Source organism: Ovis aries, chromosome 3 (assembly GCF_016772045.2).
Source record: "Ovis aries strain OAR_USU_Benz2616 breed Rambouillet chromosome 3, ARS-UI_Ramb_v3.0, whole genome shotgun sequence".
Lineage (NCBI taxonomy): Eukaryota > Metazoa > Chordata > Mammalia > Artiodactyla > Bovidae > Ovis > Ovis aries.
In genome coordinates this window covers 26,744,110-26,816,198 of record NC_056056.1, presented here as the reverse complement: position 1 = coordinate 26,816,198, position 72,089 = coordinate 26,744,110, and the positions used below count along the sequence as shown (strand labels likewise).

General features: G+C 40.4%; 1 long non-coding RNA gene across 1 annotated transcript; it reads right to left on the bottom strand.

Moving 5' to 3' along the window:
* Positions 1–14,451: 14,451 nt before the first annotated feature.
* On the bottom strand, positions 14,452–60,387 carry LOC132659572 (uncharacterized). Its single transcript, XR_009600130.1, has 2 exons — positions 60,211–60,387; positions 14,452–22,794 (listed from the first exon to the last, which is right to left on the bottom strand). It is a non-coding gene; the product is annotated as an uncharacterized LOC132659572 (long non-coding RNA).
* Positions 60,388–72,089: the final 11,702 nt, after the last annotated feature.

Here is a 72,089-nt window from a genome sequence, read left to right as displayed (position 1 = left end):
GCATTAAGGATGTCTTTTTCTTGACCTAGCAGTTGCCTTGCTCTCTGGAGGCCTGGTTGACTTACATAGTATGGCCTCATTAGGATGCATAAACATCAGGAATCAAAGTTTCCTAGACTGCCCCCAACCAGTGGACCAAACACTCTGTATTCATTGCTCCCTCAGTGAACCATGTACAACCTTTAAGAAGAAAACAACATTTTACTGTCACCAAACATGTACCAGTTCAACTTCTCTTGGCTGTGGTATGGTTGGTAATCAGTGCTACTTGCTTAGCAGGACATTTTAAATAACAGATCTGACAAGGTATCTAGTATGTCTACATAAAATTGTTTTCTGCTACCTGAGTACAGAGTATCACAGCAGCAATGCATAAAGGAATCCTAAGATCTAGCCAAACCATGTATTTTAAATACAGGACACCCTGATCCTTTGACCTTTTGAAACCACTGTATTTTGCTTCCCAAAGGACAAATAAACTCTTCTGGCAGTTCAATGGAAAAGAGATGTTTAACTTAGCCCAAACATTTCCTAGGGCTTCCCAGGTGGCTCAGTAATAATCTGCTTGCCAATGCCGAAGGCGTGGGTTCAATCCCTGTTTGGGGAGGAACCGCTGGAGAAGGAAATGGCAACCCATTCCAGTATTCTTGCCTGGAAAATTCCATGGACAGAGAAACCTGGTGGACTACAGTACATGGTTCACACAAAAGAGTTGGACACAACTTAACGACTAAATAACAACAAATATTTCCTGAAAAAAAAAATTTCCTGAGATATGTTCATTCATCTTCCCATAAAATCAATGAAACTAGCACTCCACACTCAAGGACAAGGTCCAAGAGGCCAATTAGAACTTGAGTACTTGCACAATGACTAACAGTATTTTGTGTGCGTGGGGTGGGGTGGGTCAAATAATGGGGTTACCAGGTTGGTTTGTATTTCTCAGTGAATTTGGGGCCAGCTACCCAGCAGTCTAACCAACTAATGTGCATCTCATTTAATGTAATAATATACATTAAGACCTGTCAGGCCCTATTGTGGGAAATGAAGAACTACACATTGTACCACTTCATATGGAATTCTGCATATGGAACCCTTTAAGGGTTCTTAAGAGACCCATTGGGGTTTCTAATTATTGTGAAACATCTCCTGGAATCCAGAGAGAGAAGGCTCTTGGCAGAATTGCTTCTGCCATTTCAAATGTTCACTGCGAAAATAATTAGATGATGAGATTTAGACAGAAACCGCTAACGAATATATTTTTCTTAAGTCTCCTTTGCTTTTTAATGTACATAAAATGAAAATCTGAAATCGGCAAGCACAAAAGGAAAACAATATGGTGCAGTTCATTCTAGGGGTGGGATTAGGGGGGTTCATTTTTTCTGACTTTAATGCTTGGCTTCCTGTGGTTTCAAGTGGGGGGGATTTTTTTCATTTTTTGAACATTATACAATCCTGTTGAAAATTGAACCAAGGGTTGTTTTTTTAAACTTCTGTTCTAACTTTCTAAATGCAAGCGAGCCTCCATTGTTCTTCCAGGATTACGTCTATTTCTTTATAGGAACCCTGACATTAGAGAAACTTGCTTTAATCAAGCTCTAAAGTTATCTCCCCCTCTACACATCCAGCCTAAATCAGAGAAACCCCATCCTCTGAAACTGTGAGCCAAGCTAACATGTAACCAATTAGGAGCCATCACTTGTACTCAAGACACAGAACATATTTGTTCAATTAAAACAAACAAATATGATTAGGAGTTTACAAAGCCATGCTTAGGGAAAGATGGACATTTCAAAAGAAATGCTGGTCTAGGAAGGACATGATATCGATGAAAGTAAGTTGCATGAAATCAGAAAGGTGAACTTAACAAATAGGGACATAGGAGTCAAACTTCGTGCATGGCAACTGGGGTCTCTGTACCGAACACATCAAGGTTCACACTCTGCTTCCTGGAACCCACAGGCATCATTCACATGCCTAAGACCCTCAGCTTGGAGACTTAATCCTTCTCTTACCCACCTACCAATACAAGCATGCTAGCCTCAGAATCTTATCCCGATTCATTGAATGAGAGTCAAGGATACACCTATTTAACATCATTTATTTTTTCCTATTTCAAGCTAAACAAATCCATGATGCTTTGTGTTTCCTCCTCTATATACCAGGCTGAAGCAGCTCTCTATTTATCCTGAGGTCTCATAGCCCTGGATAGGGGTGGCTGCCACTATGTTCCATCAACCCACAAAAATACCCTCCAGTTGCTTCTAGTTCGAGAGTGGTCATCAAGTCCTAGTGAACTCTCACTATAACAGAATCAAAGTAGAACTCACCAGGAGATTTGTTTGATCCAATGCTGTTCAAATATTCCCTCCCCTTCTCTTTCCTGATGCTGGGTTAAAGTCTAATGCAATTCAGATTTCCAAGTTTCTCTATTCACTCTCTGTGGATTTTTACCAAATCTATAACCATTACCCAATAATATATTTTTTTCCCTCAGATGTTCAATAAGCAGTGTTTCAGGTGTTATATATATGTCAGAATATGATACAATTCCTGCTCACAAGGGATTTATTTCAAGGGGAGAGGGTATCTAGCAAATATAAATATTAATACATATGTATACAATGGCTACAATCGACACAGTGGTTGCACAGCCCTTGAGAAATTATAACATTCGATCAGTCATGCAAGTACTGTCTCTTTGTACCTCTGAAGTACCATTTTTAAAAATATTTTAAACCTGAAAAATATGTCAAAACTGAAAAGTCTAGCAAAGCTACCACCAGTGTTCTTCCTGTTTCTGTCCCTCCTGCCAATATAAGGATGCTAGCTTCAAGATACAATGCTTCATGGTTTTTCTCATCTCACATTTTCTGGCTAGATGTCTTCAGTGAGTTGCTATTTCTGGGGGGAAATGTCAGGAGATCAACAAATATATCCTAAACATTTACAGTATGTCAGGATCTGTTGCAGGTTCTAGGCAAAGAGTAGTAAATAAAATAGACAACATCCTTGAATTCTTGGAAACTATATTCTACTCAGGAAAATGACACAAAAAGATAGACAGATAGATAATAAGAAGGTGGCAAGTGCTTTGGGAAAAAATAAAGATGAAAAGAGGAATACTGAGTGCATGAAAACTTCAATGCTCATTGAACACATGCTATATACAACAAGATTCTCTAGACACTGATAATACAATATTGCATAAAGAAAAGGAAAACAGACAGAAATCCAAATTGTCAAAGAGCTCATGTTCTACTAGAAGGAGACAAAAATAGATAAATATTAAATATATGGTGAGTGAGGGAAGTTGCTCAGTCGTGTCCGACTCTTTGCGACCCCATGGACTGTAGCCTACCAGGCTCCTCCGTCCATGGGATTCTCCAGGCAAGAATACTGGAGTGGGTTGCCATTTCCTTCTCCAGGTGATCTTCCCAACCCAAGGATTGAACTCGGATCTCCCGAATTGCAGGCAGACGCTTTAACCTCTGGGCCACGAGGGAAGCCCAAAATATATGGTATCAGTTCAGTTCAGTTCAATCACTCAGTCGTGTCCGACTCTTTGCGACCCCATGAATCGCAGCATGCCAGGCCTCCCTGTCCATCACAATCTACCGGAGTTCACTCAGACTCATGTCCATCGAGTCCGTGATGCCATCCAGCCATCTCATCCTTGGTCGTCTCCTTCTTCTCCTGCCCCCAATCGCTCCCAGCATCAAAGTCTTTTCCAATGAGTCAACTCTTCGCATGAGGTGGCCAAAGTACTGGAGCTTCAGCTTTAGCATCATTCCTTCCAAAGAAATCCCAGGGCTGATCTCCTTCAGAATGGACTGGTTGGATCTCCTTGCAGTCCAAGGGACTCTCAAGAGTCTTCTCCAACATATATATATATATATATATATATGGTATAGTAGATGATAATGAATTCTAAGGAAAAAAAGTAAGCTAAGGCAAAGCAGAAGGGAGTATTAGGTGGGGGCATGTTGGGTAGATCTTACTAAGATGGTGACATCTGTACAAAAATTGAAAGAAGGAAGTTGTGTAATATTTGGCAGAAGTACACAAGGAGTGTCTTTTGATAACCACCAATGTCAGCCTTCTAAAGAGACAGCAATGTCTTTATTTTTTTCCTATTGATATAGATGTTGGGTTTTGTATCAGAAGAAAAGAATGATGGGATTAAGTATTTTCTTATCTTTTTCTGTGTAGGCTTTTTTTTTTTCCCCCAAAAGACTAACAAAGTATTTTTTATTTGATTTTTTTTTCTTTCTTTAATATCATATAGACCCTACAGTTAGTGGAAATTCCCTTCAGATTTTGACATTTTTGTCAATGTCTTTAATCTTGATCATCATACATGGTTGCCATATTTTGTTAGAAAATCAGAAAAATAAAACAAAACAACCAGGAACAGAAGTTGCTCTCCAAACACTACATTAAACTATGAAGCATCCTATTTAATCCTGAAGACAAATCTGCAAGATTTTCACCGTAAACTAAAGTTTTATAGGTGAGAAAACTAAGAAGTGTTTAATGAATCATTGGTCAAATGATTCCATAGATTAGCTTAGTAAATGCTAACATTTATCTGACAGCTACGTCTATGTTTTTCTCTTTATTCCTGACTGCCTTGTGGCCAGGATTGCTAACTACATCCTTAATATTCATCTTCTTCAGTGTTTCTTGGTAGCAACATTTCTACATTATCGAGCATAGCAATGTTGCCAACTATGAGACATTTCATAGATTTTCTTGTATCCAGAGGACCCCAGTCAGATGTAGTTGGGTGGGGCTGGCAGGAAAGCTTTTCAAGGGGTCTGATTCAGCTGGGAGATGTTCTATTTTGTTCATTTCCCCTTCCTTCATTTTTCTTCCCACAATATGAATGCAACAGTGAGGCTTCCAGCTGCCATCTTGTGACCCTGAGGATGGATGTCATGTGTTAAGGACAGTGGAGCATAAAGATAAAAGGGACCCAGAACATTGATGATAGCATTCATCCATCACACTGTCTCTGGACTGTATCCTTCCTGATTTCTTTTACTCAAGACAAAAGTAATCTCCCCATTGGCTTAAGACACTATTTCACATCATTCTTATCAACAGTCAGATGCAATTTTTAACTCAAACAGTCTTCTCTATTGTCGAATGTGTTATGATGGGAAGTAACAGACTTATTTTACCAGGCCACGTTTATGAAATAATTATTTTAAAAGCTCTTTGCTTTAAAAGCATAGAAAGTTTTATACGGAATGCAGTGCTTGGCACATGGAGCATATTTTCAGAAAACCATGTTGGATAAATGGAGTAGTAATATTTTACAGAAACAGATTTCCAAATGATACGTTACAGTATGTGATGAGGGCCCCATTGAGAACTTCTGAGTTCTGACTGACAAGTGCAGTGAAGAAACCTTGCTTAAATAGGACCAAGATCCCTTGACTAGAGGTGAGGGTTAGCCATATTTTTCTGTGTTAACCTCAGAGTTTTTCTACAATTTTTATTTTTCATTCTTTTGGCCAGGCAGCACATAGGATCTTAGTTTCCTGATCAGGGATCCAACCTGTGCCCCCTGGAGTGGAAGTGCAGAATCTTAACCACTGGACCACCAGGGAAGTCCCAGTATTTTTTCTTTTTCTACCCACTCAATCTCTGCTCTAGCAAAAGATACATCTCTGTGATGGATACGTGTCAGCAATGTTAATACTGCTGAAACATTATAGAAGTAGATCATTTCTAAGACAGTGTGTAGGCTTTTGTGGGGAGGGGGTTGTTTTTTGTTGCTTTTGTTGCTATTCTTGTTGTTTTGTTTTTGAAGAATCATAAAACTTTGATGATTTGAACCTCTGTTCATACAAAGCAAATTAACTCAGTAAGATTTTTTGCTATTTGTTTCCTAATCAATAGGTAACTACTAGCAATATGTCTGGTATGTGGTCTACAGCTCCATCTGAATGCCCAATAAATTTGGTCCAACTGACATGACCTCAGCGACATAAAGCAGAGGCTGACTTGGCATCACTGCTGGTATCGGAGAATCTTATCAAAGACCTTAAAACCAGAGCTCCATTCAACCTCTGGATAACAAGCATTCTCAGCAAAGGACTATAGTTCAGCTCAGCTTGTTCAAAAGTAACTGCTATATATGTATCAGCTCTGTTACCTGTATGCCTCTAATTAATACTAGACGAGTACCAGATCTCTGAGTAGATGCAGGTGGAAAACAGCCTTATTTTCAGCCCAAGAAATCAATAGTATATTCCATGAAAAGAGTACCTGAGAGATGAACATCAGGTAACCCTTGGGACCCTTGGCTTGTAGGTAAGGAGGGAAGGGAAAGGAAAAAAAAAAAAAAAGGAGAGACACCTCTTTGTGTTTCTACCTATAAGCTTTTATTTGCAAAGTTTCCTTACCTGGATACCCCCCCCACCTTTACTCAAATTCAATTCAGTTCAAGGGACATTGAAATACACTGGGCTAGGTGCCATGGGTGCTATATAAAACTAAATCAGACTAGGATCTTATCCATTCCTTGAGATACACTGTAAATCCCTTTTTTTCCCCCCACCCAAAAGTTAATATGGTCACTCACACCTCTAAACTATAATACTATATTAGTACTCTATTCTTATTTCTATAATTCAACACAGGCAATGCACTTAAGCTCAAGGCACTTAATTCAATTCAATAGAATGCTCAGCAACATTTATATTTTAGGCCCTATGATAAATTACATAATAGAAGAGCAAATAAGACACAGTTCCTGCCCTACAGAAGCTATGATTTAATTGGAAGAGAAAACAGTTAAGCAATTGATTATAAATCTATGGGGTATCTACTCAACTACTTAAAGCAAATGACCTAGAGGGACACAGAAGAGTGTGACATATTGACAATGGCTGCACAACATCCATGCCACCTTTATTCAGAACAGCCAGGTGCCAAGACCCAAGGGATGAGTTGTAATTCATTTAGGCCAGTTATTATATTTCCTTTCCCTAATTTCCAAGCCTTTTTTGGAAGAATTCTTATATAACCCAGGTGCAGTCAATGAGTCCAAAGACAGAGTCTGTGTTTTTCACAGATGTGGTTGGCATAGGTCCTTTCTCCTGTCATGTTTTTCCAGCCTTGAACACAGGTCTGTAGGTGGAACAACTATAATGTAGACATGAGACACTGGGCTACACAGCTGAAATCAAACATTCATCAGCATATGGCCAATGAGGTCATCTCATAAACGATCCATTCCCCCATCCTCAGCTGATGGTCACTCTAATGTCATCCCAGGGAAGGAGTGCCCTCTCAAAAGCATGCAGAGTCTTTCTTGATCTCTTTTGACAAGGAGACTCTAACACTTTGTAGTACAGGAAAATCACAGAGCAATCGGTCTTATCACTATCAAAACACTGATAGGTGAATGGTTGCCTATCACAGGCTTCTTGGTTTATTAGAAAAGAAAAACCCTTCTTGTTTTAAACTGCTGCTATTCATAAACTCTTTACCTTCCTAACTAGTACAAAATATCTGAGTTGTTCTGTCTAGTAAACTAGGGAGAGGAACTTGTGAAACATCATTTTGAACAATTATTTGCCATCTAAGTTGTCATTCATATCACTACTTATATGCATATGTTTCAACTACCTTCTGTAATTGAAGGAGAAATTGCTTCTTTATAACCCCTCACACGCTAGTAAAATAATGCGCAAAATTCTCCAAGCCAGGCTTCAGCAATACGTGAACTGTGAACTTCCAGATGTTCAAACTGGTTTTAGAAAAGGCAGATGAACCAGAGATCAAATTGTCAACATCCACTGAATCATCGAAAAGGCAAGAGAGTTCCAGAAAAACATCTATTTCTGATTTATTGACTATGCCAAAGCCTTTGACTGTGTGGATCACAATAAACTGTGGAAAATTCTGAAAGAGATGGGACTACCAGACCACCTGACCTGTCTCTGGAGAAACCTATAGGCAGGTCAGAAAGCAACAGTTAGAACTGGACATGGAACAACAACAGACTGGTTCCAAATAGGAAGAGGAGTACGTCAAGCCTGTATATTGTCACCCTGCTTATTTCACTTATATGCAGAGTACATCATGAGAAATGCTGGGCTGGAAGAAACGCAAGCTGGAATCAAGATTTCTGGGAGAAATAACAACAACCTCAGATATGCAGATGACACCACTTTTATGGCAGAAAGTGAAGAAGAACTAAAAGCCTCTAGATGAAAGTAAAAGAGGAGAGTGAAAAAGTTGGCTTAAAGGTCAACATTCAGAAAACTAAGATCATAGCATCTGGTCCCATCACTCTATGGGAAATAGATGGGGAAACAGTGGAAAAAGTGTCAGACCTTATTTTGGGGGGCTCCAAAATCACTGCAGATGGTGATTGCAACCGTGAAATTAAAAGATGCTTACTCCTTGGATGGAAAGCTATGACCAACCTAGATAGCTTATTCAAAAGCAGAGACATTACTTTGCCAACAAAGATCCATCTAGTCAAGGCTATGGTTTTTCCTGTGGTCATGTATGGATGTGAGATTTGGACTATGAAGAAAGCTGAGCACCGAAGAATTGATGCTTTTGAACTGTGATATTGGAGAAGACTCTTGAGAGTCCTTGGACTGCAAGGAGATCAAACCAGTCCATCCTAAAGGAGATTAGCCCTGGGTATTCATTGGAGGGAATGATGCTGAAGCTGAAACTCCAATACTTTGGCCACCTCATGCAAAGAGTTGACTCATTGGAAAAGACCCTGATGCTGGGAGGGATCGGGGGCAGGAGGAGAAAGGGATGACATAGGATGAGATGGCTGGATGGCATCACCAACTTGATGGACGTGAGTTTGGGTAAAGTCCGGGAGTTGGTGATGGATAGAGAGGCCTGGCGTGCTGCAATTCATGGGGTCACAAAGAGTTAGACACGACTGAGCAACTGAACTGAACTGAACTCCCTAACAGTGCCTAGGATGGTCCACTGTTTGTAATGGATTTAATAAGATATACATATTTCAGTTTAGAAGAAGGAAAAGTAAGTAGCCCATATCACTAAAGAGTTCCTATTCAAACTCCAAGAGAGTCAGTTTCATTTTGTCTGACTTCTTCTCAGGGCCAGGGGAGAGGTCTTGCCTGTACATCAGGCTATGAGCCACCCAGCAGCCCCAGCAGCCCAGTGCTCTAGGCTCCAGTATTCAGAAAGGGTCAGGACCAAGGGACAAGGAGCACCCTTAGCACTCAACACCTCCCACAAAAGAAACTGAAAGTAACAAATGATGAATCCATTAAAAAATGCTAGAAATGCAAAAAAAAAAAAAAAAAGTGCTAGAAAAGCAGGCGTTTCATATTTCTTCCTAGCCCCACAGCTTTGTTTCATGGGCTATCATGGTGCAGGACTGACCAACCTCTGAGAAATGGCAGTTTGAGTTGAGTGTCATTGCAGCCCTCATGAGCCCTCCTGATATAGTTTAGAATCAGGAGAGAAAATTGGAAATAACTTCATGGAGAAATTCTCCATCTGGGCAAGACATGCTTGTGAAGTCCCATTGGGCATATATCAGTATCTTGCACTAACATGAACTTCAAAGAACCTGACAAGATAGACCAAAATCAGCCCCACATCAAAGCCCACATGCGCCCTCTAGATGGAGATATTTTTGATTACCAAGCACTCTTTCATATTTTTATTTTCTCGTTGTTACTATCACATGCATGTTATTGCTTAGTTCTCAGTAAGAATCTGGGAACGCGGGTTCTAGACTAACTTCAACGGCTGACTAGCTGCATGGCCTTCAGTTTAAAGCCCCCTCAAAGCTTCAAAATTCAATAACTCTACCGTGCACATACATATTATTTCATATGGTTAAAAAAAATCAGACAACTTGGACATGTTTAGTCTGCAGAAATGAATACTGGAAGAAGCACTGCAGCTTTTTCATTTCATGTCAAGACCTCAGATCAAGAGATTAGTCAGTGAAGACAGAGGTAGGAGTAATAGCTTTAAATTTCTAAGTAAGGTAATGGCTGAATTGAGAAAATGACTTTAAAAGGTTAAGAACAATGAGAACTATGGAAAATGCTTCTATATTCAACTTTACTTCTATAGCAAAGACCAAGGACAATTGTTCTTATTATGGAGGTGAGCTGTGATAGCAATATATTGTAATTATTATTGTTATTAATACCTAACTCAATCTTACCTAGCATTTATATTATGTTTACTATGACCCAGATACTGTGCTCTAAGTTTCATATACTTTAAGTCTCTACTGCTACTATAAAAGTTATATATGGTTATCATTTTTACATGAGAGAATTGAGAAATCTGCCTCAGAGTACTTAGAAGACAAATTCAAAATTTTGTACACCAAAATCCACTACTACACCATGCTGGCTTTCAGATGAGAATATAGAGGAATGACAACCAGTTAAGAAAACATACAAATGGCCAAAGGCGTATGAAAAGCTGCCTGATGGTGCTAATAATCAGATATATTAAAATTTAAAAACACAGAACACATCACCTCACACCTGTTAGGATGACTACTATCATAAAACAAAAAGTATCAGTGCAGATGTTAAAAAATGGAAACTTTATACACTATTGGCGGTGGGGATTATGAATGGTGCATCCACTATGGAAAAGAGTACTGACATATTAAAAATAGAACTACTATATGATTCAGTAATCCTACTTCTGGATTTATATCCAAAAGAAATGAGAAGATCTCTAAGAGGCTTCTGTATTTCCATGTTTATCGCAGCATTATTCACAATAGCTAAGATATGGAAACAACTTAAATATCCACTGACAGATGTATAGACAAAGAAAATGTGTTACATCATATTACAGAAGAAAATAAAAACTTTAAAAAGAAAGTCTTGTCCTTTGTGACATGGATGAAACTAGACATAATGATAAGTGAGATAATTCAGTCACAAAAGGACAAATATTGTGTGATTCCACTTATACGGGATATATAAAACAGTCACACTTATAGAAGCAGAGAATAGATTTGTGTTTGCCAGAAGCTAGAGAGAAAGCGGAATGAAGTGAAGTGAAGTGTAAGTTGCTCAGTCGTGTCCAACTCTTTGTGACTCCATGGACTATACAGTCCATGGAGTCCTCCAGGCCAGAATACTGGAGAGGCGTAGCTTTTCTATTCTCCAGGAGATCTTCCCAACCTAGGGATCGAATCCAGGTCTCCCACATTGCAGGCAGATTCTTTACATCTGAGCCACAGAGAAGCCCAAGAATACTGGAGTGGGTAGCCTATCGCTTCTCCAGGGGATCTTCCTGACCCAGGAATCAACCCGGGGTCTCCTGCATTGCAGGCAGATTCTTTACCAGCTGAGCAATCAGGAAGAGAGAAAGGGAAATGGGAAATTGTTTTTCAATGTGTATAAAGTTTCTGTTATGCAAAATGAGTAAGTTCTAGAGATCTGCTATAGAACATAGTGTCTACGGTTAATAATATGACATTATGAATTAAAACATGTTAAAAAGACAGATCTCATACTGTGTCTTACCAAAACAACAATAACAAAAACCACAAAAGAACACAAAGTTTCCGTGGCTTCCCTGGTCACTGAGATTGTAAAGAGTCTGCCTGCAATGCAGGAGACTCGGATTTGACCCCTGGATCGGAAAGATCCCTTGGAGAAGAGAATGGCAACCCACTCCAGTACTCATGCCTGGAGAATTCCATGGAAAGAGGAGCCTGGTGGGCTACAGTCTATGGAGTCGCAAAGAGTCAGACACGACTGAGTGACTTGTACTACAAAGTTATAGAGGTGATGGACATATTTAATACCTTTGTTGTGGTGATGGTGTCATAAGAACTATACATTAAATGTATGCAATTTTTTGTATATTGATTATATCTCATTAAAGCTAAAAAAACAGAGATAACAACACTAACCTCAGAGGAGTAGAGGATTAAATTAAACATCATATATAATATGTCTGGGGCACAGCAGGTATTTAATTGTATTAAGCAATAACCTGTCAGCAAGGACATTGAGCTTAGGTATTAACAACAAAATTACAAAAATAATGATATAAAGGTGTCCTTCTGAGTAATTTAAATTATTCTACAATGAAAGATTCTTGTAAATTCAGTAAACACTTAAAAACTGAGAGTCCTGGATCTTAAAGGGTATAGTGTGGTCTCTGCTACTGGAAATGTAAGTGTATATATGTGTACATGTACTACAATTATGTTTAAAACTTGCTTGATGATCTTTTTCAATGTATTTACACACACACACACAGAGCTTGTAATGTGAAAAGTATACAATGCGTCCATGTGTTGTGTGTATATATGTTATTTATCTATATATGTAACTGTAGATATGCATATGGTTACATACATATTTACTTATACTTGTGCACATACATATTTGTGTATAAGCAGACACAGTCATCTACATTTCCTTCTTCAGTCCACGACGCGCTCTCTTCCTGGACACTCTAACTTTCAAAGATTAGAATTGTTCCTTCAGGCATTTATCACATATGTTTAACAACACACATATAATTGGTCTCTTGACTCACCTATCTTAAACATTATCTCTCATCTTCTTGTCATGCGTCATAGGAATGTTAGCTCTATTATTCCTCCCTTCCCATCCCTACCCCCTTGTTAAATTGTTACCTTGGGGTTGTACTTATTGACTTGATTATTATCTGTTAAGTCCCTGGTTTGTATATTTTTTGTGAACCCTTGCAGGGCTAATATTGATACCTACATATGGTCTTACTGATAGTTGGATAGAGTTACTTTGAATAGAGTTGACTTCACGTTGTTCCTAGAGAGCATAAATAACACTGAACTTTGTATGAACAGATAAAAACCAAAAACAGCCTGAGATTTTTTATTAATAAATATATTGAGGTATTTAGAATCTTTTTAATATTATACTCCAGGTGGGTAATTAAAGTCACTCTTGAGCTAATGATTTTGCAAATGATTGAAGTAACGTTGCTGGATTATATGTGCATGGAAGTTCCATTTTTAATTTTTTGAAAAGCCTGCATATTATTTTCCACAGTGTCTGTATCAATTTACATTCCCACAAATAGTGCACAAGCGTTCTCTTTTCTCCATATCCTCATCAGCACTTTTTATTTGTTGTCTTTTTGATAATACCCATTCTGACAGTTTGAGGTGATATCTCATTGTGGTTTTAACTTGAATTTCCCTAATGATTAGTGACATTGAGCATATTTTCATACACCTGTTGGCAATCTGTATCTCTTCTTTGGAAGAATGTCTATTCAGGTATTCTCATTTTTTTTAATTTTTAATTATTTTTTAATTGAAGGATGATTGCTTTACACAGGGAGCCTCTGCCTATTTTTAAATTGGGTTGTTTGTTCTTTTGATGTTGAGTTGTATAACTTCTTTGTATATTCTGGATATCAACCCCATACTACGTACATCATTTGAGAATATATTTTCCTATTAAGTAGGCTGCTATTTTGTTTGATTGATAGCTTCCTTTGCTCTTAAAAAGCCTTTTAGTTTGATATCATCCCATTTGCTTATTTTTTGCTTTTGTTCCCTCTGCCTAAGGAAACATATTCAAAAAATAGTGTTAAGACAAATGTCAAAGAGCATGCCGTCTATGTTTTCTTTTACGAGTTTTATGGTTTCAGGTTTACATTTAAGCCCTTAATCCATTTGGAGTTTATTTTTACATATGTTATGAGAAATAGTCCATTTTGACGTTTTTGCATGTAGCTATCTAGTTTCCCCAGCACCATTTTTTGAACAGGCTGTTGTTTCCTTCTTGTATATTCTTGCCCCTTTTGTTATAGAGTAATTACACATATAAATATGAGTTTAATTCTGGGCTCTCTCTTCTGTTCTATTTTTGTGCCAATGTTATATTGTTTTGATTACTCTAGCTTTCTAGTACAGTTTGGAGTCAGGGAACATGGTAGCATGGTACATCAAGACTGTTTTGGCTATTGGGGTGCCTTTTGTGTTTCTATACAAGTTTTAGGATTATTTGTTTCTAGTTCTATGAAAAATTCTGTTGGTGTTTGATAGAGATTACAGTGAATGTGTAGATTGTCTTGGGAAGTATGGTCACATTAACAAAACCAATTATTCCGATCAGGGAGCATTTCTTGTGTCCTTTTTATTTCAACAGTGTATTATAGTTGTCTCAGTATAGATTTTTTACCCCCTAGTTAAATTTATCCCTGGGAATTTTATTCTTTTAGATGCAGTTTTAAGCGTAATTGTTTTCTTAACTTCTGATTTGAAGAGTGTTTTTTTTGTTTATATAAATCAGATTTCTGTATTCTAATTTTACATTCTACACTTTAGTGAAATCATTTATGAGTTCTAATAGTTTCTTGTGATGTCTTTATGATTCTCTATATTTAGTATCATATCACCTGGAAATAGTGACAGCTTCATTTCTTCCTTTCCAATCTGGATTTCTTTTTTCTTGCCTGATTGCTGTGATTAGAACTTCAAAACTACGTTCAATAAAAGTTTTGAGAGTAGGCATTCTTTATTTGCTCTTCACCTAAGAAGAAATGCTTTCAGCTTTTCACCACTGAATATGATGCTAGCTGAGGGATAGTTATAAATGGCATTATTATGTTGAGGTTTGCTCCCTCTATACAAACTTTATTGAGATGTTTTATCATAAATGGATAACTAATTTTGCTAAAAGCTTTTTTGGGGCATCTTTTGAGATGCTCATACTATTTTTATTCTTCAACTTGTTAATGTGGTCTATCACATTGATTGATTTGTAGATATTGAATCATCCTTGCATCCCTGGGACAAACTTTTAGGTCCATCGATTTATTTCTACTGTTTTTAGTCTCTATTTCCTGTGTTTCTGTTCTGATTTTTATTATTTCCTTCTACTAACTTAGAGTTTTGTTTGTTCTTATTCTAGTTATTTTAAGTATAAGGATGGTTGTTTGATATTTTTCCTGTTTCTCGAGGTAGGCTTATATTGCTCTAAACTTCTCTTTTAGATTTGTTTTAGTCCCACAGATTTTGGATCATCAGGTTTTTGTTTTCATTTGTCTCCAGATAGTTCTCAATTTATTCAATGATGTATGATTATTTAGTAGCATATTATTAGTTTCCACGTGTTAATGTGTTTTTACCATTTTGCAATTCCACTCCTGTATTTATCCAAAAAAAATGATAACACTAATTTGAAAAGATATATGTACTTCTATGTTCATTGCAGTATTATGGATAATAGCCAAAATACAGAACTAACTAAAGTGCCCATCAACAGATTAATATTTAAATAATAAATAGTATATAAATACAATGCAATATTACTCCTCCATAAAAAATAATGAAGTTTTTCCATTTGCAACAGTCTGAAACAACATGGACTTAAGAGTATCATGCTAACTGAAAAAAGTCAAAGACAAATTCAGCATGATTCCACTTACATATGGAATCTGTAAAAACAAAGCAAAAGAAAAAGCAAAACAGACGATCATAGACACAGAGAATAAGCAGGTGGTTGCCAGAAGGAAGAGACTGTAGGCAGGAGAGAAACAGGTGAGGGAGATTAAGAGGTACAAAAACAACAACAACAACAACAAAAAAAAAAACCTTTTCCTGAATCACATCATGGGGAATGCAGTCAGTAATAATGCAATATCTTTGAATGGTGACAGATGGCAGCTGAACTTATGATGATCATTTTGCAATGTTTAGGAATATGTCACTATGTTGTGCATTAGAAACAGCATAGTGTTGAAAGTCAATTATAGTTCAAAAACAAACAAAAAAAGATAAAACCTAGAAAAGATCAGATTTGTGGTTACCAGAGGCAGGAGGCTGAGAGGAGAAGGAATTGGATGAAGTTAGTCGAAAGGTTCAAACTTCCAATTATAAGATAAATCAGTTCAAATCAGTTGAGTTGCTCAGTCATGTCTGAGTCTTTGTGACCCCATAGACTGCAGTATGCCAGGCTTCCCTGTACATCACCAGCTCCCAGAGCTTGCTCAAACTCATGTCCATCAAGTCAATAATGCCATCCAACCATCTCATCCTCTGTTGCCCTCTTCTCTTCCTGCCTTCAATCTTTCCCAGCATCAGGGTCTTTTCCAGTGAATCAGTTCTTCATATCAGGTAGCCAAAGTATTGGAGTTTCAGCTTCAGCATCAGTCCTTCCAATAAATATTCAGGACTGATTTCCTTTAGGATTGACTGATTTAATCTCCTTGCTGCCCAAAGGACTCTCAAGAGTCTTCTCCAATACCACAGTTCAAAAGTATCAATTCTTTGGCACTCAGCTTTCTTTATGGTCCAACTCTCACATCCATACATGACTACTGGAAAAATGATAGCTTTGACTAGACGGACCTTAGTTGGCAAAGTAATGTCTCTGCTTTTTAAAATGCTGTCTAGGTTTGTCACAGCTTTCCTTCCAAGGAGCAAGTACCAGAGATGTAATGTACAACGTAATAAATATAATTAACATTGTCGCATATTATCATGAGTTAAGAGTGCAAAATCCTAAGAATCTTGTTCACAGGGGGAAAAATGTTTTATTTTTCTTTTATCTCTATTGTGAATATCATTTCATGATAGACATAAGTGAAACATTACAAACATACCTTGTATTTATACAGTTCTATTTGGCAATTTGTTGCCGTTGTTTAGTTGCTGGATCATTCATATTCTTTTGCGACCCTATGAACTACAGCCCACCAGGCTCCTCTGTCCATGGGATTCCCTAGGCAAGAATACTGGAGTGGTTTGCCATTTCCTACTTGAGGGGATCTTCCTGACCCAGGGATCAAACCCAAGTTGTCTGCATTGACCTGTGGATTTGTTACCACTGAGTCACCTGAGAAGCCCATTTATATTCCAATCAAAGTGGAAAGAAAAAGTAAGTAATGTATTTCTCTATCATAACATTAAAAATCATCTATAATATTCATAGGATGATTTTAAAAATCTATTACATTGACCATCCTGGTAACAAAAGTTCTAAAGCATCCACACATATTTGAGTACATATTATTTGGCAGATGCTTTCACTCATATTTTTCATTCAAAATTTAAGAGAGCTCTTTCAGGTCAGTATTATCTCCTTTTTAGAGAACAACCAAAGGCACAGAGATGGTCATTAATATCCTAGGGGCACAGTAAATCACAGATCTAGGATTTGGATGGACTTCTGTTTCCTGGACTGGTGCTTAATTCACTCCATCAGAGTTGACTTCTGTGGATTCTGCTTAAAATCCCAAGGTCATCATGACAGTGTGACTCCTGTGTGAGACAGTCCAGCTTACTCCAGAGAGGGGGAAGTACAGCAAGAAACTATAAAAAAAATTGATTGTATTTTAGGCACCACGACAAGCTGATTTACCACATAGTTCCCTAGTTACTCCACACTTTATATGTAGAGGGTCATTTATCACATGTGCGTGCTCAGCCGTGTCCGAGTCTTTCCAACCCCAATGGACTGTAGCCCACCAGGCTCCTCTGTCCATGGAATTTTTCAGGCAAGAACAGTGGAGTGGGTTGCCATTTCTTATTCTAGGGGATCTTCTCAACCCAGGGATTGAACTGGTATCTATTGTGTCTCCTGTATTGGCAGGTGGATTCTTTACCACTTAGCTACCTGGAAAGCCCCGAGGGTCATATATGCACAGAGTCTATTGCCTAAAGGACTCTCCTAAAGTGACTGCACTATGCACCCAACTTCACCATAAGAAAACCTCTTCTATGTGGTTAAAGTAACTTTTCTGCCCCTTGTCATATCCTTAGGGGCAGAAGAAATGAAAGCTCATGTTATTGGTGACAGAGTCACTTACAGGATCCACCTTTACTATTTCATAGCACTTCTAAAACCTCCAGGACACTACACTTACTTATCCTTACTTGTGTCACTTGGGAGTTTTTTTGTTCATAAGTCAAGGGTTGCTTCTTCATGTTACCTGGATGAGTAGATTCCATTTTGCCTGCCTCAGCATTCCTCTTGACAATTCATTATCTTTCTACTGAGCATATACCATATCCCAAACACTATGCTAAACAATGAGAAGTAATACAGTAGAAGAGAAATGGAGTTTTTATTCTAAAAGCTCATAGCCACATGAAAGAGGGAAGTAAACAAATAAAACATTTTTAAGAAAAATGTTAGCTCTACTGACATAGGTATGGGGTACCTGCGGAGGCACTTTGGTCAGCCTGGTGCCTGGCACAGAAGTTGTTATTGTTGTTCAGTTGCCATGTTTGACTCTTTGAGACCCCATGGGCTTCAGCACAGCAGGCTTCCCTGCCCTTCACTCTCTCCTGGAGTTTTCCCAAACTCACATTCATTGAGTTGGTTATACTATCCAACCCTCTCATTCTCTGTCACCCTTTTCTCCTTCTGCCTTCAATCTTTCTCAGCATCAGGGTCTTTTCCAATGAGTCAGCTGTTCGCATCAGGTGGCCAGAGTACTGGACCTTCAGCTTCAACATCAGTCCTTCCAATGAGTATTCAGGGTTGAAGTTAATGAATGTCAAATCTTGCAGAACAGGTGGGCATTGCCCAAGTTAAGAAACAAGTACTGTCTCTTCTAAAGGTAGAGACAATGGTAGACGTGATCCAGAGGTGACTGTGTTGCTTAAGATGAGGGAAAAGCACTTAGAGACGAAATGAAGATATTATCAGGTATTTACACTGTTAGTCATGGAAAACCTCTGAGAGGTTTCATAGGGAAAGTTGAAAGATAAGGTTTACATCATAGAACAGTCACAATGGAGGCAGATGAAAAGGGCCAATTGGGTAAAAAGACTGGAATAAAACAGGAAGACCAGTCCAGAGACTGTGGTAGGCATCTATAGAAAACCTGGTCTACTGCAACTATAGTGTGGAAAAGAGAAGTGCTTGGATTTAGCAGACATCTAGGATAGTGTCAACACTTCTAATTTTTTATGTGTTTTCTTCCCATAGTCCTGGACCACTGGCCCTCCCTGCTGACCTCTCCTGACTTTGCCTAGTCTGGACTTTGTTTGAGTATTCAACCCATTCCTTCCAGGCTTCTCCACCTACTTGGTCTCCTGTCTTCCACACTTATAGGCCAGGCCATTTTAGGGTCTAAGATGATTCTGGATTTATTCTGAATCATGTGTATCCTGAGTTTCTCTCAATTTTAATGGTTCACGATCACTTATTTGTAATACAAAAAAAAAAAAACAAAGATGCTCTTCAAACCCAAGTGTTTTCATGAGTTTGAGCAAAGTCACTTGACCACAGAGCTGGATGTGAACTGATGTGAGAATTTTGTGTAAGTACTAAAACGTTTTGTCAGACAAACATTAATGATCTTGGATTACATCATGTTTCGCCAGATCCTTCTCGGGATATATGCTCTGTAGTACTGTTCTGAAAACCAGGAATCTCTGAACCTGGCTAATTAGGTTTGCTAATCAGGATTGTAGACCCGTGTCTGCATTTTCCCTCTCGTGTATGACACAGAATCAATGACCGTGGCCAGCATTTTCAGTATGTACTCATCCAGCTAAGCCTCTTTCTCTGCTATTTCCATAATCCAGTTGTGCTGTGAGTGCTCCTTTATATGTAATTTAAAAACAGCATCAAGGAAATCCACTGAGACGGCAGCTGTTCCATTTAAAATGTTCAGAAATGTCTCTGCCAGCTTAAAAAAAAACACACAATTTCAAAGACCTATTTAACCTTTGCACTGATTTTTTTTAAAGCAACAGTTTATTCAATTAAAAAGAAACATTTAAAAACAGATAATATTTTTTGCAGTATCTTAGCAACAGGTGATTGAACCCATGCCTAGAACTAGGCGTTGAGATTTTGCCAAAGGGCCACATACTAGTGATATCTTCCTTTTAACAAATGGAATAAATCTAATATTGTTTTGGACAAGTTGTGCTGGGTTACATCATAATATGAAGTTTTGACAACAGAGCCACACTACAGGGAGGACAAGCGAAGAGTAAAGGTTGGGTCTTATAGACTCCCACAGCTTTTAAGAGAGGAAAGCATATACTCTCGAGAGGCATAAAGCTCCAACCCAGGTGCCTAAAGAGAGTTTGTGATTAGGCAGTTTTTACCAAGGGCCCTGATGATTCAGAGTTCAGCTGGCCAACGGTGACCTCTGAGGTTGAGAGCTCTGCCCTACTCTTCGTAATCTACCTCAAACTGGAGGCTCACATAGAATTAGACACAGTGATTCTCAACTCATTTGAGAATGTAATATAAGCCTCACTCTAGAAAATTACACCTTTAAAATATACATGCAAAATATTTGTGCGATTCCTAAGGACTAATGCAATAGGTTAAAATCAACTGTGAATCCCATAATTGTTCACTGTGCCCTGGGAACAGATGCCTCCATTACATCTTGCTAACTTCCATAACCTCAGTGGAAACAGGGAGAAAGAGGGTGAGTGAGGTGACTAGTTCTATGGCCCTAAACAATGTCATAGTATAATCTGCACATTTTTATGGACAGAAAGTAGAGTAAGGCTGTTGGGATATAAAGTCACATTAACGTTAAGGATGAAGTGAGGATTATATATTTTTTTAAAGCTGTCCTGCCCTTGAACGTTCATGTGCTGGTAAATGGTAGATGCAGTGTTAACCACTAAGGGGTTTTTCAACACCCTTGAAAAATTGTAACTAAAACGACTTTTAATATATTCTCAAGAATGTCTTCGGTCAAGGCCAGTTGTCCAGGTACATTTCCAAAAAGCCCAAAGTATATAATAACAACCTAATATGTTTGCTGTGATAATGAGATGATACATGTGAAATATCTAATAGCCTGATAACATATAGGTGCCAAGCATATTGTAGCAATTATTCTCATAATCATTGGATGTAATTATAATCTTTTGTGTGAGGCAATTGCTAGCATAATCTCCGACTCAATTTGGGTGAAGCCAAAAGAGACCACCCATTGAAACAGCAAACCATTTAAAATACTGTGTAGGTCTGCTGGAAATTCCTTCTGATCAGAGGAAAGCTAGCTCTCTTCCTTAGGCAGTCATCCGGCAAATATTTACTATTTTCAGAGTTCTAATTTATGCCAGGTACTGTGTTAGAGGCCAGAGATTAAAAAAATAAGTACATGGTGGTCTCTGCTTCAACAGATATATAATCCAGAAGGAGAAAGATATACCTAAATAGATAATCGCAATAGTTTATGAAAAGTAAGAACAATATGCGCATGGTATTCTGAGAGCACAAAGGAGATCAATTTAACCTAAGTGGGCAAGGGAGGTGTGTTAGCCCAGGTTTCATCAAAAACAGAGATACCCCTCCTGCAGAAATACCCCTTTTCCCAAATGAAATTATTTTTTCCCACAGGGATGCAGAGTATTTTGTATCCGTTTCGTCTACCCGTCTTCTCCTGCATTCAATCATGCATTCATCCAACATCTATTCAGCTATGATTGTCGTAATGGGCACCTGGTGAACGCAGTGACTATGTGGCCCTTGAGGCGCTCACACCAAGCAGTGACATGTGAAGAATGCCTGGAGGCAAAAACTCCACAGAAATGTGCAACAGTGGGAGCACAGAGGAAGGGAAAGATTATTCCTTTAAGGGAGTAGAAATGCCCACAAGCAGAAACGAAGTGCATACAAACTGAGGCTTGGGAACAAAGTTTCAGTTTGTCCTGCAGGGAAGACAGAACAAAATCATCCACAGGGGCATCATGTGTAAACCAGCATTGGCAAGAGCTGTGCTCAATGTGAAAATATTTTTGGAAGTATTTAGTAACCTCCGGTTGTTACACAGCTATTATTCAACTTATGGACTATACAATCCATGGAATTCTCCAGGCCATAATACTGGATGTGCGTATCCATTCCCTTCTCCAGGGGATCTTCCCAACCCAGGGATCAAACCCAAGCCTCCCACATTGCAGGTAGATTCTTTACCAGCAGGGGTAAAGGGCTCAGATGATAAAGAATCCACATGCAATGCGGGACATCTGGGTTCAATCCCTGGGTTGGGAAGACCCCCTGGAGGAGGACATGGCAACCCACTCCAGTATGCTTGCCTGGAGAATTCCATGGACAGAGGAGCCTGGAGGGCTGCAGTCCATTGGGTCAAAGAGTCAGACACGACTGAGTGACTTTCACTTCATTTTAGAAGAGACTGGTTGAGGGGTCAGTGTGACTGCAGCTTGGATCTTTCCCCAAGTCAAAAAGCAGACCAGTGGCACCTAGGATAATGATTCAGAGCATCCTACTTCTCCCAGGACAATCTCTGCACAAACTGATGTTTCTCACCCTGCTGATCAAAAACCAGTTACAAAGTATTCAGAACTTTTAAAGTTAGGCAGAGTGGGACTACTTAAAAGGAAGAGACCAAGATTTTGCTCTTAGAATGCGACCCTACATGAGCCCGTGCCTAGAGAGCCATCCTGCTGCAGAACTCTTTCCCACCGCAGCTCACCTCAGGGTCAGCCCACCAGAAATGCGCTTGGAGTCGCAGCACAGGCGGCGGCAGATAACGCCTCACTCTGCCTTTGATCTGCGGGCATGGTGATTGTCAGACCATACATTTCCTCTAGTGATGAAAACACTAACAATACCCCAACCCCAACCCTTAACCCCAAACCATGAGGTTGATAACGTTCTCCAGAATGAGCAAGGGTACCGTCTGCAGTCTGAGCCCTGGCATTTGGAAGAAAACCCTACATAGAGCTTCTCTGGCTTTTGGCATGACACAATACACTGGTGGTGCTGGGGATTGGCTCCTTTGCAGGTAGATGTCACATTCAAATAAAAGTTGTTTTTTTGCACATGGGATCTGAAAAAAAAAAAAAGAGAGAGAGAATGTTTGCTATTAAATTCAGGCTGACTGGCCCACCCCAAGCACGGAGACAATCTGCCTCTGCGTGGGGAAGGGAACTTGGAAGGATGTCTCCAGGCCTTGGCACACCCCAGGCTTTCTGGGCCTTGGTGACATATAGGTGCTTTGTAATATAGCCCATTTGTTATGCTGTTTAAATATGTATACGCTGGGTACAGAAAGCTAATATCTGGAACAATAAGGTAATCCTATATGTTTTTCAATGAAAAACATGAGGGGAGGGCGACTTGCTGCCAGCGTTCTGCCATTCTGGCTTAATTCTGTCTTTCAGTTATGTGATATCTCTGAAAGCATACTTTGTCAAAACCGCGTGGAGAAAATGAGCCACAAACAATACCCACTCCATCTTTGAGAACCAGGAGGCCGATTAAACATAGTTTCATTTGAGACTCAAAGAAACAACCAGGAAAGCAACTTCTCAGCTGTACAGCCCCTCCCGCCTCTCCAGTGGTTTGTGGCATTGTTTGTAAAAGATGCTAAGTGTGGACCAGCTTGGGGAAAGAAGTGAGTGAAGAGGAGAGCTATACTTCCTCAAACATTTTGAAAAGTGCTTCATAGGAGGGAGACAGCCAGACTCTTTGGCATGTTAGAGGCAGAGGAGTGAAGCTTCCTAGGGGATGTGATTTTTGGCAATACACTCCACTGGGGTGGGAAAAAAAAAAAAAGCTGAAATCAAAACTAAAACTGGTAGGTCCCTGGCAGTCCAGTGGTTAAGACTCCACACTTGCAATGCAGGGGGTGATGGTTGGATCCCTGGCTGGGGACTAAGATCTCACATACTGTACCAGTGGCAAAAAAAAATGCTTTTTTAAATTAAAATTTAAAAAAATAATTAAAATTGGTGGGAGTAGTGCTACAGGGAGAGGGGCAACTGAATCTACAGATAATAAATTTCTAAAGATAAGTGGCTTTGCTCCCCTTCAAAGGCTGTTGGCCTGAGAGTGGAGGCAACGGAGCCCAGCCAGGTTTCAGCAGGAGCATTTGCTTGCTCACAGGTTCTCTGCTCCTGCTCACCTTCTGATCCTTAGAAAGGCAGCGTGGATAACGGAAAGAGCCCAGATAGTGAAGTTGAGAAACCCTGGTTTTATGTCCTGCTGCTGCTAAGTCACTTCAGTCGTGTCTGATTCTGTGCGACCCCATAGTCCTGGTCCTGGGTATATTCATTTATTTATCCACCCTGAATAATGGTCTTAAACTCATAAGGTTGCTGTAAGAAATCAAAGTAGCATGTAAAATGGCTAAGCACGGTGTCTGATATAAACTGCAATGTCACCAATATGCAGCTGTCTCAAGAGGCATTGTCGTGTTTCCTGCATGCCTGCTCAGTTGTGTCCAACTCTTGGCGACCCCACGGACTTTAGCCCACCAGGGTCCTCTGTCCAGGCAAGAATATTGGAGTCAGTTACCATTTCCTCCTCCAGGGGATCTTCCAGGGACCAAACCTATGTCTCCTATGGGCAGGTGGATTCTTTACCACTGAGCCACCTGGGAGGCCCCCAAGATTCATACATGCATTAGTCACTCAGTTATGTCTGATGCTTTGTAACTTCATGGGCAGGCTCCTTTGTCCATGGGATTTCCCAGGCAAGAATACAGGAGTGGGCAGCCATTCCTTTCTCCAAGGGATCTTCCTGACCCAGGAATCGAACCCGGGTCTCCCGCATTGCAGGCAGATTCTTTATCATCTGAGCCACCAGGGAAGCCAATATGCATAATGGCCCCTAAAGAATTAACCCTCCTAAAAACCTGTAAGATAAGCCCTACCAGATCCCTAACAAGCAGGACTCAGTTGACACTTCTCCTACTCTTGACAGCCCCCATTGCAGAAGAAGGATTTGGCTCCCTAATAATAATCCCTTAGGTCTCACCCTTGACACCAGCTCCTCCGAGAAGCCATCACTGGTTCTTGAGGACAGAAAGCCTCCTGAGCCTCTTCTGTGCCCCCAGTCACACTTCACTATGATTTTGTGCATCCACGTCTGTTTCCTCCACTAGCCTGAGAGTTTCCGGGGACTTATGTCTTATTTATCTCTGTATCCTCCACTCAGCCCCTGGCTAACATAGAATGATATAGAATAAGCATTTCAAATATATCTGTTGCATAAATGAATGTATGAATAAATAAGATTGAATGGACAACCATTTCCTTAATCTCTGAGCTGAAAGTTCAGACAGATTTCTGAGTCATTAACAGGTTTCCCCAGTCTTGTCACTCACCATGAAAACACAGGCAGGAAAGTCCTCAGTAAACCACATCTCAAAGAAACAACAGTTTCCGAGTTCCTTTTCTCTGGGTGAAAGTCTACCCTGTGGAATCCCGGAGTCATGAAAACCACTGTCAGATGCAGAGAAGAATCGACGTCCTTGAGAGTAGATGAATTAACATTGTTTAGCAGCCAGAGCTTCCTCACTGAGCAGGTGTCTTCCTCCTTTGTTCAAATGTTTCTAGCATCACTCACCTGGGATTTTCATGGGCTGCTTCTATCTCAGACAAAAGCATGATTTAGAGTGACCCTTGCCCTTGTCAGCCCAGTTACACTCCTAAGAAGACAATTTTTCAGAAGAAACACCAAGGCCCATCTGTACTCAGAGGCAGCAAAGAGCACACACCCAAATGACAAGTGTGGCTAATGCTTCCACAGGGCCATCTGGAGCACCTTCCTTTTGGTCTCAGGAAAGCTCACAAACAGACTAGCCTGTCTTCTTCTCTTGTTCACATTACATTAAACACTAACTCCATCTCTGAGAGCAGCCCTGATCAACAAGAAATGGAAGTCTGGGGAGACACATGCCTCTACTGGAGGTGTAGATAGAAAGAAGGGGGTGGGTAAGAACAGAGGACATGGGACATCAGAGGCATTTCCATCACTGTTTTTGCTTTGTTAGACAAATGAGCATCAGGGATGGAGAATCACAAGACTTCAGACTTCTATTCAGTCTTTCATCTATTAAATCTTGAGTGAGCCCTAACATGGTTTGATTGCCCATGCATGGCTACAGAGCTACTTGCATACAGAGCTACTTGCATCAGGTCCTGGAGAATTAGGATTCCCACAGGCTCTGCTGGGGACTGACAGAGGGCCCAACAAAGTAACTAAGTGCCCCCTTTAATCCTGAGTTAATTCACAAGATACTTAGCATAATTTTAGATTGTTGACTAAATGGGTTTGCAAATATTTTACCCCATTTTAGACAAACTTGCTATCCAGTAATGGGCAGTGCACAACAATTCTTGGAGTCCCTGTAGGGGCAGAAACTTCTGCTCCAAGATTGCTCTCCAAACAATCAAGCACAAACCAGATGGTACTCTCTCTGCAGGTAAACTGGTCTCTAATGAGACAGGTTATGCTGATTTCAGTTGCTTTTCCCAGATCACCAACTGAACTCTCCCTCCTCTGACAAGGAATAAACAGTAGAGAGGCCTAGAGAGTTACCTTGGCTAAATGCCCCTCCGTATAGAAAGAGGAGGACTCCCCTCTCTTGATGTGACTAATACTTGCATACAACGTCTCTGTGACCTGCTGCTCCCCAAGCAAGAGAAGAGCTGGTCCTACTTCGCTAGTTAGGCTTTGGCATTATCATGGTAAAGTAACAACAGTCCATGGAGATTACCCTTGCTGTTGGAGAAAATGAATAAAAACCAAATTAACTGGAATTCAAGTGAGGGTTCTCCTCTCTCAGTGGGACCTTGTCCTCTTATTCCCCAACAAGAGGAAAAAAGTGATCACAACAAAAGTGATTGATACCTGAAATTTACTCAGAATCACAGCAGCCAGTTCTGGTCTGGGCCAACAAACATTCCCCTAATTTCTCAGAACTTCTGCAGCTAAAATTATATGCCGTGAGATACGATGGTCAAAGGGGCTTCCCAGGTGGCACTAGTGATAAAGAACCTGTCTACCAATGCAGGAGATGTAAGATACGCAGGTTTGATCCCTGGGTCGGCAAGATCCCCTGGAGGAGGGCACAGCAACCCACTCCAGTATTCTTGCCTGGAGAATCCCATGGACAGAGGAGCCTGGCGGCTACAGTCCATGGTGGCGCAAAGAGTCAGACACGACTATAGCCACATAGCATGCACGCACACAATGGTCAAAATAACCGCACTCTAAGTATAGACCTGACGCAGACTTAAGAATGTTTCTTAGAAACCACTTACTAAGACTGGATAATCAAAAAACATTTTGCATATATGTTCAATGCTTTTCTAACAAAGTTTAACTTAAAAAAATAATTACTCAAAATTTTTCATTTCCTAAGCATTATAGCTAACCTGACTTTTACTGCATTGTCATTTAAAACAAACAAAATTGAGTCTTGATTCCTGTCAGTTAAATAAATATAGTCCGTTGAAGCTTAAATTATCATCCATCTTAGCAAAATGTTATATTAGCAGTCAGTGACTGATTAGTTATTTATTCTCTTAAAGAGTAACTAAAGGAGATTAATATTCTGATAAACTTGTCACTGATTTCTGAAGAATGTCTGGCTTTCTTTCATCACTTGAAGTATAATGTGTCAGACATAAATTCCATTATAGTTACAATTAGTACTAATGCCTCCCAAATTATATTTAATGGAAAGGTCATCATTTTAACTACAAATAATTTCTTTCTTAAAAGTTGTAAATGGATTTTTATGAAAAAAAAAAAAAAACATAGCTAAATTAATGATGAGGAAAGACCAGTAAGTAAATCAGAAAGACATAAGTTGAAAAAAAAAGACATTATATTTTGCTTATTTTTCCAGCTGGGTTACATTTTTCACTCATGTTCTGCCAGTATTGGTTTTTAGGTGATAGTGGGAGAGGAGATGAAGAGAGAAAGAGAAGGTAAGACCTCATTAAACATGCTAGGTATGTTTCAGACATGGTATAAGACGGCTAAACACTGCTTGTCGTGAGTCTTACAATAACCCTGAAGTAGACATGTTTCCTCCTTTGTGTGTGTGCTCAGTCACTGTCGTGTCCGATACTCTGTGACCTCATGGACTATAGCCCGCCAGGCTTCTCTGTCCATGAGATTCTCCAAGGGAAGAATACTGGAGTGGATTGTCGTTTCCTTCTCCAGGGGATTTTCCTGAACCAGGGATCGAACCTGTGTCTCCTTCTAGGCAGGCAGATTCTTTACCACTGAGCCACCAGGGAAGTGTTTCCTACTTTACAGAGTAGCAGAATGAGGCTCCTAGAGGTTAAATCCCATAAGCAATTTTGTTCTCCTTGGGATATGAGGAAGTGAAAACAAAAGCTGGCCTACCCAGCTTCAAACCTCCACCTCCATAGGCAATGGTTGTTGCTTCTCATTCTTCAGGGTTATGACAGCTGCTGTAGGAGCTTGACATTCCCACCAGCATGATGGGTTAAAGACCTGACCTAGGTGATGCCTAACCTGACCTAAGTGACAGGAGACCAAGTCTTCCCTGTGCTGCTCAGATGCCTTCTCTGATTCTTCTGTAATCTGGGTTCACCGGTGGATTTCTCCTCAGACATTTCTGAAAGCATCAATGAGTATAAGGAATATAAGAGACACATAAGAGAATATTTGGCCAGTATTTAGGTTGGATGACTATAGTGCCTCCTAATATAATCGCAGCATGTTGTGAATGACTTTGTTTTAAAATGACCATGAGATTTAGAATTAAAAGACCCAAGTCTTAAGCAATTACACATAAACTAAAAACAAACAGAACATCTATTTCCTATACATTTCCACACACACACACTAATCCGTATATGAGATAAGAGTTTATTTTGATAAACTATTTAGAAATAAGAACACTTTGAATGGCTCAGACTGGTTATATGACCTTGTACAAGTTACCTTTGCACCTCTGCAGCAGATTACCTCTGCTGCTGCTGCTGCTAAGTTGCTTCAGTCATGTCTGACTTTGTGCGGCCCCATAGATGGCAGCCCACTAGGCTCTTCCATCCCCGGGATTCTCCAGGCAAGAATACTGGAGTGGGTTGCCATTTCCTCCTCCAATGCATGCATGCATGCTAAGCCGCTTCAGTCAGCCCGACTCTGTGCGACCCCATAGACAGCAGCCCACCAGGCTCCTCTGTCCACAGGGTTCTCTAGGCAAGAATACTGGAGTGGTTTGCCATTTCCTTCTCCTGGAAAAACCAATAGCTTTGACTATAGAGACCTTTGTCAGCAAAGTAATGCTTTTTAATACATTATCTAGGTTTGTCATAGCATTTCTTCCAAAGAGCAACTGTTTTTTTAATTTCATAGCTACAGTCACCATTTGCAGTGATTTTGGGGCCCAAGAAAATAAAGTCTCTTATTGTTTCCATTGTTTCCCCATCTGTTTGTCATGAAGTGATGGGACCAGATGTCATGATCTTAGTTTTTTGAATGTTGAGTTTTAAGCCAGGATTTTCACTCTCCTCTTTCACCTTCGTTAAGAGGCTCTTTAGTTCCTCTTCTCTTTCTTCTGCTTTTTTAGTCCCTCTCTGCTTTTTTAGGCTGGTGTCATCTGCATATGTAAGGTTATTGATATTTCTCCCAGCAATCTTGATTCCAGCCTGTGCTTCGTCCAGCACATTATTTCACAGATTTGCACCTCAGTTTCCTCATCTAAAAGTAAGAAGACTGGATTACTTCAGGCTTGGATCAGTGGTTCTCAATGTAGGAACCTGTTAGAAGTGTAGATTCTTGGGCCACACCCTAGAACATAGGTCGAGGTCTAGGTCTAGGTCTAATATGTCATCTACATGGGTCCTCATGAAGTTCTAAAAAGTTCCATGTCCTGTATTAAGTGCAACCTCTTCCCAATGTACTCTGCATATCATTTTAGTATACATTATTGTAGACAACAGACACTCTTTTAGCATCAACCATGTGCCTAGTGGAGATATCCTGGTACATAGAGCCTCAGCCCATTATTCCTTGAGGATTTCACAGTCTACTGAGAAGAAAAAGGCAAGTTAACAGAAAACCAAGCTCGATAAGTACAGTATTAGTGGTGATGCCAGGGGCTATGGGAAGACAGGGGGAACAGTGACTCAGAAGCCAAGAGCTTTAATTCAGGCAGGAGACAGGGGAGAGAGTGAGAGGGAAGAATTCAAGTTATGAGAGAAGGCTTTTGGGATAGGGGGACTTTGAGGTCTGCATTTAAGTCCAATGAGGAAAGTATTAATTTACGTATTTTACAGGGGAAACAGACGATCACAGCAAAACGTCCAAGTTCACACAGTTATTGAGTGAAAGAGATGAAATTTAAAGGCAGATCTTTGGACTTAGCAACTCCTATTTTATTTGATACTGTGCTTCTACATTTCTTACAGTAGAGAGACTGTTAGGGAACTATAGAACCCTCCCCCTTACCACTCTCCCCACATCAGTAATAAAGCAAAATCCCCGTAAGTCTAGGGGGGAAGGGAGTCCTTCAGTCAGTGAGGCAGCAGTGGCAGAGCTGAGGCCTGGGCAGTCACCAGTGAGCCTATTAAATGTATCAGATGTCATCGGTACCTCCTTTATCCTTCTCACTTTGGACCTCACAGGCTGATAAGAAGGGGAAAGCGTTATAACCCAGAAGTAAAACTGTTGCGTGATTATAACCCTGACAGCCTCCCTCTAATGAGCTTCCCTGCAGATATGGAGAGGGGAGAGTGCTTTGATCTCCAGGGGCAGGAGGCTGAAAGGACCACTGTTTGGAGCAAAGCTGTCTGATGGGGTCCAGTCTTCCAGTAATCAAAGTCACAAGCTACCATCTGAGCCATTTGTGAACCACAGATAAGATTAGCTGCTCATTTGATAGATCAGCCACCACCATCAATGGAGGCTAATTGTATCTGAAATATGACCAGGAGAGTGTCAGCTCCTGGAGACAAGCATTTCCTTTATCCTGAGTTGGAAGCCAGGACAGCATTCTGTGTTTGAAAGCTTGAGTTAAATGTTACTATGCGCAGCATTTTTCTCCCTCCTTACCCCACCAGCCGTAAGAGACGACGAAATGTGAGGTCCTTTGAATTAGACATCAATCTGTAGTTATATTTTTGCAAAGATCCTGCATTATGGTGTCAGAGAATACATTCTTTCAGGGCTCAAGGCTGTAGATTCAGGAAGAATTGCACCATGGAATTCTTTCACAGCTTTAGAGCTAAAAAAGGAAAGTGTTCCAGCTTTGGAAAATCGTGTCCAGGAAGAGAGGCTTTGAAATTCTAGAGTGTTGTGTGCTGTCGGGAAAAGAAACGATGATCGGTCGGTTGGAATTTGAAGGCATTTATATGGATAGCATTTTGCCTCAGAGGCTGAGGTGACTGACAGCTTTACTTTCTTCAAACTTATTCCCATGTCAGTAGAACTTGAACTCAAAATGAATCATGATCAGGCAACTTGGATGGCCCCAGTGCTTTGGCAAATGAAGAAAACCCATCTCATTGTTCCGCTCCACATCCACTGAAGTTAAGTCTTTGGCTACTAAAGAGATAACGCATTCTTTTTTATTCTCCAGGCACGAGAATGTCTGGTTCCTAGCCCTCTGTGAATATTCCTGTCTCTGACTGTAAGCCATTTTAGCTTTCTTCTTTTACGAAGGTGAGAACACAAACCCCCCACTCCCCTCTCACCAAGCCGTCGCTTGGGCTGTTCTATTTCCAGCCTCGTCCACTATAGCTCTTAAATTGCTAGGTTGTCCCCATGTCCAGGCGGCTAGTAAAAGCTGCCTGAAAATGGCAAGGTATGATGAGAAGCACCTCATTACAGCTCCCAAAATACACAGACCCAGAATAGCCTTGAACAGTTGAGGTAAGAAAAGAAGAAGGGGCCCAAGAACAGAAAAACTCAGTCTCCCACCTGGTGTGGGAACTGGAGGAAAGTTCTGCCAACTTCTTGAAAACTCTCAAGCTAAGATGTCCTGGCAGGGGCCACCTTCATGGACTCTTTCCTACTTCCCAGGTTGGGTTGACACCCTGTCCTGCCAGCATCTAACATCTCAGGTTTAGAAGCTATCTTAACCTTGTAGAAGGGAAGACCATAGTGGCAATGCTCCAGGAGAATCTCCAGATTTGGGTCTCAGGGCTGCAGAACATTACAAGTGGAAGAGCCTTTATCATGAACAACACCCTTAAAACACACCAGGCACTGTGCAAAGCATTTTTCTACATAATTATAAATTATTTAATCCTCATCAATAACTTCCGAGGGAATTACAGTTATTTCTGCTTTAAAGAGGAAGAAACTGAGACTCAGAAAGGTTAATAACATCACCCCAGGATACAGCTTGTAAGTGGCAGAGCTGGTATATGAAACCAGATTTATTTGACTGATGGCAAAATCTTCACTTTTTTATACTGCACTATATGTCACTTGAATTGTTATTCCAACCTTTTCTTTCAATGTTTTGCAACAAAAATGTTGACTAGCCCACTTCAATAACCCTATCTGTACCATGGCTGCCTCTAAAATGTCTTCTTATTATCCAACTTAAATAACACCAATCAAGTTAAATCTATAAAAGCACAGCTAGGGAGCATCTTTGACATACAGATGTGCAAGCGCTATCTTCAAAGCACAGAATCATGGGACACTTGGAACTAGAACCCAGGGCTCAACTGCCAGGCCATTTCCCTGCTTTCTCTGTATTTACTCCAAAGCATCAGGCAAGTCCACTCTGAGTCCAGCGCACATTAGGATGATGCCAACAGAGGACATCAGGAGAAAGTCTTTCCACATCCAAGAGGACTACACAAAACACTGAAAGTCAAGTGCAAATTTCTGATCACTAATGATGAAGCATGAGCTTGCTTTTCAGAGCACTTTATGATAAAGAGTTACAAATTCTCCAAGGACTCTATCAAGAGATAGCTAAGGATTGCTGACTTGACCCAGTCATTAACTCCACACATTAAAATCCTAAGATTTGATGATCATAGGTGCTTTTCTAGGTCCTGTCTGGATCTCAGCAAATGGGGTATGAAATCAGGGAGATGACTGAGATCCAGTCAAAGAGAATTTGTGACTGCCAAGTTCTGTGACATCAAGCCTTAGGAATTAAGATAGGCAGGAAGTGCTGTGAGGTCAACGGACAGACAGGTCCTTTCCTGCAGGATTGTGGGTAATGATGCTATTGGCCACAGGATGGGGAACATTACCCACAGTTTGAGGAGCTTCTTTAGTCCTCCTGTCAACCAGCCACACCAGGGCTCTGCCACAAGCAGCTTAGGTTGTATAGAGAATCAGGCATTATTATAATATTTTTTTTCTTGACCTCACTCACACTTTCCGGGTTTTATTTTTCCATGCAGTTTTAGCTCATATCTGGGAGAAGCATGTTTAGCCATTCCCAACACTTTGATTCTCTGGAACATGATTTAATAACTCAACAGTGGTTGCTGCACAGGCTCTGTGCTGAGGATGAAATGAAGCATGTGGAGCTTGTCTCTGGGCATCACAGAAACATATCCTGAGGTCGGTCCTGCTCAGGAATTAAGTTTCCCTGGGATTCCAAACAAGAATAGAGACTAAACCCCACACTGCCTCAGAAGTCAGGAGCCCTGGGTTCCTTCTAGTCTGACCTCAGTCAGCTGTCTCACTTTGAGCAAATCCTGGTTTTCTTCCCTGGAGCTCATTTTCTACAGTTTAAACATGAGGAGAGCTTCCCTGGTGGCTCAACGGTAAAGAATCTGTCTGCTGATGCAGAGGACACGGGTTTAATCCCTCGTGCAGGAAGATCCCACATGCTGTGGAGCAACTAAGCCTATGTGCCACTATTGAGCCTTCGCTCTAGAGGCCAAGAAGCACAAATACTGGAGCCCATGTGCCCTAGAGCCTGTCCTCTGCAACAAGGGAAGCCGTTGCAATAAAAAGCCTGCACACCGCTGCTAGAGAGTAGCCCCAGCTTGCTGCAACTAGAGAAAGCCTGTGCAGCAATGAAGACCCAGCACAGTCAAAAATAAATAAATAGACAAACAAACAAAATTGTTAAAATAAAATAAAAATGAGGAGGCCCTATAGGTCTTTCTCTAAGTCTGTATGATTCTAAAACTTTCCACATTGTCTCCAGGGAACATTCTGAAATAGGCTGATTCTCGGTAGGCACTAAAAGGATGAGTTTGGGGTGGGGGACATTTGATGAAACACCTGACCACTACTCTTCTGATATGTGAAGGTCACGGAAGACAAGATGGGACCAAGAAACTGTCACAGATTTGAGAAGACCAAGAAGTTCAGTTCAGTTCAGTTCAGTTCAGTCGCTCAGTCGTGTCTGACCAAGAAGGCATAACATCTAAATGCAATGTATGGGAGCCTGATGGGACCCTCGAACAGAAAAGTAGTGTTGGTGGAAAAACTGGGTCAAGTCTGTGAGTCTATAGTTAATAGTATTGAGTCAGTGTCAATTTAGGTTTTAATATCATAGTTATGTAAGATTTTAGCATTAGAGGAAGTTGAGTGAAGAGTTTATGGAAACTTTCCATAATGTCACAAATCTTCTTTAAATAAAATATTATCACCATATAAAAAAATAAAGTTAAGTGTAGAGATTCCTTAAAAACTGGAAATAGAACTGCCTTATGATCCAGCAATCCCACTGCTGGGCATACACACCGAGGAAACCAGAATTGAAAGAGACACGTGTACCCCAACGTTCATCGCAGCACTGTTTATAATAGCCAGGACATGGAAGCAACTTAAATGTCCATCAGCAGATGAATGGTTAAGAAAGCTGTGGTACATATACACAATGGAGTATTACTCAGCCATTAAAAAGAATACATTTGAATCAGTTCTAATGAGGTGGATGAAACTGGAGACTATTATACAGAGTGAAGTCAGAAAGAAAAACACCGATACAGTATACTAACACATATATATGGAATTTAGAAAGATGGTAATGATAATCCTGTATGCGAGACAGCAAAAGAGACACAGATGTACAGAACAGTCTTTTGGACTCTGTGGGAGAGGGAGAGGGTGGGACGATTTGGGGGAATGGCATTAAAACATGTATAATATCATATAAGAAAAGAATCGCCAGTCTAGGTTCAATGCAGGGTGCAGGATGCTTGGGGCTGGTGCACTGGGATGACCCGGAGGGATGGTATGGGGAGGGAAGTGGGAGGGGGGGTTCAGGATGGGGAACACTTATACCCCTGTGGCGGATTCATGTTGATGTGTGGCAAAACCAATACAATATTGTAATTAGCCTCCAATTAAAATAAATAAATTTAAATTAAAAAATTAAAGTTAATAAAATTGTGAGTTTATATTTTCCCAGAAAATAGAACTGTGAATTTCTCAAGGTCAGGGATTTTCTTTTCTCTTTCTGTATGTTCTTAGCAGCTAGTATAGAGGTATATGGCAGTAAGTTTTAAAATTCTTAACAGAATCAAATTGGCCAAAACTTAGTCACAACTGAATTTTAACCTGGCCTAGAGCAACATGTAACCTTGTCACTGTTAGAACAAGTTGGTATTACAACTATGGTACTTCTACAACTAAAACAAAAAAAGTCCAGAAAAATGCCACTGTTTCCTGGCACCAAGGGGAAAAAAAGCTCGCCATGTTCAAGTCAGATAGCCAGGCTGATTTAGGAAAATATAAAGGAAAAAAGAGAAAAAGTAACAACACAAAAGATCAAGTAACTCCTTTAATAACAACCATCATCTTTGCTATTTGGACTGAGACAGAAGCTGCAGATAACAGTAACCATTAAAGAAAAAGACAAAGAAAAGAACAACAACAATAACAACAAAACCCTCTGGGCTTTCAATGTGTTTTTCATAATAAATTAATTGCCCCCACCAAAATGCAGCCTTGAGGAGTTAATTAAACAGCTGCCCCCATGGCTGATTCTGAGATGCTAGGGGGCCCCTGACAGGCTGCTAAACAAACGGGCACAATAAAGGTGTGGGCTGTTTGGCTTGATTGAAGAGCTTGAGGTTTTCACCCCTTGGTCTCTAAACCATCTGGAAGTGAGTTCATGGAATGTGGGATGGCAGCTTCTCTACTCTTATCTACTGATAAGATTCTCAGGCTCAAACACGTGTACTAGAAAAGCAGGGAACAAATCTTTTAGACCTTCAACGACTTGCAGATCCTCCCTCTAGACTTCATGTGGTGCTATAGCGCAGAGAGAAGCCTCACGTTTGTCCCCTCCGAATGAATCTGGGTCTCAGCACAGAGAGAAGTACACATATCTCACATCTGTCCCCTCAGAATGAATCTGGGGCTTAGGATGTCAAGATGAGCCACGACTGAAAAGTTGATCTAAAGGAAAACAGTGTTTTGGTTTTGATTCGTGAGTTTCACCCACTTATTCTGAGTCTCCACAGACTTTAGGCTATAAAGGTCAGGCTTCAGAGAACTGCCCTAAGAGGAAACTGCCAAGCAAAAGATGTTTGATTGAGCAAAGAATTTGAGGAGAAGGGCCAATATCTTTCCATGTTTACAACTGCTGTTCATGCTGAATCATAAAAAAACAAAATATCTGAGGATGGCCTCTAACTTCATTGACAGAGGTTCAGGTGTCTGATGATAGAAAGGTTTGGCTGCTGGGAATGAAAAAAAAAAAATGGAGATTGGGCTTTTTGCTTTTAGAATCTACAAGTGAAAGAGTATAAATAGTATGTATAGCTGGACATGTGTCTGGTGGGTATATGGGATTGTGGGTGGGTGTGAGTGTAAACTTAAATTTAGACTAAACATAGTCAGGAAAAAAACATTATTAAATGAGGCTAGGAACATCTTGGGACATATACCCAGGAACTGAAGGGATGCATTATCTTCCCAAAAGCTTTCAGAATTCTACCATTTAAGCATCCATCTAGTCCCCTATTTTTGAGCTCCTAGTATGTTCTAGGCACTAAGAGGATCTTGGGAATACAAAGTCAGGTGACACATTTAAACCTTGTTCTCAAAGAGTATGCAATCTACTGAAACAGACAGATGTACAATTTACAAGACAGAGCAATAAGGGCTACTATAAAAGCAAATTTAGATTGCTCTGTGAGGCCAGACACAGGATGGCAGTGAACAGAGAAAATATCTAATGTGTCATTTGTTTTTCAAAACAAAAGGTGTTTCTCGCATGTTTGGCTTATCCCACCTCAGACTAATCTTTTAACTCAAATAAATACTAAGCTTTAATATCTGTTTGTGGAGCTAGAAAAATACAATAGTATACTTGATCTGAATATTTTTTCTCTCTAGTCTCAAAAATCTCAATTAAGTTGTCCGATGAGTAAAATTACTTTTAAAAGAACAAGAAAATTGTCATTTAATTTCATTTACTCACTCAAATGTTTTGTGAAGCGCTGATTCAGTGCCAAGAACTGGTGTCCATGCCAGGGAGTTCAGCCCCTTTGTCTTAAGTCTTTTGAAAGGGGCCACTCTGGTGTTAATTTCTTATAAAACTTAATGGGTTTCATGGTGAAATAGTGATCCTATTTTCCTTTCTCGACAAAAAACATACTGATAATTTTGTCCACACAATCTCACTAGAGTCAGAGAAGTTGTCTAAAGGCATTATAGCTAACTGCAAAGTAACACACAGACAACCATGGTCTATTAGACAAAATGATTTCAAACATCTTACCTCCGGTGAAACAAAATCAACCAAGTTCTTTCATGCATACCTGCGATACCAATGTAATGCTCTTGGGAAACTAACACTAGGCAAATACACCAACAAACACAGCAGTCATGACAGATCAGCTGTGATAAACTTTGGTAGAAATCAGTGGTTCCCTTGAAAATATCACAGCTCTTTAAGGGCCCTATACTCATACATAGAACAAAATTAACTTTGTATAATTTTTTATATTATATTCTTAAAATACCCTCAAAATGCCCCAAATGGAGATTCTAAGTTCCCTCTTCAAATATGAGCTCTCTTGATTTTACCAACTGTGCTCCTGGGTTTAGTTTCTCCAGCTCAGTGAGGAAAAGGCTTCTGCTCCCAGAGGTCAAACATTATCTTGATTTAGCAGGTTGGGCCCCTGAATCACTGCTATGCTCAGTAGCAAAGAATGCAGGCTGGGGAGGATTAATTACCAAAGCCAGTAATCCTGACTCCAACCTCCAAAAATATGGGGAAGTCCAAAAAAAATCTTGAAAGTGATTTGCAACATTCTGTTCAGATCAGTCTCATGAGTAATGTCACTCTGACACCTCTTAACCATGTAAACATAATTATCTCAGACCCATCTGATATTCTTCTGAACCTTCTCCTTTTCACCCTAAGGCTCAATTTTCCCTCCTCTGAAAGAAGATCAACACAGTTGTAGGAACGGCCTCTTCCTCTGTTTTTCGAGTGAAACAAATATCCTCAAAGTGTAAGGATGCCAGTAGCCTCTTTTATGACAAGTTGTGTGATTCCCACATGCATGGGCAAAAATTAATTATGTATTTTGGTCTCAGGCCCCGGGGATGTAGGTTCTCGTGGAGAAACCTGGTAAGCCAGACCATACCCTGCAATTCCTGTCATTTCACATCAGTGAAATCTCTGTTTACTAGGAAGTAACTAGAGAGGAAATTCCCAGCTGACCATTAAAACTCCTAAACAGACACCACTTTCATTTACTTTGATCTGGGCTCCATCACGGCTTCCCTGGTGGCTCAGCAGTAAAGAATCTGCCTGCAATGCAGGAGACGTGGGTGGGGACGATCCCCTGGAGGAGGGCATGGCAACCCACTCCAGTACGGAGAATCCCATGGACAGAGGAGCCTGGTGTGCTACAGTCCATAGGGTCGCAGTGTCAGACACGATAGAAGCGATTGAGCACACATGGACACACATGGGCTCAGCTCAAATTTTGCACAAGATCACATGTCTGCTGTATCACAGGAGAAATTCTATGAATTAAAATATATGTGGCTGAGGTTATTCATCCATTAAACTTAAATAAAAGGCATCATTGACATATATGCATATATATATATAGACATATACATGCATAATGTGTATGCAGGTATATGTATCTAGACATACAAAACCATGCCACCTGCTAGAGTCTGCTAGTGCTTAAGCAAGGGTCCTAGGTTCAGAATGCTACTGCTACTGCTAAGTCACTTCAGTCGTGTCCGACTCTGTGTGACCCCATAGACGGCAGCCCACCAGGCTCCCCCGTCCCTGGGATTCTCCAGGCAAGAACACTGGAGTGGGTTGCCACTTCCTTCTCCAATGCATGAAAGTGCCTTAATATAGTCCTTCCATCAATAACAGTTCAATACAGCTATTGGAAAATTTAATAAGAAATGGGGGAAAGTGGCATTTCACAATAAATGGTACAAACAAGTTTTACTTAAAATTTGGAACTCGATCCCATTATGCTATTGTCTGGGCATAATTACAACTAAAACACAAATAACTAAGAAGAAAATGTGTTAAAACAGCTGATGTAGCAAGAAATGCAATTGTCAAGGGATGCTAAAATCCCAAAGTTTGTTATACACACCTACCCAATATGTGTCACATGGGGAATTCTTTTTCTTCATAGCAAACCATCAGGGATTTTTAAAAATAATATACAAAGGAAGAGCTTAATGAACTGCATATTTGGAAACTTACATCCACTTTCCCTGTGTCCAGCTCAAGGTTTGCAGGGAGGCTTGACATCGTGAGACTTGACAGAAAAGAAGGCAATTATTTGCCGTGCAGGTCCTTTAGAGGTATGTGGAAATTAACATCAAATAACTGGTAAGCCAAGCACATGCTTCTTTTCCTTTGAGCCGATGTGCCTAAGACTAAATTTTATCTGTCGTTCCCTAGGAGCAAGGTAAAGTGAAAAGGCAGGTTTGTGTTCTATGACCCCAAAGGAAACAGCACAGTGGGTGGTGGGAGGTGGGTCAGGTCACCTGGCTTCAAAGTGTTATGCCCAAAACTCAATGTTCCATAAATGTGGAGAGAGGGGCTGTGTTACAGGATCACATGGAACTGGACCCCTCTTGGTAACTGACATTCTCTACCACCTTCATGTCTTTCGAAGAGAGTCCCACTGCTCCTAGGATTGTATTCAAATCCTTAACCAATCATTCAAGGCTTTGACTGTAGCCAAACACTACATCCTCCTTCCTCAAGACTCATTTCCACAACCCTTCTATCTTCTCGCTTTCCACAAAATGTGCATTCATGTATGTGCTGGGTCAGAACTTAACCACACGCTTATTATGTGCCAGGACTGATCCACGCCTTGGGAATAAGGCAATAAACAGGACAACTCCTTTCCCTTATGGCATTTGTACTGGGAGAGAGGCACAGTGAAAGACAATAAACATATAAACCAGTAAGTCAGTCGCATTTAAGTGGCAGTAAGTATCTGGAAGGTAAAGAAGGTACTTCCATGAGGAGGCAGAGGGGACCTCTCCAACCTGAATGATCAGAAAAGCCTCATTCTGGATGTAACTTCTAAGAAAATCCTTTTCACAAATGGAAGAAATAGTAGATGAGGTCATGACCAACTCTTTGAAAACCCCATGTAGCCCAACAGGCTCCTCAGTCCATGGGAATTCTCCAGGCAAGAATACTGGAGTGGGTTGCCATGCCCTACTCCTGGGGATCTTTCCAATCCAGGGACAGAACACAGATCTCTCACATTGCAGGCAGATTCTTCACAGTCTGAGCCACCAGGGAAGCCCTCAGGACACAAAAAGAAGTCCAATTTGGCTTCAAAGATTAAGGTGTTTGAAGCATAATGGCTGATTGGCAGAATCTATGAGGCTCCCCAAGATTTCTCACAGAAACTAATCTTTTCCACTGTTTTCCATTATATTGCCTTCTTTTCTCTCATGTGTAAGATAGCCAGAAGAAAGCTCTTCTGGATTTTTTTTTCCCCCATACATCTAAATATTTTGCTTATTTCCAATTGTGTTCTTTGTTGCTGTTCTTTCTTTTCATTTGCCTGTTTTAAAAAATGTGCATAAGTTTGTGTTTCTTTTCATGAGATTTAGTTCTTCCCTTCCTTTTTGTATTTACTAAGTGGGCAATAATTCACAGGCTGAGTCTGAGAATGGGTTAATCCCTTTGCAGTCTGGGTAGAGCGGAGTTTCCGCCCTTGGTTCAAATGCTAAGTGAACCTGCATAACCAGCTTCAGGTGCAGTTTAATCTCTAGGCCACTGTTTATTTGTCAAAGGCCTTGCTGTGCACTCCTGTAGGTCAAAAGGCACAGAAATGAGAGGTGGCAGAGAGGTCAGACCCTGGGGAACCGGGGAACAGCCAGGACTCCAGTAGGTTTGGCCATTAGCTCCCTGTGTGGCCTGGGCCAGGGCCCAAAGCCCCTGAAGCTTCAGTTTCTACTTTTGTACATGAGGGCCATGGCCCAGAGAATCCCTGAAGGCCCCCGCCTCCCCCACCCCAATATCTTCCCCAGGAGACAGTGAACTCTGGGGAGAAAGGACAATCCAACTTATAGAAACAATTACTGCTAGCTTGATCTCACTTTGTACTTCCTGAAGAAGAGTTCTTAATATTTGTTAGATATTTATAGGGTGAAGTTCTTTGTTAATTACCTTAGTATGCTATCACTTTTAATTTTCACACAGCTCTGTGGAATACTTGCTGTTATTTCAGATAATAAAATTTAGACAAAGTTAAGGAATTTCATCAAATTACACAATTAGAATGCAGCAAAGCTAGATTATTTCCGTTTTTATACATACCATACTCCAGTGTTTTAGCTCTATTCTAGCTAACTAATATATAAATTAAAGGCAATGTTAAATTACATAAGATCTTAGAACAATATAACTGGCATAGATATAATGCCAAGTGTGTGTTAGTCGCTCAGTCACATCCTATTCTTTGTAACCCCATGGACTATAGCCCGCCAGGCTCCTCTGTCCGTGGAATTCTCCAGGCAAGAATATTGGAGTGGGTTGCTTTACCTTCCTCCAGGAGATCTTCCTGACCCAGGGATGGAGTGTGTGTCCCTTACATCTCCTACATTGGTAGGCAGATTCTTTACCACAGGCCACCTGGGTAACCCAGAGAGATAAAGGCAGATATTTAAATGGGAAGGCATATATTCTAGCAATATTTATGCCAGACTATTATTTGACTGCCATAAGCAAGTAATATAGGTATTTAATAAGGATGCTATCACATATTCTGGTCAACCACTGTTCTCAGTGGGGCATTATATTTATTTGGAAGAATAATTAGTAAATAAATTACTTTTAATGTGTAAAAATAGCAACTATTACAACTTTCCTTGTCTTAAAGCACTCTACTTTAATTTGGTCTTAATACTGGAATTCTTGGTACTTAATTAAAAGGAAAAGGTATTGTCAGATAGCTTTGACCAATAGTGCCCACTCTGACTTGGACTGATTCAACATGCCTCTCTAAATACAATGGAGAAGGAAATGGCAACCCACTCTAGTGTTCTTGCCCGGAAAATCACAGGGAGACAGGGAGACTGCTGGGCTACAGTCCATGGGATCACAAAAAGTCCAACACAGCTTAGCAACTAAACTGCAACTACAGATACCCAGAGAGAACAGGAACAACATGCCAATCTCCTTCTTAAAAAGGCCTGATACCATCCTCAGAGCTCTTGACTCATGCAATCTGGCATTTGGCATCATGAGGACAGGGAACATAAATAATCATTTCTGAGGGATTTCCTGCAGCCCCCAGGTTTCTGTCTCTCTACATAAGCTGCTCCATGCAGGGATGCTGGGGTGCAATTATCTCATCTTCTTTTCCTCCCCTGCTCATCTTTCTTCTTCAAACCTATTGTTGCATCCTCTCTCTCCTAGACTATTCACACTCTGGCTCTTCTTTTGAGACTCTGATCAGGTATTCTAGTCCATCCTGATTGCCCAACTGACCCCAACAAGGTAGTATGTTACTGCAACAAAGTGTTTGGGTCTTTCAGGAAGTACACAAGTCCACCAAAATTTCACCTCTCACCTGGGATTAAAACAAACAAACAAAAAAACCTTTTGTTTGTTCTAAAATAAAAGGGAATAAGATAAAACAGAAGGAGTGAAAGAAAGCACTTTCCCTTGAGATTAGATTCTTCTCAGAGTATAAGCTTTAGTGGAGAGAGTTGATAATGGAGATGAAGTAAATCACTTAGGAACGAAAAACTTCACAAGGCTGCTAGAGGTAAAGACATATAGAAAGGAAAAGGGAAGAAAAAAAAATAGGAGGTGGAGGGAAACTAAGAAAAGCTGCCAATTTGATAGAGGACAATTGTATTTTACTTCTGGTTAACTTGATTTTTGTATTGTTCCATATTTTTAACATTATATTTAAAATATTTCATAATGAAATAGAATAATTTGGAGAGGAAGCAGGTGGTTTCTAGCTGGAAGAAAGAAAACAAAAGGAATGACAACAAAAAATACCGTAAAATCAAAATAATTATCCACAAAATTTCTCTATTTGAGATGTTATGGTTTTAAAGAAACGAAACTCTTCATAGTTATTTTTAACATAATTATAATTACTTTTTCAGCTGGTGGATGGTCAAATTACCTCCTAGCCCTTGCCCCACAGTCTCATTTACTCTGCTCCTTGTATGAAAGAATCGATACTGATTCACAGAAATTTCTGTGTCGAAAAAAGTACTCACAGTCCAGAACTACTGAATTCAACACAAACTTAACCAAAATTGGGATTTTCTTTTCAGTCCGCATTGTTAGAAGATAATATATCTTAGGACGTATTTTCATTAGGAAATTGGTTTCAGGAAGATCCATAGCCTGAACCTTTGGATTGCAGTTCAGTTAACTGTGAGCAGTATGAAGTTGTATGAAGTATTTAACTTCATTGAGTTTAGGTGGAAATAATAGTTCATAGAGTTGTTATTAAATGACATATAAAATACCTAGTACTGTATTTAGCTCACAATAAGTGTTCTATATAGGATGGCCACATAGGAATAGGGATGATGGTAAAAACTAAGACTGTGACCCTCCCGTGCTTTGTTTGCCTTTACATTCAGGACTGTGGTATCTGAGGAGATGTATAATCTACTTTGCAAGGTAAATGAACAAGTCACCAAAATAAAACATCGCATTGATCTGGCTTTTGTTGCAGTGTTAAGAAGTGCCAAGGAAGAGTAATAGCTCTTTCGAACTTACTTCTCTCTTTCAATTTTAAACATCTTCTCTTCTTACTCTAGCCCAGGTGCAAATTCCTTTGGGTTCTGACAAATGATTTGCCTGATTGAACGCTATTAGTATTTGAGAAAATGGATGAACATTCAAATCTTAAAACAAAAGTTTAAAAATTTTGATATTCATTGAAATAATTTTTTAAAACTTGAATTTTGATTTCTTTTATCCACATGAAGTCTTCACAAATAACTTAACAAGTAACAACCTAGGTTTTGCTACAAGATGCATTGCCTTAGGTGCAATGTTCTTAATAAGGGATTTATGAGAAGATGAACTTTATTAACTGACATCCATACCCCAGCCCCCACACTCTACAAATAAACTCTTTCCAGCAACCATAGGATAAGTTTATCCTATGGTTGGCCTGAGCAAGCTCCTTGGCTACCAGTGGAGCTGTGGATATGAATAGAGTTCAAAAACCAAAGGTAACATCACAGGTCAGCTGGCCTGGAACTTCTGGCTCAGGGTAGGGCCTTCTCTCTCCACCATGCCCTTCACTGATGAATGACCACATACGATGCTGCCCCACCCACTCTCCTGCGTCATCCCCTAAAGGGAGCTTTGTCTCTGAAATGAATGAGTGAAACTTATCCTATCCTTTCCCTAGAATAGAAGAAACCCTAGAGATGACAATTAGATAATAATAGCTCAGAGTTTTACTTTGAAAAAATAAATCAGTGCATTCCCTTTCCAGAAATGAAACAGATCTGGAGACTGCGAAGGACAATAAATTCAGAGAACCAAAACTAATGTCAACACCCAAGTCCTGATGCTCATACAGTCCCACTCCACATGTAGCTAAAGACCTTGTAAAAGAGACCCAAGGGTGTCAGGTAGTTGAAATATACAAGAACAATATATACCTGGAAGAACAGATGGGCTCTGGCCAAGAGAAAGTGCTTGTGACATTGATTTCTGTCTACTGTATTTTGAGAAAAGGGGTCTGAAAATGAAGAACTCTTTCTACTTGCAAAACTGTGCAAAATTGTGGGTAATTGATGCTTTCCTGAGAAAATAACCATGGAAAAAGACCAAATCCCCCTCCGTGCAAAGTTCACCTTGGCTCACAGTGCAAGCAGTATGTAAAATAATAGTAACAGCAGTCCCAAAGCCAAATGTCCATTGCTTGAATTTAATAGTGAGTGTGGCGTTGGGGGGCGGGGTGGGGGGAGGGTTGAAGGAAGAGATAGTGGGGACCCAGGAAAGGATAGGGATGATCCCTTGCTAATTCTAGCCCTGAGACCGGTTACAGGAGGGTGACTTATTTTGTGACTGATGAAGAAGAGTAAGAAAGAATTGTGCTTGGGGATAGAGAAGTGGGTATGGAGCACAGACATAAAAATATTCATTGAGAAATTAATGAATTATTTTACTGGGAAACATTTTATCCATTTTTGTTCTAAAAAAAATCAGGCAGTTGCCAAGGATAAGGTGTCAAGCATATTTCCTACAAATAAATAGCTTTCCTAATAAATTATGTACTCAGTAAAAGGAATTGCATTTTACATGCTATGGCCTTACTTCACAGTTTTACAGATTTCTTTAATCCTGACTATATTTTCTCAGGTTTTATATGAGCTGCTGACACTGGGTACTAGTGGTGGCTGGTGAAATTATACCTTTTCCAGGGTTTTAAATCTAGAAATGGTAGCTAGAAAGGAAGTAACTGTTCTGCAAAGATAGGTAGCGCTGCAGTTTTCATGACTCCAAGGAAAACAGAATATATATTAATATGCTCAGTTTTTTTCATAGTTCTTCAGAATGTTCTCATCAAGAAATGTGTTACTTCTTCAAGGTTTTAGAAGAAATGGAAGCAAATGTTGATCATTTGAAAATTCAGTTTGAGGAAGTCCCTTAAACCCATAGGTCTTGCCTAGAGAGTATCAGATCTTTCCTAAAATTCTTTCAGAACTTTTAGATGTCATTCCTGAATTCTAAAAAGCTTAATTTTAGGATATGAAATAAAATGTTTTCTAAGTTAGAAATACTGAATATGATGCTTCAGTGAGAAGGCACGTAGGAAAAGAACAACCTCAGAAAGCAAAATTCATTGTACCTTCTTGATAGCTTAGGAACATTTTTTCTGGCAAGGGCTCAATGCCCACTGGGAAGAAGGAACAAAACAGCATCTCAAACTCAGGAGCAAGCCTAGGTAGCTTACAGCGTTGTGGATCAATATAAGCTAAGGGATCAAATGCCAGTCGCAATGGCTCTACCAGAGCTGAATATTTAAATCAAAAACCCACATTTACTATGTGTGAATGTGTCAGATTTTTCTTGTGGAAGACTTAAGAACTTGCTTCCAGAAGTAGTCCTCCAGGTTGTAGTCTCTGAAACAGTGAAAGTTCAGCAGAATAAGGTCAAGAGTCCACGTTCAGTTCTGCACTCAGAGGATGTGTGATTTTGAGCAAGAAATTTCTCTTTGGGCCTCCTTTTCCATTTCTGTAAAGTAAGAGGATTGTCATGCGTGATTCCTAAGTTCTTCCTTTCTAACATGGCTGAAAATAACAGGTTTATTTTGAAATTCAGATCAAGACAGTTCCATCCTCCTTAGGAATTGGTATTAAAGAGCTTTGGGAAATGAAAACTATAAAGAACCTGAGAAACAGTTTAACCTAAATCCCCTCATCCTACTTGTAAAGAAACTGACCACTTGTGTTTGTTGGCTTCACTCCCAGATGCCAGTAAAATATTTGGTTGTTTTAACTAAGTGCAGTAATGGGACTCCTTTTGAATCTAAAAAATCCAGTTTCATGTTCTCTCATGTAGGAATAAAGTCATTTTACTGTCAGAAAAATACAAATTCAAATTATAGTAGAAATAAGATATCCATCTAAAATGAAGATGGGGTTTTCAGCATCATAAAATTAAATATCCCTGCATATTTCCCAAAGGTGGGACTTGGGGAAAAACTACACAGTGTTCTGGCTACGAGGCTTATCTACAGGACAGTCCTGGGGCCTGGACCCAGTTGGTGGACCTATGTCTGAAAAGAATTGCCAAGAGTAAAAGCAAGATACTGAGCATTTCTTCATCTTTAGGGAGTACTCTGGAACCAAAATCTAGTAAATGGCAGGTAGAACGAAGAACTAAAAGCAAATAGGAATGAAGCAGAGAGTGTAAAACCATCGCTAGAAAGACCAAAGGGTCCACACTCATTTTTATTAGGATCTTCTTGGCCCCATGGATGAGTGCATCAGTTTTCAAATTCAAGGTCAAGGTAGGCAAGAGCGATGAGGGCATATGATATCCCCCAAAGAATCATTCACTTGTTTTTATTATCATGCTTTAAAAAAATAAGTGTGGTAACTAGTACTGTGATATTATCTTGTCTCTTAAGTCTTTTAGAGGCAGGTACCTTTGCAGATACATCTGTCTTGTCTCCCTAGCTGAAATATTAGCTCTTTGAAGATCTCATTAATTACTATATCCCCAAAGATAGGGCTTGTTTTACAGGAGGTGCTCAGTAAATGTTTGGTTCATTCCATAGTTACCAAACACTCTGCTCAGTTGAAAGTTACATCAGCAAACATTTTATTATACTATTAATGAAAGTTTCTTCACAAAATATGCATTTTGCATATTTTCCGAGGGTTCATAAATCCCTATAGGAATTCTGTGGTGACTTGACCATTCCAGAGATCTCTGGGTACAGAAAATAAGGTAATTAAAATGTATTTGCATCTATTTATTTATTTAATAGTTGGCTTGAAAATGTTGGGTGTTCACATGAACAGGATAACTTTTCATCTTTGTTCATTAGTATAATGTTGTGAAATTCATGATTCATTTACTTGAATGGCCTTCTGAATGTTACTTACATGACTATTGAACGTATGTAGCCAACACCAGATACATAAGACTATTTCATGTGTATCCTAAAACTATTCCTTTGAAGAATTATGCAGATAAGAGACTTGTATTCTGGGCTGACAGATTCTTTCACTATTAAGAATGTGTAGACTTCAGAGACACTTTTAGCCTATTCCTCAAGGTCCATTTAACTACTCTTTGTTTAAAAGAGAAAAAGGCATTCTCTTTTCTTTCATCAAGATCATGCTTTCATTCATGCACTTACCCTTCAAAGCCACTTATTCACTACTTATTACACGGTAGATATAAAAGAATGAATTAGGCATTTGGGAAGAAATTAGAAAAAAATACACTAATTTCAAGGCATTTACATTCTAGAGGTTCAGTTCAGTTCAGTTCAGTTCAGTCACTCAATCGTGTCTGACTCCTTGCGACCCCATGGAATGCAGCACACCAGGCCTCCCTGTCCATCGGCAACTCCTGGAGTTTATTCAAACTCTTCTAGAGGTTAGGGAGATATATAAACACATTATGTTTTCCTTGGTCTCTTCCACAGTAACTGACACAAGCCTGGGTATGCATAGGTACTTAAAAATCACTCGCTGCCTGTGTGAATGAATAAATATAAGAGTTGGAAACAATGGACACATATTTGGTCAGTAAGCCACCAGGGGATAAAGGGATACATTTTAATATAGGAAGAAGGCATCTTTTTGATAAAATAAAACCAAACCCTGATTATGTGCTTATAAAATATGGAGGTTGTTTCCTCAAGGATGATTTTGTACTCAGAAAGCATCCATCCATGGAAGATGTAGTAGTAAATCCCTGTCGTTTGAAGTTAATATCAGAGAAGCTAACCAGGCTGTTCCACTTCCAATAGTCCTCATATACAAGTGTCAGAGCAGAATCTTGGATGAGTAGAGAGATCATGGCATCTACCCAGGGGGCCACCATCCATTCATTTACTGATGTGCTAAACATCTCCTGTGCTTTTTTCAAGGCACTGAAGGCAGCTGAGGTCTCCTGTGCTCCCTGTCCGTAGTACAGAGGGTCATAGTGATACAGAAGAGGAGCTCAAGGCATTGCTAGTTGCTTTCAGCCATCCAAACGTTCCATCTGCCCTGTATGGACCTTCCCTGGGGTGGCTTCTCCAGTCTACCATTTCTGTGAGAGTGTAAAGGAAAACCCAGCTTTGCTGAGGATAACAACAGCCCCTGAAATGGCAGTGAGGTCTGCTAATTCTGTAACAGTACCTGCCTTGCAGGGAAGGTGGTGAGACATTGACAACCTGCTAATATAATGCAGTATAGGATTCAGGAAGTCCTGCCTTCCCCCCTTCCTTTTCTCCCACAGGGGGAAAAAAAAAATAGAAAGACCAGATGACAGTAGAGGTAGAAATGAAGCTGCAGAGTCAGCACCAGGTTGAAGCAGAAGGGATTCTCCAGCTTCTTTAGGCTTTAAAACATTCCTGGGATGAAGGCAACACTGTCAATCTTTCCATCAGATTCAAGATAAAATTGTCATTCATAAATCACTAGGCATTGTTGTTTGGCAAGAAGCCAGATAACACTTCTGTAAAAACAATGCTTCCAAGCTTTGCCATCTACCCAGTTTCCTCCACTTTCCAACCTTCACTTTGGGAGAAAATTCCGAAGCTCCCCTTCTATCATTTTGAAGCACATGCATGTATCAGTAACCTGACTATAACTGTGGTCTAAAATATTAAAACTTCATATGGAATATCAGCTTATTGTCAAGTTCTGAAAAGAACTGAGAATATAATTGTATCTTTGCTATAGCAGTGTTAGGATATGTAACACCTTCCTTCATTCAATGGACAAACACATCAAGAGTGCTACTATTTCTTGAAAGATTGATGCTGAAGCTGAAGGCCCAGTACTTTGGCCACCTGATGGGAAGAGCTGACTCATTAGAAAGACCCTGATGCTGGGAAGGATTGAGGGATAGAGAAGTAGACGAGAGATGATGAGATGGGTGGCTACCATCACTGAATCAATGAACATGAGTTTGAGCAAACTCCAGGAGACGGTGAATGACAGGGAAGCCTGGCATGCTGCAGTCTATGGGGTCACAGGAAGTTGGACAGACTTAGTGACTGAGCAACAACACAACATTCCTCTGCACAAAAAATGAAAACATAAATAAGCATTTCTCTCTGAGGAAGCCAAAGAAAACACAGAGCAAGATGATGCTAGGGAGGCAAGTAGGGACTAGACCAGGTAGACTCTCAAAAACCACAGTAATATTTATTTTCCTCCTACAACCAATATGAAGACCTTGAAGTATTTTTAGCAACGTTTAACATGATAACAATTTTTATTCAAATATACGCTGGAGGTAGTAAAGAGTATATGTCAGTTAACTAGTTTAGGAAACTTTTTCAGAAGTCCAGATAGTAGATATTAGAATAGGATGATGGAAGTAGAGAAACATGGATAAACTCAAGGTATATTTAGGCGATAAGAATGAAAGTTCCTAGTAAGGAATCAGTAATGCGGAGGATCAAACAGAGGGAGAGACTGAGGATTATTTTTAAGTTTCTGGTTTGTACAACTAGCAGGGGAATATAAATGAAGGATTGGATTTAGGAGTAAAGATAATGAGTTGGGTTTAAGATATACAAAGCTTGGTATGCCGTTATGACATTCGAGAAGAGATGTAAAATTGTTATTTAAAAAATGAGCTTAAGGGAGATGTCTGAGATAAGTATCAAGTTTCATTGTTCTATTTGTCTATCCTTGGTCCAATCTCACTCTAATTGCTATAGCTTTACAGTAAATCTTGACAGCAGATAGTGTGAGTACCTCAACTTTGTTCTCCTTATTTTTAAAACTCATTTTGAATATTCTAGGTCCTTTTCATATTTATATGAATTTTAGAATCACTTTCTTAAAGTCTTCAAATAAAGAAAAGTTTATAGGAATTTCGATTGGATTATATAGATCCTACAGATCATATTGAGGAAAACTGATATCTTAACAAAATTGGAGCTTTCAGTTCAGTATCTTACATCTTGCCATTTATTTAGGTCTTCTTTCTTTCAGCAGTGATTTATAATTTTCTGTGTAAAGGTTTTGTATATATTTTTAATGTATCCTAAATATTTATGTTTTAATATTATAGTTAGTATTTAAAACTTTTCATTTTCCTAAATTTATTTGCTTATATATAGAAATAAAGCTTTTTTTTTTTTTTTTTTACATGCTGGCTTTTTGTCCTGAGATCTTATTTGAGTGATTTTCTTTACATTTTTTATAGATTCTTTACATTTTCTTAAATATATGAACATATTTTCTATGAAATAAAGGCAGTTTTACATTTTTCTTTCCCTTATATTTGCCTTTATTTTTCTCTCTTGCTTTAATTATGTTAGCTACAACCTCCAGTAAAATTCTGAATAGATGTGTCAAAGAAGTCATATTTGCCTTGTTCTTGATTTTAGAAGGAAAGTGTTCAATGTGTCACATTCAAACATAATGTTAGCTATAATTTTTCATAGATTTCATAACTGTAATTACCTCCCAAAGTCCCCATCTCCAATACCATCATGTTGGGAGTTTGGGCTTCAACATAAGAAATTTGGGATTACATAATTCAGTCCACAGCAGTTTGTTTGCTCAGCTTCATCTCTGGTCCACAGATTTTGGCTGCCTTAGTCATTCTCGGCTCTTCTGTGTTTCCTCTTCATCTCAGTGAGACCACTATGATCCACCTGAGCTTCCTCTCACTGCATTGTGTCCTAGTATCCAACTGGACAATCACATGTGAATCACAGCACTGTACTTCCTGTTGTGTACTGTCTGAAAATAGTCATTTCATAAATTTTTGTTTTAATAGTTTTTACAGTGCTTACAGCAAGAGTGCACATTCAGTTGTATTAACTGGGCAGGAATTAGAAGCTAAGACTATGGAATTTTGAAAGGAGGGAATCAAACTTTCCCTGGAAAGAATGGAACCAGTGAGTCTGAGGAATGGTGTAGTGTAAAATTTGGGTAAAGTAGAAATTAAAAAGAAAGATGTGAGAACTCACAATTTTAGAGATGCAGCAGTTATTAGAGGTGACACGGTGTGAGACGCTAACTTCCTCTCCATATTTCCTTTACAGCCAAATGGTAAGAAAGTGGAAAAAGCACCAGTCAGCTAATTGGTACTACTATACATACATATTTACATATTCATTTACTAAGCAATATGGACATTCAATTATTTACTCATTCTGGTTACCAAACTTTCTCTGGATACCACCCAGGGCTCAGACAACAATCTATGGAAATTCAGAATTATAAAGTTTACCTGTGGCTGGGATGGGATCCTAGGGAACAATTTAATCTTGGGAGAAGACATAGAAATGAGTAGAATAGAACTTTGGGAGTGGAAGTAAGATATCCTACTTAATACAGTTGATGGTTTTTAACAGGAATATTTTAGATACAAATACCCTACTATATTTATAAACTTTTATATCCTCACAGTCATCAGATTACATCCTATTGAGGGAAATAAATCAGTCTGTCCATCTGTTCCTCTGTCAATGCCTCATAAAATAGCCAGTTTACATCTCAGACATACGAAAACACAAAAGTCCGTGGAGTATTTTCCTTCCCAAAATGTTCCAGACAATTACAAGTTATATGTTTTGGAATTGCCAGCCATATTATCAAAGGATCCCAGCTATGCAGGCATAAGCCAGAAAGGTGATATTACTTAGTGAGTTAGACAGGATGGATTTCAAATCTGACTCTGTATCTGAATAGCTCAGTGACCTTGGGCAGGTCGGCTAACTAGGAAAAAGAAAGATTCTGATTCAAGATATACGGAGCGAAAATGGACAGGAATAGTGGCCGACTGGCTATATCTAGAGAAAGAGTAAAAAATGATTTCTTGTCTCCAAGTTCACAGGACTTGAGAATAGTTGTACCATAAATAGAAATAGAAGAAGGAGGTCTTAAGGAAAGCGAGAGAAGTAACTTCAATTAGAGAAATGTAGAATTTGATATGTAGATGGAACTTAGTGTTGGGCTTCTAAATGGAGTCCTCTAGTAGAAATTAAATGGCGTGACATTAAATATTGGAGCTCAAAAGGGAATCTAGTCATGCACATACTTTATTCAACCAACTATAGTCAAATGATTATATTGGAGATTCAGAAATAAAAGATGGCAATTGCCCTCAAGGAGCTGACTTCAGGGGAGCCAGAGCATTTATAAAACAGATTATACAATCCCAAATGCCCAGTTATTTGGTTTAAGACAGAGGTAGGGACACAGTGCTATGGAAACGAGGTGAGGAATGAGAATAGACTTCCAAGGAACTGAACCAAGTCTTGAAGGAAGAGTAGGAGTTTGTCCGACAGAGAAATTGAGGAAGGTCTTGTATGTACTGGAGACAGGGTCTATGAAAGTGTAGATGCTTTCACCAGCATTACAGATTCAGATAACCTTGATGAGTACATATGTAACTTATAGTAGTACCAGATTCATTTCACTCTTTTCTCACTATTTCTTCTTCTTATCCTTTGCTCAGTTCCTAAATGGTAGTATTCTTCGCCAGGGTGCTTCTCTCTTCTATATGCTCTCTCTAAGTGAGGATATCTAGGGTTTCACAGACATTTTCATACCAGATCCTTCGATGAGCTCCAGAATCTTAGCCTTTTACATCTCTATTCTCCAACATTCTCCCAGAAACAAAAAATGCATGCAAAATACTAACCAAAAAACCTACATACATTTTCCCTCAAAGCTGCTCCAAATCCATTGATTTTTGTAAATAGCAACATCATCCACTAATTATTCAAGTCAAATGGAGTTATCCATTATTCCTTTTTCCCTTACCTCCTACAACATGGAAGAGGATGCACCCCCTAAATGTCTGACATAAAAAAAAAAAAATTGGTGGATATCCAAAATGCTTTGAGGTAAAAAGGCAGTCCAGTCTGTTTTGTAAATAAAAGTCATGGTCATCTGTAATGAGTAAAATAGAGGTCTTGGAGAGTTAATAACTATATCAGCTACTCTTATTGATTGTTTAATATGTGTAAGGCATGGTATTAATTATCTTACATGCATTTATGTTATTCTTCTAATAACCTTGTGATATCAATGCCAATAATACTCCCACTTACAAAATATGAAATGAGGGTTTAAAGAGATGAAATAACTCACCTAAGTTCACACAGATAGTAAGTCAAGGTTTCAACTGAAGTCTACCAAATTCTGTGCTCCAAACTGCAGTACTATATTGCCTATTCATGCCCTACTCTGTAGACTTGACAATAAATGTCCCAAACTGTATTAAAATCACTATCTTTTCAATAAAAGCAAGATGGAACAAAGTGATTTATATCGCATATAATGATGCATGTGTGCATGCTCAGTCATGTCCAACTCTTTGAGACCCCATGGACTGTAGCCCGCTAGGCTCCTCTGTCCGTGGGATTTCCCAGGCAAGAATCCTAGAGTGGGTTGATGTTTCCTACTTCAGGGGATCTTCTCAACACAGGGATCAAAGGCACATCTCCTGCTTGCCTCTCCTGCATTAGAAGACAGATTCTTTTACTACTGAGCAACCTGGGAATCCTGAAGATGATGATATTCCCCCTTTATTGAAACCCATTTTATACAACTAATTAAACAAAAGCAACCAAACTGTCCTCAGAATTCCTTTGTAATCAGAGTGTGCCTTCAGAGTAGAAACTGAAATTCCACCAAGAAGAAAACAAAAGCATCCATCACCCTGAACTGTTACAATGCAGGTTTCTGACAGAGACATCTGTCCAAGGGGAATGGTCCCAAGCAGATGCTGACAAAGTTAACATTTTTATGGGAAGTTTGCAAATCAAAAATATGCCTTCAGAATCCCCTTTCATCCCTAAATCATGTTCTCAATATTTGCTCTTTAGGCTTCTGTAAAAAGACTACTATTTCTTTGCCCCTAATACACAAAAGTAACCCTAGACTGACCTGGAAGGTCGAGGCCTAGTGAGTGATAAATCTGTTAGCTCTAATTTGGAGAGTAAAGTATTTTCTTGAGGTCACAGCACCAGCCATTCACACAAGCCTTACAAATGCTTTCAGAGGTGCCCCCTAGTAAAATCATGACCAATGCTTTGATCTCAGGGTCTCTTTCTTCTTATAACATGTCTGAATACCTGGGATTAGGATGCAGGCAGAAGTCAGAGCAAAATTAAACAAACAGTAGAGAGTGACCAGTCAGGGTGGCTTCTAGTACTGAGGTCGTGTGTTTGCCTTCCTCCTTGCAGATCAAGGTGAAAAGTGCACCCCAAGCTCTGGCCAAATATAGTATATAAACATACATGAAAGAAGGATTAGCTCTCTTCCCTAAGACTAATGGGGACCCCAGAAATCAATAGCTGATTTGTGACAACAAGACTAAGTCAACATGGGACCAAAAGATACTGGCTGTATTCAACTTGCCCTTAATCTCAGGTAAACTTGTAGTAAATTCAACATTATTCATTTCCCTGGCTGCAATTCTCCCTGACTCGGAAGAAGTGCTGATGTAGGAGGCACACACAAAAGCCACTACTTGTTTCTCCTAATCAGACCCCTTTCTTCTCTGACTCATGACAGATTGCTGTTTGCACACTTTTTTTTTTTTTTGGTCTTACTCCTAGTTCAGTCAGCAAGAGCTCTTCATGGAGGGAGGAAGTAACCAATGGACTTTCCCCTGTGCTACCTGTTTCCTGCATTCCTGATGCCCTCAGAGAACCACTAAAAACAGGGTCCTCTGTAAAGAAAAGACTACTAATGCTGAACTTGTAACATGGAAGATTCCTTTCATCCATTCACCAGGAAACATGTCAGGCAAAGGTTATGGGTATTATGAGTGAGGTTGTCACAGAATTTCTTAAAAACCTAAAACTTCGTAACAGACTCAAGATCCCCACATCAGAGGCTTTTATGGGCTTGCAGTGGGAAGGACTAAGTTCCTTGGACCGCAGACCATGAAATCATGAGATGTAAGACTCCCAGACCAACTTTTCAGATAAACATCTATACAGAATATTTTGAATTTAAAAGATCCGGAAGGAAAGCTATGACAGACCTAGACAGCATATTAAAAAGCAGAGACTTCACTTTGCTGACAAACATCTATCTGTATAGTTAAAGCTATGGTTTTTCTAGTATCATGTACAGACGTGCATATGTGCTAAGTCACTTCAGTCCTATTCAACCCTTTGTTACTCTATGGACTGTAGCCCACCAGGATCCTCTATTCTTGGGGTTCTGCAGGCAAAACTACTGGAGTGGGTTGCCATGCCCTCCAGAAGCTCCTCCCAATGCAGGGATCAGACCCATGTCCCCTGAAGCTCCTGCATTGCAGGTGAATTATTTACTGCTGAGCCACTGGGGAAGTCTGTATGGATGTGAGAGCTGGACATAAAAGAAGGCTGAATGCTGAAGAATTTATGCTTTTGAACTGTGTTGCCAGAGAAGACTCTTGAGAGTCCCTTGGACTACAAGGAGATCAAATCAGTCAATCCTAAAGGAAATCAATCCTGAATATTCAATGGAAGGTCTATTGCTGAAGCTGAAGAGCCAATACTTGGCCATCTGATACAAAGCATTGACTCACTGGAAAAGACCCTGATGATGGAAAATATTGAAGGCAAAAGGAGAAGGTGGTGGCAGAGGATCAGATGGTTAGATAGTATCACCAACTCAATGGACGTGAATTTGAGCAAAATCCAGGAGATAGTGGAGGACAATCCGAGGGGTCTTGAAAGCAGTCCATGGGGTCATAGAGTCAGACACGACTTAGCAACTGAGCAAAACAACAGTAATATTTTGGTTTACAGACCAATTTGTCTTCAGAGATTTTTCCAAAAACAATCCAAGAAAAAACTGAGTTGAACTCCCAGCCATGAGCACTATCATCTCCACATTTTGCAGATGAAAGAAGTGCACAGTATGAGGAAAAGGTGAAACCAACACACAAATCCTGGGAGTCTGACTCTGGGGTGGGTATGCTTAGCCACTGAACTCTGCTGCTATGTGATCTTAGCATGCGTTTGAATCTCTCTGAACCCTGGTGATGCATCAATAAAAGGCATATTTTAATATACAAATGACAGTACTGTGATGAGCAGTCCATAGATATTTCATGTCTGATACTTAATGGCTTGAAACATAGAGATCTACAGATGGCCAATTTTTCTCTATCTTTTTTTTTATTATTATTAAGGAACTGGAAATATACACAGTACTGATTATTGGGACCACTTCTTGGCACTGCTCATTGCCTCATATACTTTTCCATCTTGATTCTCTTCAAAATGAATTTTATTTTAATTTTTTGCTGACACGATATTAGACTTGGGCTAGCCTTTAGGAACAAATACCCACGTCAATGCTTCAACATCAGGAAAGGGCACATCTTTCTCTATTTAAAGGCTTTAGCTTTTTTACTCAGCTGAGAATCAAGTTCTTATAGTTTTGGTGAGTAATAAAGAGCTGATAGTCCAGAAATGTACCTGGGATGGCTATTTCCAGATCAGTACCGAACCACAGTGATTACTGGAGGAAACACTGAAAGTGCTCAGTGAGAAAGTTAAAGGCTGTGTGAGTCTAAACCTTTCCCTTGTTTTGTTGTTGTTGTCATTCAGTCCCTAAGTTGTGTCCAACTCTTTGCAACCTCATGAGCTGCAACGTGCCAAGCTTACCTGTCCTTCACTATCTCCCTGAGTTTGTTCCAACTCATGTCCATTGAGTCAGTGATGCCATGCATCCATCACATCCTTTGTTGCTCCCTTTTCCTCCAGCCCTCCATCTTTCCTGGCATTGGGGTTTTTTCTAATAAGTCTGCTTTTCACATCAAGTGGACAAGTACTGGAACTTCAGCTTTAGCAGCAGTCCTTCCAATGAATATTCAAGGTTGATTTATTTTAGGATTAACTGGTTTGATCTCCTTGCTGTCCAAGGGACTCTCAAGAGTCTTCTCCAGCATCATAGTTTGAAAGCATCAATAATAGATTTGGGCAAATCATGCCAGAGGAGGAAAATACTTACTCAAGCACCACAACACATCATTAGATGATGGCATCCTTTTTGCTGTGATGTCTGAATGCCAGGGGAAACTCCCTTCATCCTCACAACCAAAAATAATACAGTATTTGTCCATGGAGTGCTTGTTATTTTCAGGCCATTGACGAGGTATTACACATTCATCAAGGTGCACAAATTTTGGCCTGGTGCTGAATGGCTGATTACTAAAGTCAATATTTGGCTGGAAACCAAGGTAGAGACTGAGTATCACTATCACAGACTGTTCTTTCAAGATACAAGAATAAATCTGAAGTTTTATCACAAAGTAAATATTATTGCAATATTATCTTCAACATTTTATCCTCAAATTTTAAAAGATTGATATAGTGTAGGAAAAATCATTCCTTAGCACTATCAGTTGCTGATTTCTCTGGTGTTGACCATACTGTACAACTGCAGCAATAAAGTGATGCTCATTTTTAACCAGGCTCAATTAGGGGAGTAAGGTAGTTTGGGGTCTGCTTTGCCAATATGAGGTACTGCTGAAGTTCACATTGCTCCCATGTTATTGAGTTCTATTTAATTCTTCCAACAACCCTCTGTGAAAGTATCATATTTCTCTTTTACCATGAAGATGTTAAGATTTTAGAAAAGTTAAATGGCTTATCTAAGTTAGTAGTTAAGAATGATTTTGACCCAGCAGTCTCAAGGTTATGTACAGTGTTCCACAACACCCTAAAAGAGTAAAGAACAGTTCTCCATTGGATACCTGACATGTGCTTCTACTGACATATACATAATTCATTATTTCTTACACAAAAAAATTGAACTAGCCATTCTTATGCCTACTTTACACATGGGCTTGGGCCTAACCTAATTTTTTAGTGAACCATAAACTTCCAGATATTCAAGCTGGATTTAGAAAAGGCAGGGGAACCAGAGATAAAATTGCCAACATCCACTGGATCATCGAAAAAGCAAGAGAGTTCCAAGAAAACATCTACTTCTGCTTTATTGACTATGCCAAAGCCTTTGACTGTGGATCACAACAAACTGTGGAAAATTCTTAAAGAGATGGGAATACCAGACCACCTGAGCTGCCTCCTGTATGCAGGTCAGGAAGCAACAGTTAGAATTGGACATGGAACAACAGACTGGTTCCAAATAGGAAAAGGAGTACGTCAAGGCTGTATATTGTCACCCTGCTTATTTAACTTATATACAGAGTACATCATGAGAAACACTGGGTTGGATGAAGCACAAACTGGAATCAAGATTGCCAGGAGAAACATCAATCACCTCAGATACACAGATGACACCACCCTTATGGTAGAAAGTGAAGAAGAACTAAAGAGCCTCTTGATAAAACTGAAAGAGGAGAGTGAAAAAGTTGGCTTAAAGCTCAACATTCAGAAAACTAAGATCATGGTATCTGGCCCCATCACTTTATGGCAAACAGGTGGGGAAACAATGGAAACAGTGAGAGGCTTTATTTTTGGGGGCTCCAAAATCACTGCAGATGGTGACTGTAGCCATGAAATTAAAAGATGCTTACTCCTTGGAAGAAAAGTTATGATCAACTTATACAGCATATTAAAAAGCAGAGACATTACTTTGCCAACAAAGGTCCATCTAGTCAAAGCTTTGGTTTTTCCAGTAGTCATGTATGGATGTGAGAGTTGGACTATAAAGAAAGCTGAGCACCAAAGAATTGATGCTTTTGAACAGTGGTGTGGGAAAAGACACTTGAGAGTCCCTTGGAGAGCAAGGAGATCCAATCAGTCCATCCAAAAGGAAATCAGTCCTGAATATTCACTGGAAGGACTGATGTTGAAGCTGAAACCCCAATACTTTGGCCACCTGATGCAAAGAACTGACTCATTGGAAAAGACCTTGATACTGGGAAATATTGAAGGCGGGAGGAGAACGGGACAACAGAGGATGAGATGGTTGGATGGCATCACCGACTCAATGGTCATGAGTTTGAGTAAGCTCCGGGAGTTGGTGATGCACAGGGAAAGATGGCTTGCTGTGGTCCATGGGGTTGCAAAGAGTTGGACACTACTGAGCGACTGAACTGAACAATGTTTTAGTGGCTAAAACAAGATTTGAACCCAACTGTCTGATTTTTAAACACTACAGCCTACTGCATGATCCTTCCTCTAACCATTTTTCCCATCCTCTGAAGATTTTTCAACAATATTCAGTGACCATATTGAGCTCTGACCATATATCAGGTACTGATAAGGCTTAACGTTGAACATTTCCCCCAAAAGGGCACAGAGGCTTACTCTACATGGAGAATTAAATTTGCACAGTCACTCAGGAGAAAGAATACACAGAGACACAGCAAATTTGTTATTAATTACAGAAAGCAGTGTGTTTGGATGCAGCATAAGCAAGAGAAAACCTGGGGCATGGGACCAACCACTCTGTTACTTACCATCCTTCCCAGGGTTTCTCTGATAAGAACTGGTGTTAGGTTAGAAGACTGACAGTTTCCTGGCAGCAATTTGCAACAAGCCAACCTCTTCTTTTCCTTGGGTCCCTCCTCAGGCTCTTCCCCTGGGAGAGGACAGGAGGCACAAACACAACCCAAATTTGCTGCTGGGAATGAGGTGGAGTGAACCCTGGGATATTTGTTTTTAGTTAAATATTTTCTTCCAGTTAGCCCATGTTCCATTATATGAGTCACTCTGACAGTTTAAACCAACTACATTTCCCCCCCTAAAGTGTAGGTTAAGTGCAATGTTTAACATAATGAGCCCGGGGGGGGGGGGAAAGTTCACAGTAAAGATGAATATTCCTCTTAAAAAAAAATTAGACCAAATTAATAACTAGTTGGTATAAGCTTGCAAACAACGAAAGGGGAAGAAGGGTTTTTCCTTCTTTTTAAAAAAATTAAATCACAAGGTCTATTGTTTTGTTTCAAACCCTGAATACTGATATATTTCATACATGATGGCTATTTTCTTAAAGGAAAAATATAAGACTTTTATTAACCACTATACGCTCATATTTACTGTAAGGTAAACAGCAACCCTAGGTAACAGCTCTTTTTCTCCTAAATTACTACTTCCCCTTGTTCCCTGGAGACCTAACTAACTCCAGCTTGACAAAGATTGATCCTTGGTCAAGACGGAGGAAGGCGTGCCTCTTACTATGTACCCCTCACTTCGCAGTTCTCAGTGGTTGAGTTCCAAATCCTCCCCAAACCACTCATGATCCACACTTTTTCCCTTTTCCCAGCAGAATCAAAACTTGTTTCTTATGAAGGTTCCTGCTAACATTGCTTCTTAAGATGGCTCCTTGAATATTGCCTTTCTCTTTGCTAACAGCAATCCGAGGATTTAACTCTAAGTGAATCAGAAACATATGGCATGCATTTCTCTTAATAACACTGTGGGGTTTTTTTAATACATAATTAAAGGAGAATGGTGCTACAGGCAAAGTAAGATTTGAGAAGTTATTGAAAGGCAGAGACTGAGGATGATTCATGAATACAAAAGAAAGGTCCCCTTGGCCTTGAGTTTTGCAATCCTGAGCTACCTGGGAAGACACCAAGCCCTTCAGGGAAACTGCTAAGACAGCCTTCCATTTGCACTCTTCCTCCATATTTATTTTGTTCTCTGTTTCTTTGTCCACTACCTTCTATCCCTTACCCGGCACCTACAACTTCTGGTTCCTTTACTAAGATCCTCCTTCTTCTTAAAGTTAATTCTGCATTTGCTTAGAAGCCTTTATATGCTAAGACCGACATGAACTGAAGGTAGATGCTCAATTATTGAGTGTGTGACCAGAGTCTATTCCTGGGATTCTATTTCATTAAGCTCATAATTAAGCAATCTTAATATCAATCTCATTGAAAATCCATGGGCGCTGATGTTACCTTATCTCTATACAACCTTTATGGGGTTTGTGCGGTCAGTATGTGTTTGTGTGAGAGAAAGAGAAAAAGATCTGACACAGATGGGTTACAACCTGCCAATCACAATCTGCCTTGAAGAAGACGACTCATATTCTTGAATCTCAGGTTTTTACATCTACAAAGTGGGCATGACAATAATGCTATAGCAGGAATCTGTTATAAGAATGAAATAAGATAATAGATGAAAAACTGTTTTGTAAGTTACATTCAAAATAATTTTGAAAACATTATCTTTACCATCTATGGCCTTAAAATATTTAAAAGGTTGTCTTAGACATGCTCCATATTTTAATTTTATTATGATTTCCCATAGATTCTCTATATAATTTTGGAACATTATTTTTCCTCAAAGAGGGAGAAACTAGATAAACCAAGTGTCTACTTGGTGTACCTGTAGCCCACAAAGCCAAGAAGAACCCATCTTTATCAAATATTGGCCCTTCTGAAAGTCTATAAACTGTCTAGTTAGTTATTAGAGATAGCCAAATAGTGACACTGCTCTAAAATTATCTAAACCAGAATTGGACATCTCCACCCTCAATTTTCTAGTCTGTCACCTTGTATTTTGAAATCAGACTCAAAAATCCTTCTAGAAAGGACTCAATCTTTCATTTATCAAGGGTCTCCCATGTGTTCCTGTACTGAATTAGGCCACCTTGTATGGGCCATTCCATTTCATTTTATCTCCCCTGGACACATGTTAATCCAGGGATTTTGAGGGGGCCGCAGAGATCTTCTTGGTTTTAAAACCAGAAATAAATCAAGTATTACACTGATTAGCAAGTAGGGGTCACCTGGTAGGCCCCTAATTGTTGCCTTGGGTGGGGGGAAGACCTGAGGGCTGTGCCTTGGCAGAGCTGCTGGAGATGCCCATCAAAGCAATATTCCTCTTTGCATGGCCACCTGGATGACTCCGGTCAACACTCTGGGAAGGTCTGGCTTTGGATATGGTTAAGCCTTCCTAACCCTATCTGCCCATCTCAATGATTTTAGGGCAAGAGAAGCATGCAGGTAGGCAGACACCAGTAAGGGGAATGCTCTTTTGAGAAGAGGTGCAGCATGGCACAGTGCAGTGAGCTGCAGCCCAGCTTCATCTTGCCCCCACCCTCGCCCCTCCTGTGTACTAAACTAAGTGACCTTGCCCAAGTCACCACTCTGGCCTTCATTTTCCTCCTCTGTGAAATGGGACTGATCATGCCAGCCTTTCCCATCTCATACAAAAATGGTAAAAGTGAAATAACATCAAAGAAACAAAACCAAAAAACTAACTGAAAAGCTCCTATTCAGCAGGGCTGAGAATCAGGTAGCGGTGATATACCAGGAGGTGCAGCTACTGTGTTCCCTCTGAGGGCAGTGGAGGAAAGGGGTCTCTAGAGAAAACTCTGAGGAGGCTGGTATCTTCCTGATATTTTCTAGGATGTTACAGTGAGAGCCCTGGCCTTGGTGGCTTTTCTTGTCTCTGCCCAGGCCTCCCTCTCTGGCTTCTTTTGAGGATGCTGCTAAGCAAGAGGCCGATGGGCCTCCAGAAACTTCTCTCCAAGGAGCAAAAGGGCATCTTCTCCTCTCCCAGCCTGGCTAGATCCTCATGGAACAGACTTAACTGATGGACAGAGCAGTTAGCCAGAGGCAACAGGAATCTGGAGAAAAGGAAGTGAAATGCAGCCAGCTATGAGCAAGACAGTGATCAAAGGCTTCCTAGGAGAAGAAACGTGGTTCACTGAAGAGAGGGACTGTGGGGAAGATTTTCCCTGCAAGTTGTTTTAACCAACACTGTTTTATGCCACTTACATACAGAAGATTGACTGTGACCATGTTTAGACTCTCCAGGATATGCTTCCAAATGGAAGAGAACAGAGGAGAGAGGCAGGGCGTGAGGAGAAGGAAGAGAGGGGGAAAAACAAACTTGAGAGCAGAGGGACATAAGACCAAAATGGAAGGGAGAGGGCAACTGATTCCCAGAAGGATGGAGCCACACGTCCGTCATTCATAGTGGACTCAATGGACATGAATTTGAAGAAACTCTGGGAGATAGTGAAGGACAGGGGAGCCTGGCGTGTTGCAGTCCATGGAGTCGCAAAGAGCTGGACACGATTTAGTGACTGAACAACAGCAACGATAACATCGTTCATAGAAAACAAAATGTGGTAGCACAAAACATCTATTCCCTTTATAGCCCTTTTCCCTACCCTCATCAGTATTTGCAGTTAAGGACTCCTGAGTTCAACCAAGTCTCTATGATCTCAGTCTATGGTCCTTAGAAAAATAACATAGAAAAAAATGTATGTGTGTGTGTATGTGTGTATGCACATGTGTGGGCATGCACACGTGTTTGCCTGTGCAGAGCCACTCTCTTCCCAGTGTCTAGGCTCATTTTGCTTCAGGAGCCTTTCCAGTAGGATGGCTGAGACGACAAGCCCAGCTCGGGTTTCACGAGACCTCGTCCTGTCTGAGTGCTGGTCACAGAGCAAAGTCGGGTGTATTTCAGAGGTTGATTAGAGTTCTCACAAATGCCAGCTAACATCATTTCAATGACTATTAATTTAAAGAAAATATTTGCCTGGGGAAAAAAAAAAAAGCAAAACACTGGAAAACACTCCTGTTTTATCACCAAGTGGTCCTTCTTCTCAGATAATCCTTTTCTTCATCATGAATGAGCAAGTCTGACCTGGGCAGAGCTATCACGGTGGAACAATTAGAGGAACATGGGCCAGATTCTTCCAATTAGGTGACAGCGCACAGACCTTTGCTGTGGTGATGGCAAAAAAACCTACTGTTCAGTCCCCCATTCCCACTGTTCAAGTGATAAATGACCCCCGGCCTCCGCTCCCCAGAGCCGAGCAAGGCCTGTCTCTGGACAAAGGCCAGGGAAAACAGAACAAGATTTATAAGAGCCAAAGGCAGACTGAAGAAGAGCTGCAGGGCATGCAGAAGAAGCCCGCATGAGAAAATGTGGCGTGTTTTAGTAACGCACGTTATTTTGTGATGGCGGGGTAGGAGCCGAAGGGGCACTGGGGGGCTGGTGGAGGGCAAGTGCCACAGTCACACAGGAAGCCTGGAGGGTCTGGGAGGCCATGGGCTTCTCCACAGTTGGCCCAGCTCTTGGGAAGGTGGGGAGCACTGGCCTTGAAATCTTGGTCTGGTTCCTTCATTCACCCCAACTCCTTCTAAACAGACACCGTTAAAGGAATGTCTTTAAAACCAAGGAGACAAATGGAGACAGAGAAAGTGGTCCTGTGCTGTTAGATTAAAAGGCATGATGGTACAATTAAAGATATTTACCAGAGAAATTTGAACCCCATTACATGCTGGCGCACAGTATGTGAGGAAGAGCTGTTTTATATCATTAAAGACAAAAACCAGGTCTATAGGTAAGCTTTAAGAACAATAAACATCCTGAATTCAAGAATAAGTCTGTCAAATGAAGGGATATTGATTTTGGAACAAGGAATATTATGTCAAACAACATTAGTTTAATTGATCTGAATTTAGTTTAAGTACTAAAAGCATTTATATACAAACAGCAAACGAAAATTAACTGCAGCTGAAGCCCTGCTGTCGTTCTCAGGAGTTTCGCTCAGACCAAAACCTGGCATCCAATGGGCCGACTTGGAGCCGTGAGCACAGGGCTGAGCTGGGCTTTCTTCCCTTGTACGACAATGGGGGAAGGCAATGTGCTTTCTCTCAGAGGTAGGAACATTTAACACCGGCCTTTGACTTTTCAAAATACACAAATGCCGCTTCTTGCTCCGAAGGAATTCATGAGAGAACACGGGGGTGAGGCCAGGAGCGAGGAGCAGAGGGGGGACCCAAGTCAGTGAACCACTTCTAGTCCCCAAGCGAATGAGCCCCATCTCCGCCTCCGACCACTTGGCCCCATCAGAACCAACACCTAACAAGGCTGACTGTTCTCCGCACAGAGCTGCCCCTTTCAGAGGCTGCCAGGCCCTGGGAGCCCCAGGTAGGGGCTCCAGGAAAACACCTGGGCGCAGAGCCCAGGCAGGACAGGTTCTCAGTAAACAGTGCCAGCCTCAGGCCTCTGTGGTGACAGAATGGAGGGAGACTGCGAACATGTCCAAACCCATTTCCTGCTTTGCACTCCTGTTTCTGAAAGAGATCGCAAGTCAACCGCTTATTCTTTCTTAATCCTCCACCTACAGCCATTCTATAGAACTCACTCTGCACTCAATGAATACACAGGAAATGCACAGCGGTAAAGCCAGATCAGAGATACACATTTTTTTCTTTAGTTACCAAAATCTTGTGTGCAAGAATAATTGTGACTGTCCTACTGGATTGTTCAAAGGAAATCCAGCAGAACCATTCAGAAGTCCATGGGTGCTGGGGCTCACCCCCAGCCTGTCTGCAGAGGGCTGGCTGGCTGTTGGCCGTCATGGACCCCCATGCATGGGTGAGGGTGTGAACTGCTCGGTTATGTTTCAGACTCATCCTTCAAGGTCTGGTCAGCTCAGGAGCCGACCATGTTTTCACTTTGTTTTCAGAAGGCCTGACAAAGGCTCCAGGATGTTGTTTTGTTTACATCTTGCCACCTGCGCTCCCTCCCTGAAAGTGGAGTCTCCACTCCCAGATCAAAGGGCAGTTAAGTGGAGCTGGAAGGCGGCTCTCTCCACCTCCAGCCCTCAGCTTTCACTCTCACTCCAGAGTGCTGCACGTTGTCAGATTTATAGCCTTCTGTGTGAACACAGCCACAAAAACCAACAAAAGCAGCCCCACGCCATGGTTATCTTTCTGTCCGGACCCTCTGACACACTCATGAGGTTTATTCTCAGGGTTTCGGCTGTGAAGGGACCTTTCTATGAGCTCTCAAGATACCAGTGATTCTATATGTCTTTATTTCTTCTTGTCGAAACAATTTTCTGTTCCATCCATTTGCCGCATTTTCCATCAAATTAGTCTCCCCTCTGATAGTCCCAGCCAGCAGTCAGTGGAGGAGCAGAGTGACCAGGGACCTAGAGAGCAGTGTTCTAGAATGACAGATGTGACCTGCTGATGATAATGCAAAAAGAAAAAGCACATGAGTCAAGACCTTGGGTAGTGGCACATTCTGGGAGCATTCACTCTGGAAAGGTGTTCAGTATGTAGTCATGCCTCACACACTCCAAAGAACTAGTCTTCTTGGGCTAATATTCATATTATATTTACTCAACAAGCGTATACTGAACACTTACAATGTGCCAGATCTTCTGCAGAGTATCGTGAAGATTTGTACACTATTCCTATATTGTTATTGTTGTTCAGTCATTAAGTCATGTCTGATTCCTTGTGACCCCGTGGACTGCAGCATGCCAGGCTTTCCTGTCTTTCACTATCTCCCAGAGTTTGCTCAAACTCATGTCCGTTGTGTCAACATCCCTGCCTTAGTCCAGAAGAACAGATGATCTGAGCACAGTCTGACTCATATCTGCTAAAACAGAGGTGCTAACAGGCCCCCAGAAAGCAAAAGCAATTGCTTTTCTAGAAAATAAAGTTACTATGGTCTGAATGTTTACATCCTCCCTAAGTTCACATGTTGAAATCCTCTCCTTGTGAGATGACAGTATTAGGAGGGAGGGGGAGAGGTCACTGGAAGGTGATTAGATCATGGAGGCAGAGCTCTCTTGAATGGGATTAGTAATCTTATAAAAGAGGCTCCACAGAGATCTCTCACCCCTTTCATCATGTGAAGACCCAGTGAGAAATCAGCCATCTGCAACCCCTTCACCACAACCTGAACAGGCTGGTAACCTCATCTTGGATTTCCAGCCCCCAGAACAGCAGCCTGAACCAAAGAGGACAAGGAAAGAGGAAAGTCAGGAGTGGGATGATTCAGTGAGGAGAAAACTGTCAGGGCAGAGCACAGAGGGTGCAGGTGAAGTCAGCACAATGTTGCCGAGTCGAGGGTGGCTGCATCACAGGGGGTTGTGGCGAGAGCCTGGTAGGAGTCCTCTAACCTCTTTATTGCTTTCTTTTCCCTTGAGAAGGCGTAGTGGACTGAGAGGCAGATGGTCTCAGGTTTGGTCACTCCCCTCCATTTCGTGGACAAGTACGCTTCAATTCTGTAGACCCCAGCTCCTCCCATAAAATACGCACCAAGTAGCAGTTAACCTCCACACGAAAGTGGAGGTGAGGCTTAAATAGAGACAATGCTAGAGAAAGCCCTTACACACTGGACAGAACTAGGCTTCCAAGGCCCTAGGTCATATGTTCCAGAGAGGTCCACACACTGAAATAAAGGGGGAAGTCAGGCTTTTTCTGGCCTGAATTTCGGGGAAAAATAAAATCCTCCCAATAGTTATTTATATGCAATGATGAGCAAGTCACATCATTTCCCCTGGCATTATTCTCCTCCATAAAACAGGAGTAGAAGGGCCAGGGTTGATTTCTAAGGTCTCTTCCGGTTTAGACCTCTAGAGACAGACTTTAAAGCTCACTGGGCAAAACTTTCAGGTTTCTGAGGACCTTGTTTAAATCCACCTCCTGGAGTGTAACTGTTATATGTCTGAACATTACAAATTATGAAATACGAAATAAATACACGCACATATACATAAACACATGTGAGTATATATAGACGTGCATGTATATATGTAACTCAATTGTTCCAACCAGGGACATCGGTCCAATGCCTGGAGTTTCTCTTTTTCTTCCAGGATTCAACATCTGGCTCAGTTCCAATGTATTCCTGAGTTTCTCAGTCTCATTCCCACAATGATCTGTCTTCTCTCTCTGGTTGAAAGAAATGCATGCTGGGCATTCTGCCAAGCACTTGGGGGCCTTGTAGCATTCTCCTGTGACCCCTGGGGTCTGCCCTTTTTCCTGTGTCACTGGTTGTGGGAGTGGGAGGCCTACTGTGGCCCTGCTGAGGCTACACATTGAATTCTGAAGCATGAAATGTTTACCCAGGCCCAAAACTGAACTCCCCAGATCTGCGTCTCAAGAATCCCAGCCAACTATGTCCCGATGACCAGTGCCTTATGAAGTGGCCTTGGTAAGAGAGAGAGAGGGCCACCGGCTCTTCCACAGCCATCTTTACTCATCCTCTTTCACATGGAAAAGGTCCTTCAAGGTTTACAAAATACAATTACATCCTTGATCTGATACAGATCAAGCCAGGACATTAGCATCCAAATAAGTACTCAACCTATTGTGCACCTGCATATGAATGAAATCCTAGGGGTCATCTTTTGAGGAAGTGCCCACTTACTGACCTCTAGTTATCCCAGAGGGCCCAGATATGCTCTGCCTTGTGATACACAGGATACTTTTAAGCTCAGAGGACAGGAAGTATAAAGGTTGACTTTGAGGGCAAAACAAAAATGAAAAATAAATAAAACACCTAAAAGATGAAGAGACTCTGTCCTCCCCTTTCCTGCCCTTCCCTCCTCAAAGTACCATTTCCACTTCTCTCACAGCCTTCCTCTTCCTCCTGGAAACAACTGCTTTCAGAACAGAATTTATTCACTGTCTCAAAAGGCCCTTAAAACGCTGACATTTTATGGTTCTATTTGAATTTCATCCAATTTCTTTTCATGAGATGAAGCTTTGGTATTAAGGAGTTTCAGATATGTTGGGGTCATTTGGGAGGAGAGGTAGGGACTTCCCTACCTAGGCAGATTTTATGGTGGATGTCTTTATGAAAATAGGCAGCATCATGGAGCCTGACCAGAGAGCCTGACAAGGTCTCCTCATATTTAACAGAAGGATGTTCAAGCCGCGAGGAGGTCCCAAGAAATGGAGCCTGCTTCCGGAAAGACACAGTTCTTCTACTGATGAACTCAGTGCAGTGAAATGGATACCTAAGGGCAGGAGCTATGAAGAGAAATCCTCCATGCCTCTTGGATTTAAGGAGTCCATTGTCTGCTGGTGGAAATGTGCGTATAAACAGATCATTTCAGTAAAATGTTCTAAGTGATAAAAACAGATGCCAGTATAGGTACTGTGAGAGCAGAGAGAAGGGACATTTAGCCAATCCAGAAACTTAGAAAACATTTCTCGGCAGGAATGAAATCTGTTCATGTTGCATTTTAAGGGTGCTTTTGTGTGTGTGTTTTATAGCACGTTCTTGTCTTTTCTCTCACAGTATCCACTCCATCTCTATCAGGGAGCCAAGGAAAGGAACATTACCTCAAATGACAGATGAGAACACCAGGGCACAGGAAAAATAGTTGAAGTTGCACAGCTAGTTAACAAGAGAGAATAAACAAACCGATATTGTTTTTATGCAGAGAAATAGTCAATTAGATAGAGACTAAATGGAATAATGGTGAAAGTCCTAGAATAGTCTAATAGTAGTACAAGGAAAAAGGAAAAGGTAGGGTAAAGTTTTTGGTAATCTGAAATGTTAAAGCAGTATTTGATTTGCTTCAGTTAAAGGTATCCTCCTTGGAATGTACATTCTATAATTCAGAAGCACTCTTCCTGGGGCAGAGAGTAAAGAAGAAATGAGTAAATGAGGTCAAAAGTTAATCAAAAACACATAATATCATTTACAATTTTTCTCAAGAAAGTAAAGTACTTGTCTATTAAACTCATGCAAAATCTTTACACTGAAAATTATTACACACTCAGGAAAGAAATGAAAACCCAAATAAACATTATTGTTGTTCAGTCAGTCAGTCATGTCTGACTCTTTGTGACCCCATGAACTGCAGTACACCAAGCTTCCCTGCCCTTCACCATCTCCTGGACTTTGCTCAAACTCATGTCCATTGCGTTGATGATGCCATCCATCCATCTCATCCTCTGTCACCCCTTTCTCATGCCCTCAGTGGCCAAAGTGTTGGAGTTTCTGCTTCAGCATCAGTCCTTCCAATAATATTCAGGGTTGATTTCCTCTAGGATTGACTGGTTTGATCTCCTTGCAGTCCAAAGGAGTTTCAAGAATCAGCATCTGCAGCGACATGCTATGTTCATGGACTGGAAGATTCAACATAGTAAAGAAGTCAATTCTTCCCAAATTGGTTTATAGGTTTAATACAATTGCTATCAAAATCCCACAAGTTTTTAAAAATAGATACACACAACCTTTATCCTAAGATATATGTGGAGGGGAAAAGTTTGTGTAAATTGTGTGTTTATGCCTATCAGGTTTAATGCTAGCTCTGTAACTTTGATTAGCTGTTCATTTTTAGTCTGAAAAATTCATGGTATGATAAAATGCGCTAATATAAGTAAAGATACAGTTCTTAACATATATAAAAAGGAAGGAAACACTATTCCACTTAAAGCTCCTAAAGTTCATGCTGGTTTTGTGCTTTGTACATGGCATCTTCTGTTTCCTCTGATTGTAATGTACTTCCTCACCTTTTGCCTACCTGGCATTTTAGTACACATTCTTAAAATCAGAACTCAAACATTACTGGCCTCTGTTCCCTTGGCCCCTGGAACACATGCCCCTTAGATTTCATTCTAGGAATAACTGCTTGCTTTTTTGTCTGTATTTATCTCCACCAGATACTAAGGGTCATGAGTATAAGAATGTTATTGTATTTACCTTTATGGCCCCAGAATCCAAATGGTTACTGCTAAGTAATTGTTTGGATTAAAAACAATGGATGAGTAAAGAAATGAACAGTTTGTAAACATTTATTCTTAAAATATACGGTCAGTTAATTGCATACAACTTCAGGTCTAAGATAAAAAGATCTAGGAAAAAGTAACAGTCTCATGCTAATAATGAACGAGAGCTAAACTCACTTCAAATTCACAGCATTTTTACAAACCCATCAGAGAATGGAGGTTGCAGAGAACTAGCTCAAAATCTAAGTGGAGATGATAGCTGAAGGGAGAGAAAAGATATACTCACCTGAGATAGTTAGAACGAGCATCAACAAAATTTGAGCTAGAATAGTCAAGAAGTTGATATAGGCCAAGTGGGAGTGGTAGGACGGAAGGAACCTCTGGGGAGGGCACAGAAACTAGGCAAGTCCCAGTATCTTTCAGGTTTGTTCACTGTGGACCCCTGTGAATGCCGTGGTTGTTTACATAAAAGATCAGAAGGGCCTATCACGGTTCAGATCTGAAGGAGAGGAACAGAAACCATGAAGGAAGGACAGGAGCCTCTGCTGGATCCTCCCCCAGCACCTTCACCGTGGAACAGAGACTTTCTCTGAGGGGAAGGGCAATGATGACAGCCTTAGGGCACAGGTGAACCCACTTTGCTTACACTGATCAAGGGGCAGTAGGAGGAAAAATCCTAGTCCTGGGAGAAGAATAGTTGTGTGCTGAGTCCACAGCTGCAGTCAAGGGAGGGACAGAGAACAAAGGCTATTGTGCTAAGGTCCAGGGACATGGTACATACCTAAGAGTAAGCTTTAACTAGAGTAATAGAGATCCCACTCCACCACCAAGAGTGGAAACTTGGAATAACGTGTAAACGAAGAATACTGCTAGAAAAG